Consider the following 72,089-nt stretch of genomic DNA (forward strand, 5'->3'; position numbering starts at 1 on the left):
GAGTCAAGTCTGGGTCAACCATGTGCCCAATTATGGGATGTCCCACAATCGGCCCCAACACTGGTCTGCAGGAGCCTGATAAAACCTTGGGCGGGGAGCGGATCACTGAGAGCCCAGAGGCATAGCAACTTCGTATCTGTTAGCTATCGAAGAGGGCCCCCCCCCATTTCTAAAGAACTCATAAATTGGTCCTCCTATCTCTGAGGAACTCAGAGACCAGGCCACAGGTTTAACAAGCCCAGTGGGGTGGGGAAGGTGAGGGGGCGGAGACATTCATTCATTTGTTCATTCATTTAATCATATTTATTGAGTGATTACTGTGTGCAGAGCACTGTACTAAGCACTTGGGAAGTACAAATCGGCAACATATAGAGACGGTCCCTACCCTCCAATGGGCTCAGACATGCTTACGTATTCCTTATGGAGTCCTGAAATGGCAGCCTCGCTCTTAAAATGGAGTCAATCTTGTCAGACTAACACTACCTCATCCTTGTTCATCATTTTTCACAGCCACACCAAACCCATCTGCATCAGCATTTTAGGAGAAGCAGCATGAAGTTAGTGGAATGAACATGGGCCTGGGAATCGGAGGATATGGATTCTAGTCCCAGATTTGCTTTTTTCCTGCTGTGTAACCTTGGGAAAGTCACTTAACTTCTCTGTTCCTCAGTTTCCTCATCTGTAACATGGGAATTCAATACCTGTTCTCCCTTCCCCTAAGACTGTGAACCTCATTGTCTCACTCCTTTGCTAGACTGTAAGCTCCTTGGGGACTCTTTTCCAAGGGCTTAGCATAATTTTGGCAAACAATAGGTGCTCAATAAATATTCTTGATTGATTGATAAATCATATGTATCTTCCACCTTCAGTGTAAAGAAATATTGCTTTGTTTTCTCTGAAGCTTTGACCCTCATGTTTTTGTGCTACAATATTGTTGGCAGACAAGATCCTGGCCTTCTAGGTTGTTACAATCAAGAGGAGGATCTTACACCTTAACAAGTCTACACTGAGAGATATATGTAAGGAGAACGAGTGACAGCAGACTACCCCAATGGCTATATGGAGAGCTGAAATTGGAAAACATAAAGGAAGGAGGGCAGAGGGAGCATTTTAAGAATAAGATAAAACAAAGTCTCAGAAAATGCTGCATCCTAGGTGAAAACTGGGAGTTGATTCCTTGAGGATAGATCTGGCTGGCTCACTGTCATCAAAAAGGGAGTGACCCTGTTTGAACAAAAACTTTGCATGGAAACGGAGACAAGGAAGCCAAAGAGAAAGCAATGCCAAATGCTATAAACGTTAAATGCATCAACATAACCATTTTGTGTGCCCAGTGTGACTAGGACTGTGGATCTCATCCTCCCCATTCCCCCGGCCCTACCTCCTTCCCCTCCCCACAGTACCTGTACATATGTTTGTACAGATTTATTACTCTATTTTACTTGTACATATTTACTATTCTATTTATTTTGTTAATGATGTGCATTTGCATTTGCATTTGCTCATTCAAGCTCTCATCCTATCCCGTCTGGACTACTCTATCAGCCTCCTCTCCCATCTCCCATCCTCCTGTCTCTCCCCACTTCAATCCATACTTCATGCTGCTGCCTGGATTGTCTTTGTCCAGAAATGCTCTGGGCATGTTACTCCCCGCACCCTCCGCTCCTCTGCTGCTAATCTCCTCACCGTAGCTCGTTCTCGCCTGTCCCGCCATCGACCCCAGGCCCACATCATCCCCCGGGCCTGGAATGCCCTCCCTCTGCCCATCCGCCAAACTAGCTCTCTTCCTCCCTTCAAGGCCCTACTGAGAGCTCACCTCTTTCAGGAGGCCTTCCCAGACTGAGCCCCTTCCTTCCTCTCCCCCTCGTCCCCCTCTCCATCCCCCCATCTTACCTCCTTCCCTTCCCCACAGCACCGGTATATACGTATATATGTTTGTACATATTTATTACTCTATTCATTTATTTATTTATTTTACTTGTACATATCTATTCTATTTATTTTATTTTGTTAGTATGTTTGGTTTTGTCTCCCCTTTTTAGACTGTGAGCCCACTGTTGGGTAGGGACTATCTCTATATGTTGCCAATTTGTACTTCCCAAGCGCTTAGTATAGTGCTCTGCACACAGTAATCGCTCAATAAATATGATTGATGATGATGAAAAGTCTCCAGTGGCTATCAATCAATCTGTGCATCAGGCAGAAACTCCTCACCCTCGGCGTCAAGGCTGTCCATCACCTCGCCCCCTCCTACCTCACCTCCCTTCTCTCCTTCTACAGCCCAGCCCGCACCCTCCGCTCCTCTGCCGCTAATCTCCTCACCATGCCTCGTTCTCGCCTGTCCCGCCATCGACCCCCGGCCCACGTCATCCCCCAGGCCTGGAATGCCCTCCCTCTGCCCAGCCGCCAAGCTAGCTCTCTTCCTCCCTTCAAGGCCCTACTGAGAGCTCACCTCCTCCAGGAGGCCTTCCCAGACTGAGCCCCCTCCTTCCTCTCCCTCTCTTCCCCCTCCCTATCCCCCCGCCTTACCTCCTTCCCTTCCCCACAGCACCTGTATATATGTATATATGTTTGTACGTATTCATTACTCTATTTATTTTACTTGTACATATTCTATTTATTTTATTTTGTTAATATGTTTTATTTTGTTCTCTGTCTCCCCCTTCTAGACTGTGAGCCCACTGTTGGGTAGGGACCGTCTCTATATGTTGCCAACTTGTACTTTCCAAGCGCTTAGTACAGTGCTCTGCACACAGTAAGCGCTCAGTGCGATTGAATGAATGAATGAATGATTATCTTGTATCTACCTCAGCATTTATTACAATCCTTGGCACTTAATAAGAGCATAAGAAATATTATTATCATTATTATTGTTATTGTTATTATCATTTTCTAGTATTTTTAAGTGCATACTGTGTGCCAGGCATTCATTCAATCATTCAATATTATTTATTGAGCACGTACTGTGTGCAAAGCAATGGACTATGTGCTTGGGATTGTACAATATAACAATAAACAGACACATTCCTTGACCTCAATGGGCTTACAGTCAAGAGGCACTGTACTAAGTGCTGGGGAAGATATAAGCTTATCAGGTTGGACATAGCCCATGTGCCACATGAGATTCAGAGTCTTAATCCCCGTTTTACAGATTAGGTAACTGAGGCACAGAGAAGTTAAGTGCCTTGCCCAAGGTCTCAAAACAGACATGCGGTGGAGCCGGGATTAGAATCCAGGTCCCTATGTCTCCCGGGCCTGTTTCTGTTATTATTAAGAGCACAAACAGTGAAATTCTGGAACATAGTCAGTCCCTTAGAAGCAGCGTGGCTCAGTGGAAAGAGCACGGGCTTTGGAGTCAGAGATCATGGGTTCAAATCCTGCCTCCAGCAATTGCCAGCTGTGTGACTTTGGGCAAGTCACTTAACTTCTCTGTGCCTCAGTTGCCTCATCTGTAAAATTAAGAATGTGAGCCCCCCATGGGACAACCTGATCACCTTGTAACCTTCCCAGCACTTAGAACAGTGCTTTGCACATAGTAAGTGCTTAATAAATTCCATTATTATTAGTACCAAAGCTACATGGGTGGAACAAGTGAAGAGAAGTGAAGACAGCAGGATACTCAAATAACTATTTCATGAAGAGCTGAAATTGGAAAACCAAAAGCAAGGAAGTTAAAGGTAATGTTTCAGTGACACAGTAAAACAGTAAAACAAAGCTTCAGACAATACGATATCAGGTAAAAGCTCGAAGTCAATTGCTGAGGTTGGGCCAGCACGGCCTACTGCCCTCAATAAGGAGAAGCTCTTTCCAAATAAAACTTTGAAGGAACAAGAGATAGGTAGGCAAAAGAAAAGGAGCACCAGGAGCTGCAAACATTAATCATGACAACACAACAATATGGTTGTGAGGGGCTCCTGGTTCTGCATTGGTCTTTTCAGCCACACACGCGCTCAAAGGGGAATTTCACCCTGAAAGGGCTCTGTTTCATGTACAAAGGACAGCTCTCCTCCCATACCATTCCTCAAGTCACATGCTTCATTCCCCTCAAACTAATCCACTCACCACACAGTGCCTGGAACATGATAATAATAATAATAATAATAATAATAATAATAATAGCATTTATTAAGTGCTTACTCTGTGGAAAGCACTGTTCTAAGCACTGGGGAGGTTACAAGGTGATCAGGTTGTCCCACGGGGAGCTCACGGTCTTCATCCCCATTTTCCAGATGAGGTAACTGAGGCCCAGATAAGTTAAGTGACTTGCCCAAAGTCACACAGCTGACAATTGGCGGAGCCAGGACTTGAACCCATGACCTCTGACTCCAAAGTCTGTGCTCTTTCCACTGAGCCACGCTGCTTCTCAAACGCAGTGCTTAATAAATAGCCCAATTATTACTAAGTCCATTCTTGTTCAGTTTATTCTTTCCCAGTGCTCAGTACAGTGCCTGGCACATAGTAAGCACTTAACAAATACCATCATTATTATTATTACCTTGCTCTCACTTCTTACCCCTTGCTCATGTCCTTCATCTCGACTGGAACTCCCTCCCACCATGATCTGGAAGATTACTGTTCTCCCCATCTTCAGAGCCTTTTGGAATTACATTTTCATAAGGTCCTCCGCAATTAATTTCTCATCTCCCCACTTTTTATACCTCAATATTCACATCAACACTCTCATACCAATCAGTACATAAGTATTCACACACACCCAATAGCACTCATTTTATGATCCCTTTTACTTGCTCCTATCTATAATTTACATTCTTGTCCGTCTCCCCCTCTAGACTGTGAACATTTGAGAGCAGTCAATTGATTGATTGACTAATTGACTTACAAAGTCTATTTAAGCACTTATTATTATCAAGTGCCATCGAGTCGTTTCCGATTCATAGTGACTTTGTGGATATATTTTCCCCAGAACGTCCTGTCTTCTGCCATAATCCATAACCTTTCTAATGGTTCTTCCATTATCATTGCTGTGGTCTCTATCCACCTAGCTGCTGGTCTGCTTCTTCCATGTTTTCCCTGGACTTTTCCTAGCTCAGTGTCTTCTTCAGAGAATTAGTCCTCCTGATAATGTGTCCAAAATATGTTAATTTAAGTCAAGTTATTTAGCCTTCCAAAGACCACTTTGGCTTAATTTGCTCCAAAATCCATTTGTTTGTTTTTCAGGCACTCCATGGTATTTGCAAAAGTCTTCTCCACCACCACATTTCAAAAGTATTGATGCTTTTTCTATCCTGTTTTTTCACTTTCCAGCTTTCAGATTTATACATTGTCACTGGAAACACCATGGAATTGACTATTTCTATTTTTTGGCAATTGTTACATCAGCACATTTCTGCCTTTTTACAGGCTTTCCATAGCAAGTCTTCCTAACATTAATCTTGGGCATATTTCTTGACTACTAGTTCCTTTATTATTCATTATCGATCCCAGGAGAGAAAAAATTAAGCACTTATCCATATCTGGACTTTCCTAGTATCTTTTTTCTTGGTTGTGACCGGACTGGGCACCAAATGAACAGGGAGCTCCCAGCCAAACCCCTTTGGCTTCTGGACTCCTAAGGCCCACAACCTAGGAGAGAAGCTGTCCTGTTGCCAGTCCTATCTGTAATTTATTTTAATGTCTCTCTCCCCCCTGTAGACTGTAAACTTCTTTTGGGCAGGGATCACATCTACCCACTCTATCATATTGTATTTTCCAAGTGCTTAGTACAGTGCTCTGCACATAGCAAGTGCTCAATAAATGCCTTTGATGGATTCATTAACTGATTGATTGATTTGCGACCATGGGACTGCTTCTTCAGGCCAGTCACTGGTGCAGGATTGGTGCAGGATTCAGATCGACTATAGCTTCATATGAAATTTAATTTATTTATATTAATGTCTGTCTCCTCCTCTAGACAGCAAACTCATTGTGAGCAGAGAATGTGTCTGTTATATTGTTATTTTGTACACCCCTACATGAAATATTGATGACTGAACAGCTCTTCTCATCCTACAGTTCTGTGGGCTATGGGGACAACCAGCAGTGGCAGTGAGAGAAAAGACAGAATTCCCCAGCCCCCATCCTCTGGGTCAATGAGACAGATGGCCAACTTCATTTCTTCCTCTCCATGTGGTGTTTGCTCCAATCAGAAGTGGCCACAGTGTAATCAACATGAAAGCTCCACCCAAGCTAAGCGGGCCCAAGTCGAATCAGCGTGTTCTTAATTGTCTACCTGGCATAGCCAAAGTCCAAGTAAGAGGAAGTCTACATACAAAACTCCACATTTTGCACTTTTTTCATTTATTTTAATTACTATTTTAATTCATGAAAGGCTTTGTATCGTGATGAAGTTTTTAAACTCCAAAATGTACATTCTCAGTCAAGAACTTATCCTCATACATGAAAATCTTAACTCTCCCCTGCCCTAAATCTGATCCTTGTACTCTTCCTCAACAACCTTTCCTTTGGAAGGTTTGTCCCAGTGGCATTCTTCATTTAATTTCAAGCTCATCATATCGCTGTGGGAGCTGACCTCTGAACAGTCTGCATTCAGATGTCGATATTTTCCCATCTGCTTGAATACACCTTTATTCCATCACAGTTTCAACATGAGAATTTCTGAATGTTTCAGGGATCTGGGAATAAGGTGTCTGAGGTGAGATAAGGGTAATGATTGTACTGTTTATTGAAGGGACTACTGAGACAACAGCTTTAGCGTATGTGAGATCTACATCAAATCCAATAAATTCTGATTCTTTTAAAAGACAAGAGACAGTCAAGGTAGTCTAGAGGGACATTTAAATAGCATTACCATTAATTTTTCTTCCATACATACGCTTCCTCTCCTTGAAGGTACAGGATTTAGGTTGAGGGTTGTGAAGTAAGCATTTCTAAATTATATTATATTGTTTGACCTCAAATGTTTCCCATGATTTACCCTTCATCTACATGGGGGTAGAAAGGATGTTTATATTAAAAGAAGGTGAAAGACTTGTATTTATCTTGCACCTACCCCAGTGCTTAGTACAGTGCCTAGCACATAGTAAGTGTTAAACAAATATTATTCAAAAAAATAATAATAATAATCCTGACCATCTCCATTGTAGTCAATAAGGAAGGGCCTTTTCCATAAAATAAGTCAATTGAGTTCATTAAGTCTTCAGTGACTGCAGAAAACTGTAGTCAACCCTAAAAAGAATTGCAAAGGGAGCAGAAAACACATTACTTCAGTGTCATCCATTAAGCCACTTGCCCCTAACCCAGTAGGCATCATTTAATTCTTTGCCAAAACTGCTAGTTTGGTGCTAGTAGTAATAGTATTTATTAAGCTCCTATTTTGAGCAAAGCACTATACTATGTGAAAGAAATGAACTAAAATGTCCTAAATGAAAGAAATAACCAGGTAAAGATATAGACATGGTCCCTGCCCCACTCCAAGTCCCCACTCACAATCTAAGACTACAGAGAAAAGAGGGTAGGCAAGAGACATACCAGGAAAGATGAAAGACCTTAAAAGGCAAGGATGACAACAGATATGAAAAGAACAGCAGCATTTCAGTAACCTCCCAGCTCAGACCAACAGTAACGTTAAATCACAGTCGCACCATGGAGAAAACACTGGTCCTGACCCCTTCCTTCCCGTTCATTATCATGTACCACCCTCCCCCCCTCCATGCTTGCCACAACTGTGGCTTACCCACTGTTGGGTAGGGACTGTCTCTATATGTTGCCAACTTGTACTTCCCAAGCGCTTAGTACAGTGCTCTGCACACAGTAAGCGCTCAATAAATACGATTGATGATTGATGAATGCTGCACATTGAGCATCTACTGCTGCAGGACATTCCTGGGCTGCCTTGGTGGTTTTCCTTGACCCCTCTCTTCTCCCCATCTCCAAACCATGGTCTGAGTTGAGCTCTGAGCTACTTCATCAAATGCACTGGATTGAGAGGGAAATCCAAGCCACTGTGTCATCCTCGTGGGCTGGGGTGAGCCCTGCAGCATGCAGAGGGGCTCAAAACTGCTTCCACCATTGAGCCAACACCCCCCCAACACACTCTCCGCTATCCCTTCTAACATGTGGCTCACCCCAAGGGCCTGAACCAGTGCTATTATGGAGCAACTCTGTGGGGCACCAGTGCCTCTGTGCCCACACACTGCATCCCCAGTAGTCCTGGGGCCTGGTACTAATAATAATAATAATAATAATAATAAACAAATAATAATAATAATAATAATAATGGCATTTGTTAAGTGCTTACTATGTGCAAAGCACTGTTCTAAGTGCTGAAACACTGTTCTAAGCGCTGGAGCACTGTTCTAAGCACTGGACCACTGTCAGATCAGCTCCAGCAGCCCACTTCTCTTCTACATGGATTTCTGGCTATCCATTTTACCCCAAACTGCCTCATAACACCAAGCCTACTTTTCCCCTCTCTGTTCATTACCTGCTTAATGACTTCCCCTAACCAGGAAATCAACAAGATTTCTCCTGGAGGCACTAAGATGAAATGGTAAGGGAGGCAGTCATTAATAAAAATAATAATAATAATGATGGCATCTATTAAGTGCTTACTATGTGCAAAGCACTGTTCTAAGCACTGGGGAGGTTACAAGGTGATCAAGTTGTCCCATTGGGGGCTCACAGTCTTAATCACCATTTTACAGATGAGGGAACTGAGGCCCAGAGAAGTTAAGTGACTTGCCCAAAGTCACACAGCTGACAAGTGGTGGAACCGAGATTTGAACCCATGACCTCTGACTCCAGAGCTTTTTCCACCGAGACACACTGCTTCTCTTTGTGTTAATTATTATTATGGATGTTATTATTATTAATAATAATGAGAAAAATCATCAACATCATTGGTTAATTAAGTTAATTCCACCCTCTGATGGCTGGGTTAAGTGGGCCCCCGTTTCCCCTTCCCCTTCTCCCCCCCTTTCCGTGAGGCGGAGTGAGGGGCGGGGAAGCTCCTCTTCAAATCTGCCAAACAACCACACTTCCCCCGCTTCAAAGCCCTACTGAAAGCTCACCTCCTCCAGGAGGCCTTCCCAGATTAAGCCCCCCTTTTCCTCTGCTCCCCCTCCCCTCCCCATCTCCCTGACTTACTCACTTTGCTCTACCCCCTCTCCCCACCCCACAGCACTTGTGTATATATGTACATATTTATAATTCTATTTATATTAATGATGTGCACATATCTATAATTCTATTTATTTATATTGGTGCTGTTGATGCCTGTTTACTTGTTTTGATGTCTCTCTCTCTCTTTCTAGACTTTGAGCCCATTATGGGCAGGGATTGTCTCTGTTCCTGAATTGTACTTTCCAAGCGCTTAGTACAGTGCTCTGCACACAGTAAGTGCTCAATAAATACGATTGAATGAGTGAATGAAGTGAGAAGAGGGTGAGGGAAGTGGTAGATATTTAAAAGAATAACCTACAGCTTGCAATGCCAGGAATTTGGGGCATGCAGTCTCTGCTCTGGTGATGCCTATTCCTTACGGTTTCCCTTTAAAAACCACGCATGGGCTGACTTGTGGAAGCCATTTTTAACAAGTCTGTTTAGGGCACTATCTCAATAATGCCCCAAACAGCAACTATGTTGGTCAGGACTTAATAATAATAATAATAATGATAATGGCATTTATTAAGAGCTTACTATGAGCAAAGTACTGTTCTAATCGCTGGGAAGGTTACAAGGTGATCAGGTTGTCCCATGGGGGGCACACAGTCTTAACCCCCATTTTACAGATGAGGGAACTGAAGCACAGAGAAGTTAAGTGACTTGCCCAAAGTCACACAGCTGACAATTGGCAGAGTTGGGATTTGAACCCGGGACCTCTGACTCCAGAGCCCGTGCTCTTTCCACTGAGCCACGCTGCTTCTCTCTGCTTCTGCTGTTTTGTTTTGTTGTCTCCCTTCTAGACTGTGAGCCTGTTGTTGGGTAGGGATTGCCTCTATCTGTTGCCAAATTGTACTTTCCAAGTGCTCTGCAAACAGAAAGCACTCAATAAACACGATTGAATGAATGAATGAATAAGGACTAGAGGGGGCCCACCTAAGCCAGAAACTTAGAAGCCAGGATGAGAATCTGGCCCTGAGGAAGGTTTTGGGTTTTTTGTTTTTTTGTTTTTTTACTAAGAGGTTTTACACAGTGATTTTTGAGGCTAACTCCTTTGAATATGAGAAGATCTTTACTAATTTTTATCTCCTGCCTACTGTGTTCAGAGTGCTGTACAGGACTCTCAGCAGAGTGCCCAGAATTGCTCAGTATATCTCTGCCCTCTCCAACTTGGGCTTTCATGCCCACCCAGGCAGTTCCTCCCAGAGAGTTCTTTGTGGATTTTCCCATATGGGTGCCTCTCTTCCACATCCTCACCTGAGAGGAGAGAGGAAAGGTCTCAGTTGGGCTGGGGAAGGGTCTGAGGGGGCTTGGTGAGTGGAGAAAAGGGAGGAAATAAGGGGTCTCAAGCCCCCTGGTTGGAAGAGGGGAAAGGCAGGGTCTGTGTCTGCAAGTGGTGATGGGACAGCTACACTACCAAGCTCAATATGTTGCTGACTTGTACTTCCCAAGTGCTTAGTGCAGTGCTCTGCACACAGTAAACGCTCAATAAATATGACTGAATGAATGAAACAAAAAGCCTGAGGCCCAGGGAAATATTATGACCCTGGCATCGTGCCCACTGCCTTCCTAACCTTTCACTACACAGCTCCATCAGGGTGAGCTCCTCTCCCTTGCCCTTTGCTCGAGAGTCTTTTGTTACTGAACCACTGACATTCATTAACCCCTCTGGAATACTGGGAACATTAATGTCACTTCCTCAGTTCCTCCAGTGAAATCTGTTCCCAAAAAGGCCATGTGGGGTAGGGCAGGTTCATTTATGTCACTTCGCATTACATTCAAAAAACACCACTCTCCCTACCTTGAAAACTCTACTAAAATCACACGTCTTCCAAGAGGCCTTCCCTGACTAAATTCACATTTCCCCTAACACTCTATGCTCTGTTTGTCTGTGAACTTAAGTACTTTTAGATTGGCCCCACCCTTAGCTCCACAAAATATCCTTACACTCTGTCATTTCCCCTATCTATAATTTGTCTGTAGTCTGTAAGCTCCTTGTGGGCAGGAATTGTGCTTCCTTACATTCTCGTACTATACTGTCCTAAGCCCTTAGCACAGTGTAAGAACTCAATAAATACCATTGATTGATTGACTGGTTTACAGGGAGCCAGGAGGAGCAGGAAATTTGACACACACACACCCCCCTTCATTCCCCTTGCCCCAAGTTGCCCCCGGGGCTCTGATTGGTGCAGAGAGGGGAGGGATGGAGAAAATGAGGGGAAGAGTTCTCTGCCATGGTAAGATTTCTCTGTCCATCAGGACCAAGTTCAACCTCAAAGCTCAGCCCCAGCCCCAACTCAACCCCAGGCCAAGGTCCAGCCCCAAACCCAGCCCCAGTCCTCATCAAGGAGAGAGAAAGTTAGATTCAGATCCAGATGGGAACTTGGAAGAACCATGGCTGGTAGTAAGGGAAGGCAGGGGTGAGTCTGGGACCCAATCATCAGGCTGGGGAGGTCTCTTGGGAAAGCTGATAATGAGATGAGCAGAGAGGGCAGCTTCTCCCTCTTCAGGAGAAGCAGCTTGGCCTAGGTACAAGCCTAAGAGTCAGCGGACCTGAGTTCTAATCCCAGCTCCACTACATGTCTGCTGTGTCACCTTGGCAAGTCACTGAACTTCTTTGTGCCTCAGTTCCCTCATCTGCAAAATGGGGATTAAGAGTGTGAGCCCTGTATGGGACAGGGACTATGTCCAACCCCAGCACTTAGTAAAGTGCCTAACACATAGTAAGTGTTAGGCAAATATCATGAAAAAAGGGAGAAAATTAATCCAACCCAGGAAGGAGAGAGGGTATGGCCCTGGGGCCAGACTGGGCCATCTGTCTCCTCCCCTACTCCAGCAACCATTCCCTAGGAGAGTCAAAATTGATCTGACGTAGCATTGGAAAAGAGACTAGTCTCTGTAGGTCATTTCACAACTGAAAACGAGCCCAACAAGATGGTTGCTTTCAAGAAAGTCAGCTCTATTGTGGCGATAGTATCTCGCATCATAGGAGAACTGGGTTTACTTCAAAATGCTGGAGGGTTCGGAAGAAGTCTGATAAAAGAGGAAAATGGGGTGAAACTAAGTCCTGCTGACCATTTCAATAGCCCTGCTGACCATTAAACAGAGGTGGAAGTCTCCAAGGAATGTTATTTTTAAGGCAGAAGCTTAAGAAAAGTCCGAGGGGCTATGTTTCAGAAAAAAAAAGATCCAGACCATTTACTGTTGTTTGCACCAACACTGGGAGTATTTTCAGCTGTGCCTCTTCGGTTCTTCCTTGGATAAATACAGAGAGAGTAAAGACTTACTGGTGAAACACTTCTCCATAACAATTCAATAAGGAAAGGCAGAAAGAAGGATATTGCCTCTTTTCATTTCTAATCTTGCTTTATTTTCTGAACCATTAACAAATATCATCTCATGAATTCTAAATATTATTTTTTCTTTCTCCATCTCTTTTGTAAATGAAGAACAATGTTCCATTTTTTAATCTCTTTAATTACACTTATGGATGTCTGGATAGATAATACCATGGAAAAGTGCATGGTGAACTCTATCGAGTGGCAAAGAATAATATCCCCTTACAAATGATGATGAATAAAGAAGATGAATGTGTACAGATAGTGCATCAAAATAATGGACTGCTTTCTAACATCCATTTTTTGCTGGAGTGTGATGCATGCAAAATTAAATATCTACTTTCATGTACTGACTCTTCGGCATTAAAGAAATGACATAATGGTCATGGCAATTTCTTATGAGTGGGTCTCTGATAGGGTTCATGATATATCTATGCCTGGAAAATGAATGTTTTGCAACATCACAATCCCGGAATCCTGGAAGGGGAGGCATTTTCAACAGACCACCTCCCTATCTATGTTTCTGAGCCATGGCTAAGAGGTTGGATAGAAATATAATCTATTCATAAGGTTGCCAGACTCCTTGGGTGAACCATTCCAGGATCTCACAGGCCCTAGACAGAAGCTGTACTTAAAATGATCTAGCTACAGCAGGCTCCCTACATTCACATTGTCTTTAACTGTCCAGTTATTTGAAAAGGGCTTAAAGATCGAATAAACATCGTCACTCAAAAAATGGATGATTAAAGCAGAAGTAGCATTTTCCAGAGCAGTCCTAGCCTTAGTCAGGAAGTTTTTTCCTCTCCCACCATGTTGTCAGTCCATTTATTTTCATTCAATTTTTTAAATGGTATTTGTTCAGTGCTTACTATGTGCTAGGCACTGTACTAAGCAACGGGGTACATACAGATTAATCAGGTTGGGTTCATTCCGTGTCCCAAATGGGGATCACAGTCAATCTCTATTTTACAGATGAGGCAACTGAGGCACAGAGGAGTGAAGTGACTGACCCATATTCACACAACAGACAAGTGTCAGATCTGGGATTAGAACCCAGGTCCTGTGATTCCCAGGCCCGGGATCCTTCCATTAGACCACACTGCTTCTATAATTTTGCAATAGCTAATCACTTCTGTACCTTACCTAGGGTAAAATCTATTCATTGATACGTCTCAAGATGTCTTCCCCATTTGATTTAGACAGTGAATAAGGCTATTAGTGGACAGAATTAGAGAGAAAGCAAAGGTCAAGTTTACTTCCATGGCTGGAAAAAAATGAAAAGAATCTGAGTGAGTCTAGCCTGCTGTTGCAGGAGCACTACAATAGCACCTTTGTTTCAATCTGATGGAAGAGGGATTGAGAACCAAAATTTTCTGAGACTTTTGAGGCTTGAGAAAGACAATTCTGGAGGCAAGGCCAGGGGGTACAAGGCAGGACAACAAGGTAACTCTTCCTTGGTTGGTCCTTCTGAGTTGCTTGGTGGGACACATGATTGACAGTTGCTGACCAGAGATGGTCTCCCTTTCCTCAGCTCCCATCCTTAATGTTGGCCAGCCTTCAATATGGACACTTCTCTGAGGACTCAGCATGAGAAGCAGCATGGCCTAGTGTAAAGAAGCTAGGTTTGGGAGCCAGAGGTCATGGGTTCTAATCCTGCTCCGCCACTTAATAATAATAATAATGATGGCATTTATTAAGTACTTACTATGTGCAAAGCACTGTTCTAAGCACTGGGGAGTTTGCAAGGTGATCAGGTTGTCCCGGGGGGGCTCACAGTCTTCATCCCCATTTTACAGATGAGGTCACTGAGGCCCAGAGAAGTGAAGTGACTTGCCCAAAGTCACACAGCTGACAAGTGGCAGAGCCAGGATTCGAACCCACGACCTCTGACTCCAAAGCCCGGGCTCTTTCCCACTGAGTCACGCTGCTTCTCGCTTGTCAGATGTGTGACTCTGGGCAAGTCACTTAACTTCTCTGGGACTCAGTTACCTCTTCTGTAAAATGGGGATTAAGACTGTGAGCCCTATGAGGGACAACCTGATCACCTTGTATCCCCCCAGTGCTTAGAACAGTGCTTGGCACATAGTAAGCACTTAACAAATGCCATTATTATTATTATTATTATTATTATTATTATTATTACTATTATTATTATTATTATTACCTGGGTTCTAATCCTGGCTCTGCCACTAGCTTGCTGTGTGGCCTTAAGAAAGTAACAACTTCTCTGTGTCTATTTTATCAAATTCAAAATGGGGACTGAATATCTGTTCTTCATCCTACTTAGATTGTGAGCACAATGAGGGACAGTGAGTCTGTCCAACCTTAGCAATTTGTATCCACCCCAATGCTTAACAAATAGCATTAAAAAAAAAGATTCCATAGTCGACAGTAAGGGTTGGGACAGGAATGAGTAGGGGAAAAGGGCAATTCTTGATTCCCATTTTTCAGTCAGGGTGACACTGCAGTCCCTGAGAGGAGCTTTGGATATGGTGCTATGTCTTTGTGTCTCCAGCAATATTCATCTGTAAGTGAGAATGTAGGGGGAGAAGAGAATAGACGAGTAGGAGAATGAGGGATGATAGAGTGTCTTAAAGCCAGAGGTCAGGAGTTTCTGGTCGATTTGGAAAGGAGTTTGGAGATGTATGCAGAATGACATTTTAGAAAAATTATTCCTCTAGACTGTAAGCTCATTGTTGGCAGGAAACATGCCTGCCAATTCAGTTGTATTGTACTCTCACAAGTGCTTAGTTCAGTGCTTTGCATATGGCAATTGCTATACAATTGATTGATAGGATTTCCTCATTAGTAGTATGTTTCAAAAATAAAGTACTAGTTAAATCCCAGAAAGAATGCAATCCCTGTAATTTCCCATTGGAAACATGAGAGAAATTGGAAGATCCAGTTCCTCTACCAGGTTGCAAAACTAATTGGGTTTTCTTTAAGAAGTTAGTGAATTGCCCAAGGTCACACAGTGGGCGAGTGGCAGAGCTGGGATTAGAACCCAGATCCTCTCACTCTAAGGCCTATGCTCCTTTCACTAGGCCATGCTGCTTCCCCATTTCAATTGTAATGAAAGAACTGTCCTAACTGTTTTAGGATTTATTAGCCCTGGTATGACACTCTTCCTCATCTTCCTTGAACTCTCTTACCATCAGTCCCAAAGTATCACAGCTCTTCTGTTGATTTCCCTTTCCATGATGCTTCAGAATTAAGGTCACCTCTTGTAGGGAACCGAATTCCCTCTCTTGAGGAGCTGAATTGCCAAACATGTAGTCTCAAGGACATTTTGAAGATATAGTCTATAGTAATTAGTTTTCTCAGAGGAAAAATGAATAATCTCACTCAGTATTAGAGCTCAGCAGCTTCTCCAAGTGATTGAACTTTCACTGTTCATTTTGTGTTTCTTGATAGTGATTGGAAACATCTTCAAAAATCACCTCTTTATCTTTTGTATCCAATCGAACAGGTTGAATAAAAAGAGTATAGGGGTAAATAGGACACCAACTATTAAAAGTACTTTTTCACTTCTCACGTTGATCAGAAACCAATTCATCTTCTTGACCCTGTGATTCAAATTAAGTGGATTTACATCCTCTGAATGGGCACTTTTATTACACTATGATGAGAGATGAAATTGATGACCTGACAAGTCTTCTTTCAAGTATAGTCACAAATATAGAAGTAAGGACTAATCTCACGTTTGTTGCAGTTGAGGAGAGTAAAATATCCAACGCTGATAAAAAAGCTACATCCTCCGTGAAGCTTTTCCAAATTAAACCCACTAGCACTTTAACAGCTCTTTACATTTTGAAAATGTTTCTACTCTTAGTATTTTTCCTTTATGTTCTATGTCCCTGTCACTTGAATTTTCTGGCTGTTCCCTTGTAGTGCTTGCCTATCTCTGTCACTGGATTGTAAGCAGCCCACATGTCTCCTAGAAAAGTGCATTTCCTAAAATAAGTTCTCAGTGAGCATTAGCTTTTGTTATAGGGAAACCAAACCCAAAACAATCCCCTCTGTAGAAAAAATACCTGATCCTGATGGATGGTACAAGAAAAACCTTTACTACTAAAATCCCCTCCATACTTTGTATGCAGGCCAAAGGGAGCTGTTCCACCTGTTATAATAATAATAATAATAATGATAGCATTTGTTAAGCGCTTACTATGTGACGAGCACTGTTCATCCCACTAGTGAGTTACATTCCCCTGTCACTTTATTTCCGGTACACTCCAAAGAGGCCTTTCAACCTGATTCATTCATTCATTCATTCAATCGTATTTATTGAGCATTTACTGTGTGCAGAGCACTGTACTAAGCGCTTGGGAAGTACAAGTTGGCAACATATAGAGATGGTCCCTACCCAACAGTGGGCTCAAAGTCTAGAAGACCTGATCACCTGATCACCAACAGGCTTGATACAGGTTGAATGATTTTGGTATTTCTACATTCCTAACCCTAAATCCATCCCTTCCATGAGAGAGTGGCATGTTTTGTTTTGTTTACAGAGAAGTTGCCTATTCTTCCAAACAAACCAGGAAGTGGAGAGGTGAGCAGCTTCAAGGGGAGTTGGGAGGCCCCTCTTCATTGATCCTTGTTTCCTGGTGGTCTGAATCCTTTCTCAGCAGTTGATTTTCACTTGTATTGCAAACCTGGCCTTTCACCTTACACTCAGCTTTATCTGTATTCCTGGCTTTTCATCTGAGCCCTTTTTACAACCTGGCCTTCTCCCTTACATTCTATAGGCTGCTACGGTCACAGAAGCCTCAGAGCCTACGGTCCCCACTATTAATGGCTGAAGTCATGTTTCCACCAGTAACAATTTTAATTATATGTCTTAGGTGCCATGTTATGTGCAGAACAATTCAGTATGTACCTGGGAAACATGCCAAAAAGTAAATGATCTGGTCTTTGTCTGCAAGGAGTTACCATTCCAATGGAGATTACAGTAGACAAGAATTGAAGAATATACCAAAGTCAAGAGTGAAAAAATGGATATATGAAAGGCACAAATGAATAAATCCAGAAGAGAAACATATTAGGAATGCAGACTGGTGAGGGAAGAACCTACCAGAGAAAAGTCTTTTGAGGAAGACTTTAAGTTCATTCATTCATTCATTCATTCATTCAATCGTATTTATTGAGTGCTTACTGTGTGCAGAACACTGTACTAAGTGCTTGGGAAGTACAAGTTGGCAACATATTGAGACGGTCCCTATGCAACAACAGGCTCACAGTCTAGAAGGGGGAGACAAACAACAAAACAAAACAAATTGTCACCATGGATGCTTTGGCCCTAAATGCATCTATCAATTAATATCCATCTCAAGGCTCTGTGACTAAGCTACAGGATGGGTGACTGAGAAACATGGGAGGATGACAGATTGGCCAAAGGAAGTCAGCACACAAACATCAAACAAGGCTACTGCCCAGCAGTTGGTTCTTTCTCCCTCCCAGCCCCACAGCACTTATGTACATCTCTACAACTTATTAATTTTTACTGATGTATGTTTCCCCCCCTAAACTGTAAACTCAGTGTGGCTAAGGAATGTGTCTGTTTATTGTTATGCTCTCCCAAGCACTCAGTATGGTGCTCTGAACACAGTAAGTGCTCAATAAATACAATTGAATGAATGAATGAGAGAAGCATGGGTCACTCCAGTTGGGAGACTTGTGGATTTACCCCCAGTTTGCCTCCACAGAGCATACGACAAGAGAAGCAGTGTGGCACAGTGGAAAGAGCACGGGCTTTGAAGTCAGAGGTCATGGGTTCAAATCCCAGCTCTGCCAATTGTCAGCTGTGTGATTTTGGGCAAGTCACTTAACTTCTCTGGGCCTCAGTTACCTCATCTGTAAAATGGGGATTAAGACTGTGAGCCCCCCGTGGGACAGCCTGATCACCTTGTAACCTCCCCAGCGCTTAGAACAGTGCTTTGCACATAGTAAGTGCTTAATAAATGCCATTATTATTATTATTATTATTATTATTATTATATGACATGCCCAACTTCACCCATAATACAACTATTAAGATGTGCAATACCTAAGTCTGGTGCAATGCCCAACCTCACCACAGCAACAGGATCCATAATTCTACCTCTTTCAGTGCTTTTTTATGATAAAGGGAGAGGTCTGGTCCCACACCTTCATAATGCTCAGTGGCTTTATGGTATCCAAGACCAGAAGAAGAAGAGCAGCAAGTTGGAGGGTACTGCTAGGGAAGAATGGGAAATGCTACATGCTTCCAGAAGCGAAGAAAGTCACTGGTTACATTTAAAAAGACAAGAGGAAAGATCAGAAAGGGAGTAGGGGAAAGTCAATCGGTTGTTATTTGGGGAAGCAGCTGCATCAGGCCCCAGTAAATAAGGGATAGAAGCCAAATTGTACTTCCCAAGCACATAGTGCAGTGCTCTGCACACAGTAAGTGCTCAATAAATATGATTGAATGAATGAATGAAATGGCATTTGTGAAACAAAGGCTCCTCTTCTGTTTTGTCAGTCAATCAACGGTATTTATTGGGCACTTACTGTGTGCAGAGCACTTTACTAAATGCTTGGGAGAGTACAACAATAAACAGACACATTCCCTGCCCACAATGGGCTTATATACTTGGGTGGGTATATGGAAGGCTCTCCATAGTTGGAGTTTTTCTTATGCTACACCTCAATGGGAATGATAGCATTAAAGAATGGAGAAACGTGCATTAACAAAGCTGGAGATTTGAGAGGCTTAGTACAAACTGTTGAATGAGTACTGACTAGGATATGTTCAAAGCTATTTACCTTGATTCTGGAATGAGTATATAGGATATAGGGGATAGAAAAGTGAATGGCTTCATTCTGAATAAGCACTAAGCCTATGCCGCCATGATTCCTACATTAACCTCCTTGCTGACCTCTCTGGCTCCTGTCTCTCCCCACTTCAGAACATACTTCACTCGGCTTCCCAGGTCACTTTTTACAAAATCATCCAGCCCACGTTTCCCTATTTTTCAAGAACCTCCTATGCTACCTCATCCACATCCACATCAAATAGAAACTCCTTACCATTGACTTTAAAACACTCAATCACCTTGTCCCCTTCAACCTCACCCCCCTGATCCCCTACTACAACTCAGACCATAAGATTCATTCCTCTAATGCCAATCTACTCACTGTACCTCGATCATCATCATCATCAATCATATTTATTGAGCGCTTACTATGTGCAGAGCACTGTACTAAGCGCTTGGGAAGTACAAATTGGCAACATACAGAGACAGTCCCTACCTCGATCTCATCTGTCTCACTGCCAATCGCTCTCCTTCATCTTGCCTCTGGCCTGGAGCTCCCTCCCATTTCATATCCAACAGAAGATCACTTTCTAGGGAAGCAGCGTGGCTCAGTGGAAAGAGCCCGGGCTTGGGAGTCAGAAGCCGTGGCTTCGAATCCCGGCTCTGCCAATTGTCAGCTGTGTGACTTTGGGCAAGTCACTTAACTTCTCTGTGCCTCAGTTATCTCCTCTGTAAAATGGGGATCAAGACTGTGAGGCCCCCATGATGATGACAGCATTTATTAAGCGCTTACTATGTGCAAAGCACTGTTTTAAGCACTGGGGAGGTTACAAGGTGATCAGGTTGTCCCACGGGGGGCTCACCGTCTTAATCCCCATTTTACAGATGAGGAACTGAGGCCCAGAGAAGTTAAGTAACTTGCCCAAAGTCACACAGCTGGCAACTGGCGGAGTCAGAATTTGAACCCATGACCTCTGACTCCAAAGCCCGTGCTCTTTCCATTGAGCCACGCTGCTTCTCTAGCCATGCTGCTTCTCTTGACCCATGTCTCTTGTCTGCTTGTCCCGTGGGACAACCTGATCACCTTTTATCTACTCCAGTGCTTAGAACAGTGCTTGGCACATAGTGAGCGCTTAACAAATACCATCACTATTATTATTATTACCTTCCAAACCTTCTTTAAAGCACATTTCCTCCAAAAGGGCTTCCCCAACTAGACCTTCATTTCCTCTTCTCCCCCTCCCTTCTGTGTTGCCCTGCACTTGGATTTGTACCCTTCATTCAGCCCCTCCTTAGCTCCATAGCATTTGCGTGCTTAACCATTATTTATTTATTTATTCATTTATTTATTTATATTAATGTCTGTCTCCCCCTCTAGATCGTAAGCTTTTTGTGGGCAAGGAATGTGTCTACCAAGTGTGTTATACTGTACTCTCCCAACAGGGCTCTACTCACAGTAAGCACTCAATAAATATGATTGATCGACTGAAGTTGAAGGTAGGCTGAAACGAGCTAGAAATTATACTCAAGTTTCAATATGCATTTTCTTCCCAGATTGATTTTTTGGCTTCTAAAAATGCCCCTCTCACTCAAACCATCCTACAGATGCAGAAACAATGCATTCATTCATTTATTCAATCGTACTTATTGAGCATTTACTGTGTGAAAAGCACTGTACTAAGCACTTAGGAGAGTACAATAAAACAATAAAGACACATTCTCTGTCCACAATGAGCTCACAGTTACAACCAAATGATAACAGCCACTTAGAATACTTTAATTATTTGTGGCAAATTCATTCAGAATATCCTAAAATTCCCTTAGAAATATCTTAATGGAGCTTTCAAGTTTCCTACACTCCTGGGAAAATGAATTTGGGTAAGATTGAAGAGTGTTAGAAGAAACTGTGACAAGTCAAATTTTAAAGAGTGGTCTATTCCTGGTATCTTTTTCCCTGGAGATTTTTTTCTCTTTTTATTACTGGAGATCGTTTGGCAGTCCTCAGCGGTTTGTGAACAATGAGAAATTTCATTTTGGAAATATCATAAACCTTTTAGATCACGTCCTTTCTTTTCCAGAGACATGTAAAATCCATTTGATTCAGAAGGGACTTGCTTAGAAAATCCTTTTTTTCTTTCGAACAGTTGCAGTCCCTGGATAAAAAGTGCTCACACATGATGTCTGCACAGGTACCAAATGTTTGTTAATTCAAAAACCCTTCTTCAGACCATAGTCTCGTCATTCCTCCAGAAAGGCAGATGTCACATTTTCAACTCTAGATAGTCAGGGTTTGATCAGGAGCTGTAGGACTGTTTTCTGCTTCTTTGTAGCCTGCCCAGAGGGATTAGACTCACATTTTCAACTCTATCTAGATAGTCAGGGTTTGATCAGGAGCTATAGGACTGTTTTCTGCTTCTTGGTAGCCTGCCCGGAGGAATTAGACTAGCATGAGGATGCAAGTCTTGCTCTAGAATACATCAAAAATCCCAGATCTCCTTATTTGTTCTAGATGCAGATGGGGGCCTGAGTTTGGAGGATTGGAAACTTTTATTCCTGGTTTGTTTGGAGCACCTTCTCCCAGTATTCCCTTATCTGTTATTCCATGAAGGACCTGGTGGATATTGGTTATGCTGGTCTTCATCTCAAACATAACTCAACCCAACAGGCCTGGAAAACTACGGTTAGAGAAAAAGAGACTCGCAGGACAAAAGTTATGTAGCTCGGTTTTCCTTAACTTTAAATCTCTCCATCTTGCTGCCAGGGTAATTGAAAGGGATCCAACACCCATCCTTCTGGGATTTTAAAAATGTAAGCTTCGTTTCTTCAAAAATTTCATCTAGGGAGCTTTCTAAAATGTGCAATTTTATGAACCCTTATTCATTACAATAAATTGATATTGGTTGTGATACATCAAAAGTCATTAGAATGTTAATTCCAATCTGTTTATTAAAATGAGTTATGAAAAACTCACTCTGACAAAGATAATTTTTCAGTGCTTTCAATAGGGATATTTGACTTTATTTCAAAATATCCAAATAGTCTGCTCCGTGATGAAGACCTAATTTTCTATAAAATTTAATTAAGAAAATAAGGCCAATTTTTCAGAGATGGAACACAAAGAAGGTTTTGAAAGTTTTGAAAGTTTTGTGTCAAACAATGGAATAGAATTCAAAGTAAAATGAAAAAGTACTTTAAGGCCGAACAATAGATAGTGCCTCCAGATAAAATTTTAGGATTGTAAAGTCAAGCTGTAACCCAGCCTTTCAAATAGTTTGCATTCATTCATTCCTTCATTCTTTCAATCATATTTATTGAGCACTTACTGTGCATAGAGTGCTGTACTAAGCACTTGGGAAAGTGTAAGACAACAATAAACAGACACTTTCCTGCCCACAGTGAGCTTACAGACTAGAGGGGGAGACAGACATAATATAAATAAATTATAGATATGTACATAAGCGTTATGGGGCTGAGGATAGGGTGAATAAAGGGTATAAAGTCAAGTGCAAGGACTACTACAATATACTTACATATATACATAGATACACATATATTTCATGTAAATATATATATTATTTATTTATTTACATATTTATTTATATTAACGTCTGTCTCTTCCTCTAGACTGTTGTAGGCAGGGAATGTGTCGGTTTGTTGCTGTATTATACTCTCCCAAGCACTTAGTACAGTGCTCTGTAAACAGTAGGCATTCAGTAACTACAATACAGCCCAGCCCGGCACCCCCTGCTCCTCTACGGCTAACCTCCTAACTGTACCTCGTTCTCGCCTGTCCTGCCGTCGACCCCCGGCCCACGTCATCCCCCTGGCCTGGAATGTCCTCCCTCCGCACATCCGCAAAGCTAGCTCTCTTCCTCCCTTCAAAGCCCTACTGAGAGCTCACCTCCTCCAGGAGGCCTTCCCAGACTGAGCCCCCTTTTTCCTCTCCTCCTCCCCATCCCCCCGTCCTACCTCCTTCCTCTCCCCACAGCACCTGTATATATGTTTGTACAGATTTATTACTCTATTTTACTTGTACATATTTACTATTATATTTATTTGGTTAATGATGTGCATCTAGCTTTACTTCTATTTATTCTGATGACTTGACACCTGTTCACACAACAATAATAATAATAATGATAGCATTTATTAAGCACTTACTATGTGCAAAGCACTGTTCTAAGAGCTGGGGAGGTTACAAGGTGATCAGGTTGTCCCACGGGGGGCTCACAGTCTTCATCCCCATTTTCCAGATGAGGGAACTGAGGCCCAGAGAAGTGAAGTGACTTGCCCAAAGTCACACAGCTGACAGTTGGCAGAGCCGGGATTTGAACCCATGACCTCTGACTCCAAAGCCCGGGCTCTTTCCACTAAGCCACGCTGCTTCTCTATGTTTTGTTTTGTTGTCTGTCTCCCCCCTCTAGACTGTGAGCCCCTTGTTGGGTAGGGACCGTCTCTATATGTTGCCAATTTGTACTTCCCAAGTACTTAGTACAGTACTCTGCACACAGTAAGTGCTCCATAAATACGATTGAACGAATGAATGAATACAATAGAATGAAACAATGAATATATGAATAACAATTTACATTACAGGCATTATTCATTCATTTCAGTCAATCATATTTATTGAGCGCTTACTATGTGCAGGGCACTGTACTAAGCACTTGGGAAGTACAAGTTGGCAACATATTATGCAACAGATAATTCCGTAATAAAAAGCTCCAGGACATAAAATTCTTCCGTGCATTTTGTGAAGTCTTGCCCCCTCCACACCTACTCAATCATTGCTTCCACTGTCCCTGAGGTAACAATACTTGCAGAGTGAGAGAATACGGATGATGCTGGGCAAACCGCTAGCATTTTAATCAATTCCATCACATAGGTTTTGGGTGCAGAAATCTTCCTGCCTTGATGGAATCTAAGGTGGCCACTAATGACACTCATGAATATCAGACACTGAGGTGCCCAATTTACACACATTGCGTTGGGCACTGCTTATAATGTATTGATGTCATAGAAGTCACTTTACATCATTCATTCTTTCAACTCATTGCTATATTTATTGAGTACTTACTGTGTGCAAAGCACTGTTCTAACCTCTTGGGAGAGTACAATACAACAACTAACAGACACACTCCCTGCCCACAACGAGCTCACAGTCTAGAGGTGGTGAAAGACATTGATATAAATAAATAAATACATAAACAAATAAATAAATAAATTGTTATTATGGTATTTGTTAAGCTTACTATGTGCCAAGCATTCTAAGAGCTGGGATAGATACAAAGTAATTAGGTGTCCCACATGGGGCTCAGTCTTAATCCCCATTTTACAGATGAGATAAGTGAAGCACAGAGAGGTTAAGTGGTTTGCCCAAAGTCACATGGCAGACTAGTGGTAGAGCCAGGATTAGAATCCACATCTTCTGACTCCCAAGCCTGTGCTCTTTCCATTAAGCCAAGCTGCTTCTCAGATATGCATTTACAGATATATACATATGTGTTGTGGGGATGGGAGGGAGGATGAAAGAAAGGAGTAAGTCGGGGTGACACAGAATGGAGTGGGAGAAGAGGAGGGAAGGGTTTAGGGGAAGGCTTCTTGGAGGAGATGTGCCTTCAGTAAGACTTTGAAGTGGGGGAGAGCAATTATCTGTCTGATGTGAGGAGGGAGAGCATTCCAGGCCAGAGGTAAGATATTGGTGAAAGGTCAGTGCAAGATAGAAGAGATGGAGGTACAGTGAGAAGGCTGGAATTAGAGGAACGAAGTGGGCGGGCTGGGTTGTAGTAGGAGAGTAGCGAGCTCAGGTAGGAGGGGGCAGAGCGACTGAGTGCTTTAAAGAATACAGAGTTCATCCAAACCTTGAGTATTTCTCTACAGGGAATCCTGTCCCCGTCAACAACCAAACCATTTGGTCCAGTGCCTTTGCATTCTCCTCCCAGATACATATAAGCTTCTTGTTAAGAGGGATTGTGTCAACCTAATTTGCTGTATTGTACTTCCCCAAACACTTAGTACAGCACTCCACTTAATAAATATCATTGATTGGCTGGCTGATTCAAGCCACAAGACTCAGTAATAGGTCATGCAGTGGAGGGAGTAGGAGAATAATAATAATATTTGTGGTATTTATTAAGCACTTACTATGTCCCGGGGACTGTAGTAAGCACTGGGATAGACACAAGATAATCCAGTCCCGGCAGCGTGGGACTGGAAGCAGCGTGGCTCAGTGGAAAGAGCACAGGCTTTGGAGTCACAGGCCATGGGTTCAAATCCCGGCTCCGCCAATTGTCAGCTGTGTGACTTTGGGCAAGTCACTTAATTTCTCTGGGCCTCAGTTACCTCATCTGTCAAATGGGGATGAAGACTGTGAGCCCCCCCCATGGGACAACCTGATTACCTTGTAACCTCCCCAGTGCTTAGAACAGTGCTTTGCACATAGTAAGTGCTTAATAAATGCCATTATTATTATTATTATTATTATTATTACATGGGATTCACAGTCTAAGTAGGAGGGAAAATAGAATTGAATCCCAATTTTAAATCCCCATTTTCCAGGTGAGGAAACTGAGGCTTAGAGAAGTTAAGTGACTTTCCTAAGGATACAGCAGCAGACAAGTGGCAGAGCCAGGATTAGAACCCAAGTCTTAGAAGTCCTAGTCATAGAAGCAGCACGTCATAGTGGATGGCATACGCCTGAGAGTCTGAATTTTGTGGCTTCTAATCCCTGCTCTGCCACTTGTCTGTTGTGTGACCTTGGGCAAGTCATTTCACTTCTCTGAGCCTCAGTTACCTCATCTGGAAAATGAGACTGTGAGCCCCACATGGGAAAGGAACTATGTCCAACTCAATTTGCTTATATCCACCCCAGCACTTAGTACTGTGCCTGGCACATAGTAATAATAACAATAATAATAATAATAATAATAATGGTATCTGTTAAGCACTTACTATTATAATAACAATAATAATAATAATAATAATGGTATCTGTTAAGCACTTACTATGTGCAAAGCACTGTTCTAAGCACTGGGGGAATACAAGGTCATCAGTTTGTCCCACAGGGGGCTCACAGTCTTAATCCCCATTTTACAGATGAGGTAACTGAGGCACAGAGAAGTTAAGTGACTTGCCCAAAGTCACACAGCTGACAAGTGGCGGAGCTGGGATTAGAACCCATGACCTCTGACTCCCAAGCCTGTGCTCTTTCCACTGAGCTACGCTGCTTCTCTAAGTAAGTAAGCGCTTAAAAAATACCATCATTATTATTAAGTCTTCTGACTTCCAGTCCTGGGCTCTTTCCATTAGGCCACGCTTTTTCCTTAGAAATGGAAACAGTATTGAGTACTTATTGTATGCAGAGCCCAAGACTAAGCTCTGGGAAGGAATAAATAGGTGGGAAATAGACACAATCCATGGCTGTCAAGGGATTCACAATCTAAAAAAACGTTTATGGGGGAGAAGTACTGAAGGCAGACACATCAGGAGTAATAATAATAGTAATAATGATAGCATTTATTAAGCGCTTACTATGTGCAAATCACTGTTCTAAGCACTGGGGAAGTTACAAGGTGATCAGGTTGTCCCACGGGGGACTCACAGTCTTAATCCCCATTTTACAGATGAGGTAACTGAGGCACAGAGAAGTTAAGTGACTTGCCTAAAGTCACACAGCTGACAATTAGCAAAGCCAGGATTTGAACCCATGACCTCTGACTCCAAAGCCCGTGCTCTTTCCACTGAGCCACGCTGCTTCTCTAATATTTGTACCCCTGTCTTAAAGACATAAACCCATAACTAGTGTTATTATTCCCGTTCCAAATGTCAACAGCTGGTTCAGCCCAAGCCTCTCCCATCTTTTTTTTTTAAACGGTATTCATTAAACCATTACAATGTGCCAGGCACTGCCCTAAGCACTGGGGTAAATACAGGGTTGTCAGGTTGGACACAGCCCCTTTCCCCCACTGGGTTCGCAGTCTTAATCCCTGTTTTACAAATGAGATAACTAAGGCACAGAGAAGTGAAGTGACTCATCCAACGTAATACAGCAAAGAAGTGGTAAAGCCTGGATTGGGTAGGGACCGTCTCCATATGTTGCCAACTTGTACTTCCCAAGCACTTAGTACAGTGCTCTGCACACAGTAAGCGCTCAATAAATACGATTGATTGATTGATTGATTAGAATCCAGTTTCTTCTGACTCCCAGATTAATGCTCTATCCACTAGGCTATGCTGCTCCAGTGGCATGAGGATTCCCGGAATAACCTTTTTATTGTAACACTCCACCCTCTCAACGTCGGACCTGGAGAGTTTCCAGTACTCTTCCAGTCTCAGCTATGGGAGGCAGAGTCAAGCCGAGGCATACCCGGCTTGGGAAGCAGCGTGGGTCAGTGGAAAGAGCCCGGGCTTTGGAGTCAGAGGTCATGGGTTCAAATCCCGGCTCCGCCAATTGTCAACTGTGTGACTTTGGGCGAGTCACTTCACTTCTCTGGGCCTCAGTTCCTCATCTGTAAAATGGGGATTAAGCCTGTGAGCCCCACGTGGGACAACCTGATCACCTTGTATTCCCCAGCGCTTAGTGCTTTGCCCATTGTAAGCACTTAACAAATACCATCATTGTTATTATTATTATACCCATTCCATTCCTAGCCTGGGCGGTGGCTAGCAAGTGGAAAGCAATCTGCTACAAGTTAAAACTCAACGATGCTGGGCAGCAGCAGCATGGGAGAGAGTCGAAGATGGAGACTCAAGTCTACTGCGTGGAAGGAAGCAATGGTAAACCAATTCTGTATTTTTACCAAGAAAACTCTGTGGATGCACTACCAGAACTATCGCAGAAGGAGATGGGGCGTTCTGGGAGAGATGTGTTCATGGAGTCGGTATGGGTCGGAAACGACTCGACAGCATAAGATAGGACAAGTTACCCTCTTGGACATACATCCTCATTAGAGTGGGACAATCTAAAAATTAAATTTTTCCTGGGTGGATGACAGTTGTAATGTGGCAGTGATAAACTATGACTCTCCGGGGGTATCCCCAGCCTGAGCCCCCTCCTTCCTCTCCCCCTTCTCCCCATCCCTGTCCCCCCGCCTTACCTTCTTCCCCTCCCCACAGCACCTATATATATGTATATATGTTTGTATATATTTATTACTCTATTTATTTTACTTATATATATTTACTATTCTATTTATTTTATTTTGTTAATATGTTTTGTTTTGTTGTCTGTCTCCCCCTTCTAGACTGTGAACCCGCTGTTGGGTAGGGACCGTCTCTATATGTTGCCAACTTGTACTTCCCGAGTGCTTAGTACAGTGCTCTGCACACAGTAAGCGCTCAATAAATACCACTGAATGAATGAATGAATGAAATCCTAAGCCTCAAATCAGACCCACGGGGTAAAGGAAGCCCAATTAATTCCAAAAAGGGGAAGTTCTATGCAGCAACTTACAACTCCTTCCCAACCAAAAGAGGTTTGCAAGAGGAAGGTGCCAAATCAAAATATGGTGTCTCACTCTGGGGGTGCCACTTCAGTTAGCCCACACTCAGTTAGTCCTGGAGAGCAAAGACCTTTTTGGAGAGCTTGAGAGATGAAAAGTGCCCACCAGCTAGTAAGTGGCTATTTCCCAGGTCTTTATCCTCTCTCACATTTCCTGTTTGATTGGGTATGAAGGTGTTGAAAGGTTCAGTGTTCCTCCCACAGGGCATCAGGAGTCAGGTCTGTAGGAGAATCTCTGCTCTCTAATTCCCAGCCATAATTCTACCCATTCAAAATGACATGCATATTTTCAGGCAAAGTCCTTATGGTCCTTAACACTCCTCCATTTGAGTATGTACTTTCTGAGATGAGACATTTGGGAGCTTTAGTTAGTGGTTTTAGATAATTGAGAGAAGTGGCCGGTCACAGGGCTGCGTTTTATCCGGTTTTTGGAACGCAGAGCATTAGTCTTGGTTTTTCAGTCCAAATCTCCAGTGCATTTATAAATTACTCAACAATACCACTTTTCTCTAGATATTTCTGAGAGAATGACTATCTGATTGGGCTGCCTATTGACATACAAGACAAGAACATTTGTTTGTCTGACAAGGTGTTTGATAAGCATTAGTCTGTCAATCAAGTATCAGAAAGGGTCACGTACCAGCAGTGATGCTCAGATATGAAGGAATTTTAGGGACTGGGTATATTATAGAGACTTGTGACTAACTTCGCCAAAGAAAGCTCCATTAACCTTATAAGAAGTAGCAGACTCTCAGCAATAAAATCAGTCTTCAAGGTTAGGAAGGGATATTGAGTGGTTGATGAGAGACTGAAAAAATGAAAATGGGAGCTGGAGAGATTTGATAGAATATTAGGGAGTCACACTGACTTGAAGAGTTGACACACCCCAAGATCCATTAACAAAGGAAGGGGTGGCCTTTCTTTTTCTGGAAATTGATCAAGAAAATGGCAAATAGCTATCTGATAGGAGGCTGGGAATAGAATAGGTGATCTCACGCTATTCCATACACTGGAATTTTTTGAAATCTCTAGGAATTGGAATCCATCCATGGCCTGGTCCTAACTGCAGATGTTTTCAGATAGATGAACAATTTTCAAGCCTGTTTTCCTTTGTAGCTCAACTCCTAAATCCAAATTTCAAACAAATGACCCAGTCCTAGGTTCCGAAAGTAAGGAATCATGTGGCAGGCCCAGGAGGTCACTTGCTGTAAGTCTGTCTTCCATTGCTGGGAGAAAACACCCAACATATATATTCCTAAAGCCCCCAGTTGGGGGTGATTGTGGTGCAGGGGTTGGGGGGGTTGGGGGTCTTGGGGTCTGAGAGATTAATAGATTGTGAGACAAAAGGACAGAATGGAAGAAGATTAGGGAAAATCAGCTAGAGATTGTCTTCAAGAACACCAAAGACAGGATGAAGGAGTAAGAATACCTGGAGATTTTTCTCAAGGACAGTGAACATAGTGAAGAAAGAAACAGTGGGCGATTATCTTCAAAGAACGCTATATACAGAGAGAGGAAAGCATAACACCCGGGGGACTTCTGCAGATAAAGAGAACCAAGTACTTGGTTCAGTGCTCTGCACACAAGTAAGCACTCAATCAATACCACTGAATGACTGACTGATTGACTCTTGGCCAGAAAAATAGCCACGGAGGTAATGTTTGAGATGACTGCGCAGAATCCAAGAGGAGGGGGTTGGTGGAAAATCAAATCCTACCTGCTTACTCTGCCTTTAACTCATAACCCGGAGCAACTCGAATCACCCAAGAAACACATCAGAGGCACAGACCTGTGCTTGACTGGAATAAGGGAGAACTGTGGGATGTGGCAGGGGTTCAAAGGGCTTGTTGCACGGTCTGCTTCGCTGGACAGAGACCACTAATTGGCATGTTGTACCAAGTAGCCAGTATACAGTAAACCATGTTGATTTGGAATTCCTTCCTCATGTTCATTCTGGTTCATTCTTCAAGTGGTAACTATAATGGGGAAGGGACACTGGCTTTAGTTGGTTTCCTTTAAAGGGTCCCTCATAGGGGTACATTGTCAATAGGAAGTAGTTATCTGCAACAACCCATTCTGTTTCCAGGTTTCTCTGTACCTATAATAAGAATAATAATAATGGCATTTATTAAGCATTATGTTCAAAGCACTGTTCTAAGCGCTGGGGAGGTTACAAGGTGATCAGGTTGTCCCACGTGGGGCTCACAGTCTTAATTCCCATTTTACAGATGAGGTCACTGAGACACAGAGAAGTCAAGTGAGGTGCCCAAAGTCACACAGCTGACAAGTGGTGGAGTCAGGATTTGAACCCATGACTTCTGACTCCAATGCCCGTGCTCTTTCCACTGAGCCACGCTGCTTCCCCATAATATCTTACTGCAAAATCAATTAGAATGTTTCCCATAATGAGCAGATATTAAATGCTAGAATGTGCACTTAATAGCGTCATGATTCTGCCCGAAGTCTAAAAGGTCCAGGGGGATTTAATTCTCAAATTTACAGTAGTAAATTTGTGCTGCTCCGGAAAACTGATAGTTCTATCTTCCCTTGAGGGTGGCACTCTTATGACTGTTCCCTGAGGGTTTACTGTCAGGAGATATTTTCTTCCTTAAGTGATCTCCTCTGTGATTTAGAGCTACAGAGAGAGATGGAGAGAAGAAAAGCCTTTCTACTGAGGGGAGAACCCTGTCCAGAAAATAGCTTTCTGCCTATCATCTACCTATCTGGGACCTAAATTCTCCCTTGATAGTGTATTCCCACAATTAGCTAATGATTATCAGGGAAGTCTATAACAGCAGAACAGTTAGAGGAAAAGGAAGACGCTACTAGTTCAAACCTGGAAAGTAAGTAATGCGAAGAGGAGCTAGTGCAGAGAAGCTGCTGTTTGTCATGAACAGGGACCAAGGTCAGATCCCCTCTAGACTGTAAGCTTCCTGTAGGCAGGCAACGTGTCTGTTTATTATTATTTTGTAATTTTCCAGGTGCTTAGTATAGTACTCTGCACACGGTAAGCACTCAATAAATATGATTGATTGATAGGTCTTTTTCTATACATCCCCTCCAAATTGCTTTTGTTTCCAGGTGTTTGGCTGCACAACTCATTTTTGTCTCCTCAGCTGCTTCCACTCACCTCTCATTGTGATAGCCAGACATCATCATAATTGTGGGGTTTGTTAGGTGCTTACTATGTGCCAAACACTGTTCTAGGAGTCGGGGTAGATACGTGATCACCAGGTGGCATATACAAACATCTACATTAGTGAGGCATGACGTCTAACGCTAATGTCCTGGGAAGCCAGTAGCAGCAGTTGGGTAAGGAAGAGCTGGGGGCTGGAAGGCAGGATTCATTGGCCAAGGAAAGGGACAGAGCCCTGGAGTGGAAAACCTGAGCCTTTCAGATTCAGCAGAGAAGCTTAAGACTCAATTTTTTTCTGCCTAGCCTTAGAACAAATGAAGTCCAAATAGACAAGAACTCTATAACCCTTATTAAGCCACTCCAGGTATTATGCTCAATGATGGATTTCCAAATGGAAACACATGTCTAGAAGTCCCCTTCTAGACTGTGAGCCCACTGTTGGGGAAGGACTGTCTCTATATGTTGCCAGCTTGTACTTCCCAAGCGCTTAGTACAGTGCTCTGCACACAGTAAGCGCTCAATTAATACAATTGATTGATTGATTGATTGATAGATGTTGGGGTTTCAGAGATAGTCTGCTCTGTGACCTCAGATTGCACCTATTCTTCCTACCAGACAATCGTATTTATTCATTCATTGAGCGCTTACTGTGTGCAGAGCAGCGTGGCTCAGTGGAAAAGAGCACGGGCTCTGGAGTCAGAGGCCATGGGTTCAAATTCCGCCTCTGCCAATTGTCAGCTGTGTGACTTTGGGCAAGCCACTTAACCTCTCTGTGCCTCAGTTACCTCATCTGTAAAATTAGGATGAAGAGTGGGTGCCCCCCGTGGGACAACCTGATCACCTTGTAACCTCCCCAGTGCTTAGAACAGTGCTTTGCACATAGTAAGCACTTAATAAATGCCATCATTATAAGTTGGCAACATATAGTGTGCAGACCACTGTTCTAAGTGTTTGGGAGAATATAATGCAACAGTAAACATTCCCTGCCCACAGTGAGCTAACACTCCAGTGTCTATAGTTTACCAGCCATCTCATTATGTATATTACTGAGCACAGTGGCACCAGGCAAGAGAGTGAGGATGGCTCGATACAAACCTTCACTAATACTGCAAAAAGAACTCCAGTGCCTGGCATACCTTGTATATACTTATAACTTATACTTATAAGGTATACTTATACCTTATACATATACTTATACTTATAATACTTATACCTTATACTCCTGGCATACCTTATACTTAACCCTCTTAACCTAATCTCTTCAAACCACTGGTGTTTGAACACTGCTGATCCCAAATTGCAAGGGGCAGAAATGGTGTATTTTCATGGACAAATTGTGGAAGGATGCAAGAGAATCTGTCTTAGACACCCACACTCACAGATCTACCGCTACAATATTATTGAAAATTCACTCTGAAAACTTGTACTGGAGTGCCAGCTGAATCGAATGCAATCAAACAAATGACCGCTCCCTGGTTTCTAAAAGTGGGAGCACAAGAATACATATTCATGAATATAGTCAATTTCAGATACTTGACTACTTAAATTTACACCACTGCTGCTAGTAAATCTTTCATTTCTACCTGTCTCCACTGAAAAATCCACACATACTCAAGTAAATGATGGAGTGAGAACCATCCCCACTATCTTAGAAGCAGCGTGGATCAGTGGAAAGAACACGGGCTTTGGAGTCAGAGATCATGGGTTCGGATCCCGGCTCTGCCAATTTTCAGCTGTCTGACTTTGGGCAAGTAACTTAACTTTTCTGTGCCTCAATTACTTCATCTGTAAAATGGGGATTAAGACTGTGAGCCCCACGTGGGACAACCTGATCACCTTACAACCTCCCCAGCACTTAGAACAGTGCTTTGCACATAGTAAGCGCTTAATAAATGCCATCATTATTATTATTCACTTAATTACTGCCTTTGTAATTTTCCCAAAATACCTGTCATAAAACCTGAGCATTGGCTAGGGTTGGGTTGGATTGGAATGGGCCAGCAAAAGAAATAGATGAGGGGAAGAGTGATTGGGATGACCCACTTCCCAAGAATTAAAATGTTCCTAGATTTAAAAGGTGATATCTAATCAAATCACTCACACCCTCCCCTCTGGATGGGAGTGTCTTTCACTTCTTAATGGCACATGCTAGATCTGAATTGTTGCCGTGAAGTCCATTTTACCATTCCTAGTAAGCTCCTTATGGACAGGGAACATGTCTACCTACTCTGTTGCACTGTACTCTCCCAAGTGTTTAGTACAGTGCTCGGCACATAGTAAGCTCCCAATAATACCAGTGATTGATGGATTGATTGACTGTTTTTGGAGAAATAGCAGGGAGACAGATGAACTGGATAGGTGAGAGAACTATAGAGAGAAGAGAGAGAACATAAATAAAAGTCACAGAAAACCCAAAGACTTTGTGACGGTCAATAGCTTCCTCACTCTGTGCCATTTTTTTCCCAGAGCTTCTAGGAATACCCAAATTGATTTGATATTTAACCCTTGGTCTTTCTCCTTATCTGCTTCAATCAATCAATCAATCGTATTTATTGAGCGCTTACTGTGTGCAGAGCACTGTACTAAGCGCTTGGGAAGTACAAGTTGGCAACATATAGAGACAGTCCCTACCCAATGAAATAGTAGTGAAGGCAGTTATAGATCTCCATTGTGAACAATGCACTGAGCTAGACAGTTGGGTCCTCGCTGACCATTATGCTCTCCAGCCTTTTCCCTCTCCAGTCCATCTTTCACTCTGATGTCCAGATCATTTTTCTAAAAAAAACCCAACTGTTCTTTGCACATCTGCCCACTCCTCAACACCTCCAATTGTTGCCCATCCATTTCCACATGAAGAAGTAGCTCCTCACCATCAAATTCAGGGTACTCAATCAACTCTTTACCTCCTACACCTACCCTTGCTCCTCTCCCTCTACAACCCAGCCCACATACTTCGCTCCTCAGGAACAGCCTACTTACAATGCCTCAATCTTATCTCCTTTGCCACTGACCCATTTTTCACTCCCTGTCTCCTGCTTGGAATTCCCTTCCCCTTCATATCCAAAAGACCATCACTCCCCCCATCACTCTCCCCATCTTCAAAGCCGTACTAAAATCATATCTCTTCCAGGAAGCTTTCTCTCACTAATCTATCATCTCCCCTCTGTAATCTCCTTCTGTGTCAAATGCAGTTGCAACCAAACCCCTTAAGCACTTCAATATTCACCTTACCCCTAACCCAGATAATTTATGCTTATACTCTGATGCTTCGACTATCTATAATTTATTTTTATCATAGTCTCTCCCGCTAAATCATAAACTTCTTGTGAGTAGTGGTCATGTTTACCAACTCCACTGTACTCTTGCAAGTGCTTGTTACAGTGCTCTGCGCATAGGAAAAATACGACTGATTGATTATTGATGCAACAGTAGCAAGAGACACATTCCCCAACTACACTCTAATATGTTGTTAATCTTTAACTAAACAAAAGGCCTTGTATAAAGCAAAAGAGTGGTTTGAAAGTGATATGAAAGACCTGATGCAAGTTCCTTCTGCCAGCTAATTTGCTGGGAGAGTTTGTTTTTCTGCTCTCCCACTAACTGGATGCATAGTTCTGTCCTGGATACTTCCATTATACTTCTAGATTTTGGCGGAGTGTTAGACACAACAAAAGTCTCCAGTAGTATTTTCAGTGACAGAGACTCTCTATCACTCAGAGAAGAAGCGTGGCTCAGTGGAAAGAGCATGGGGTTTGGAGTCAGAGGTCATGGGTTCAAATCCCGGCCCCTCCAGTTGTCAGCTGTTTGACTTTGGGCAAGTCACTTAACTTCTCTGTGCCTCAGTTACTTCATCTGTAAAATGGGGATTAAGACTGTGAGCCCCCCATGGGACAACCTGATCACCTTGTACCTCCCCAGTGCTTAGAACAGTGCTTTGCACATAGTAAGTGCTTAATTAATGCCATCATTATTATTATTATTGTCGAGACATCACAGGAGGAGGATTTTTACGTTACTGTCAATACACTACAGTGAAAAGCATCATAAAACTTTCTGCATAAACTTGAAAAATAAATGTTGCTTATGTCTGCTGTCTCTGCTCTCCTGTGTCCACTCCTCTGCCATCTCTTGCCCCTAATGACCTGGCCATGTACTTTACTAAGAAAATTGGAACCTTCAGGCATGAACTTCCTAAAATCTCCCCAGCCTTTCTCTAGTCCCTCCTTCCTCCTATCCCCTCTTCAACTCTCCCATCTTTCCCAGGAGTATCTCAAGAGGGGATCTCCTGCCTCCACTCAAAATCTACCCCCTCCACCTGAGCCTCCAACCCCATATCTTTTCACCTTATCAAAACATTTGCCTCATCATTTCTTCCCTTCCTGGCCGCCATCTTCAACTGTTCACTCTCCAGTGACTTCGCCCTCTCTTCCTTTAATGCTCATGTCTCCCTTAGCTTAAAAACCTCCCTTGACCCCACGGCTCCTTCCAGCTGTCGCTCTGCCTCCTTCCTAACCTTCCTCTCCAACTCCTGGAGTGAATCGTCTACACCAACTGCCTCCACTTCCTTTCCCCTAACTCACTCCTTGATCCCCTCCAATCTGACTTCTTCCCCCTTCACTCCACTGAAACTGCCCTCTCAAAAGTCACCAATGATTTTCTCCTTGACAAATCCAATTGCCTCTACTCCATCCTAATCCTCCTTGACCTCTCAGCTGCATTTGACACTGTCAGCCATCCCCTTCTCCTGGAAACATTATCCAATCTTGACTCCACTGGCACTGTTCTCTCCTGGTTCTTCTCCTATCTCTCTGGCTGCTCATTTTCAGACTCTTTTTTGGGGGCTCTTCCTCTGCCTCACACTTTGTAACTGTGGGAGTCCCTCAAGGCTCAGTTCTGAGCCTCCATTTATTCTCCATCTACACCCACTCCCTTGGAGAACTCATTCACTCCCATGGCTTCAACTACCATCTCTATGAAGATGATTCCAAATCCACCTCTCCAGCCTAATCTCTCTCTTTCTTTGCTGACTCGTATTTCATTCATTTCATTCATTCAATCGTATTTATTGAGCGCTTACTGTGTGCAGAGCACTGTACTAAGCACTTGGGAAGTACAAACTGGCAACATATAGAGATGGTCCCTACCCAACAACGGGCTCACAGTCTAGAAGGGGGAGACAGACAACAAAACAAAAAATACTAACAAAATAAAATAAATAGAATAGTAAATAAGTACAAGTAAAATAAATAGAGTAATAAATCTGTACAAACATATATACAGGTGTTGTGGGGAGGGGAGGGAGATAGGGCGGGGGGACGGGGAAGGGGAGAGGAAGGAGGGGGCTCAGTCTGGGAAGGCCTCCTGGAAGAGGTGAGTTCTCAGTAGGGCTTTGAATGGAGGAAGAGAGCTAACTTGGCGGATGTGCAGAGGGAGGGCATTCCAGGCCAGGAGGAGGACGCGGGCCGGGTTCGATGGCGGGACAGGTGAGAACGAGGCACAGTGAGGAGGTTAGCAGCAGAGAAGTGGAGGGTGCAGACTGGGCTGTAGAAGGAAAGAAGGGAGGTGAGGTAGGAGGGGGTGAGGTGATGGACAGCCTTGAAGCTGAGAGTGAGGAGTTTTTGCCTGATGCATAGGTTGACTGGTAGCCACTGGAGATTTTTTAGGAGGGGAGTAACATGCCCAGAGTGTTTCTGCATGAAGATGATCCGGGCAGTGGCGTGAAGTATAGACAGAAGTGAAGAGAGACAGGAGGATGGGAGATCAGAGAGGAGGCTGATGCAGTAATCCAGTCGGGATAGGATGAGAGATTGAACCAGCAAGGTAGGGCTTTGGATGGAGAGGAAAGGGAGGATGTTGGTGATGTTGCGGAGAAGAGACTGGCAGGTTTTGGTGATGGATTGGATATGAGGGGGAACGAGAGAGCAGAGTCGAGGATGACACCAAGGGTATGGGCTTGTGAGACGGGAAGGATGGTAGTGCTGTCTACAGTGATGGGAAAGTCAGGAAGAGGGCAGGGTTTGGGAGGGAAGGTGAGGAGTATTTCCTTCTACTGTCAGGACATGTCTATTTGGATGTCCTGCTTATACCTCCAACTTCACCTGTCCAAAACAGTATTCCTCAACTTCCCACCCAAACTTTGCCCCTGCTCTGATTTCCCACCATCCTCCTTGTCTCAAAAACCCATAACCTTGGCGTTATCCTCAGCTCATCCCTCATTCAACACACATTTAGTTCCCTAAATGGCAGAGATTTTTCCTAACAAGACTAAAATGGAAGCAAACATCAGTGAGTCTCCAAACTCCTTACTATACCCCTGAAAGAGCAGAACTAAAACATGTTTATCCTGAAAAATTGAGTTTGTATTATTGATTTCTTTTAATTAACTTCTTTCTTGATATTCAGATACATCCAGGAATGCTTCTCACATTGTTTGGTGATTGTGACTTAAGATTTAGTTAATGGAAAAAGATTGAACTCTTGATATTTGGAAAAGCCTCAAGGAGGAGCTGTCTTTTTAAAAGGGCTTCAAGGGGAAGACATAAATAGAATAAATCTAGTTGGAGGAACTGAAGATTTGTGTAGGAAATGAAACTGAATTTTATTTATCTTCTGTTCATGTCATTTAGAAAAATATTTCTGCTCAGGGGTCAGTTTCATTGCAGAATCTTTAGAATGATTTCGCCCTTAACTTCTCTTTGGCCTACTTTAATTCATTCAATTGTATTTATTGAGCGCTTACTGCATACAGACCACTGTACTAAGCGCTCGGGAAGTACAAATCGACAACTTATAGAGGTGGTCCCTACCTAACAACGGGCTCACAGTCTAGAAGGGGAGGCAGACAAGTAGACAGGTGTCAATACCATCAGAATAAATATAATTATAGCTATATAAACATCATTAATAAAATAAATATAGTAAATATGTACAAATAAAATAGTGTAATAAATATGTACAAATATATACAAGTGCTCTGGGGAGGGGAAGGAGGTAGGGCGAGGGGCGATGGGGAGGGGAAGAGGAGAGGAGAAAGGGGTGACTCGGTCTGGGAAGGCCTCCTGGAGGAAGTGAGCTCTCAGTAGGGCTTTGAAGGGAGGAAGAGAGCTAGATTGGTGGATGAATGGAAGGAGGGCATTCCAGGCTAGAGGAAGGGCGTGGGCCAGGGGTCAATGGCAGGACAGGTGAGAACGAGGTACAGTGAGGAGGTTAGCGGCAGAGGAGCGGAGGTGCGGGCTGGGCTGGAGAAGGAGAGAAGGGAGGTGAGGTAGGAGGGGGTGAGGTGATGGAACGCCTTGAAGCCGAGAGCGAGGAGTGTTTGCTTGATTCTAAGGTTGACAGGCAGCCACTGGAGATTTTTGAGGAGGGGAGTGGCATGCCCAGAGCATTTCTGTACAGAGATAATCTGGGCAGCAGAGTGAAGTATAGACTGAAGTGGGGAGAGACAGGAAGATGGGAGATCAGAGGCTGATGCAGTAATCCAGTCTTGATAGGATGAGAGATTGAGCCAGCAAGATAGTGGTTTGGATGGAGAGTAAAGGGCGGATCTTGGCAATGTTGTGGAGGTGAAACCGGCAGGTTTTGGTGACAGATTGGATGTATGGGGTGAAAGAGAGAGCGGACTTCTGGGCTTGTGAGATGGGAAGGATGGTAGTGCCATCTACAGTGATGGGAAAGTCAGGGAGAGGACACTGACTTTGGGAGGGAAGATAAGGAGCTCAGTCTTGGACATATTGAGTTTTAGAAGGTGGGCAGCCATCCAGATGGAGATGTCCTGAAGGAAGGAGGAGATACTAGCCTGGAAGGAGGAAGAGAGAAGATGGGAGGAGATGTAGATTTGGGTGTCATCAGCATAGAGATGATAGTTGAAGCCATGGGAGTGAATGAGTTCACCAAGGGAGTGAGTATAGATAGAGAACAGAAGAGGACCAAGAACTGACCCTTGAGGAAACCCTACAGGAGATGGGAGGGGGAGGAGGAGCTCACGAAGGAGACTGAGAATGAACGGCTGGTGAGATAAGATGAGAACCAGGAGAGGACGAAGTCTTTGAAGCCAAGGATGCACAGTGTGTTGAGGAGAAGGGGGTGGTCCACAGTGTCAAAAGCAGCTGAGAGATCGAGGAGGATTAGGATAGAGTAGGAGCCATTGGATTTGGCAAGAAGGAGGTTATTGGTGACCTTTGAGAGGGCAGTTTCGGTGGAGTGTAGGGGACGGAAGCCAGATTGGAGGGGATCTAGGAGAGAGTTGGAGTTGCAGAATTCAAGGCTGCAAGTGTAGATGACGTGTTCTAGGAGTCTGAAAAGGAAGGAGAAGCAGCATGGCTTTGGAGTCAGAGGTCATGGGTTCTAGTCTTGACTCTGCTAATTGTCAGCTGTGTGACTTTGGGCAAGTCACTTACCTTCACTTTGCCTCAGTTACCTCATCACAAAATGAGGATTAAGACTGTGTGCCCCGCATGGGACAACCTGACCACCTTGTAACCTCCCCAGCGCATAGAATGGTGCTTTGCACATAGTAAGCGCTTAATAAATGCCATCGTTATTTTATTAAGAGTAGGAGGGAGATAGGGCGATAACTAGAAGGAGCAGTGGGGTCAAGAGAGAGGGTTTTTTAGGATGGGAGAGATGTGGGCTATGTTTGAAGGCAGAGGGGAAAGAACCAGTGGAGAGTGAACGGTTGAAGATGCAAGTTAAAGAGGGGAGGATGGAAGTGGCAAGAGTTTTCATAAGATGAGAGGGAATGGGGTCCGAAGCACAGGAAAAAAATGAAATGCTTCACCTGCTTGACTCTCCCTCCGGTAATCAAGACTGGTAGAGTACTGGAAACTTTCTAGGCGTGACCCTGAGAGGGGCCTTAGTACAGTGGTCTCCACATAATAAGCGCTCAATGATCGGCTGATAAGGGGAAATGGAAATTACTCTTTAAGCCAAGCCGCACTCAGCCGGTTGGCTCAACCGTGGGCTTAGAGCCCACGGGCTTCCCACAGACCACAGGGAACTTGCCACCTCTGGGTCCTGGGTTGGGTTTTGGGGGCAAGGGGAGCACTGGTTCCCCTAGAGCTGTTTGGGCTGGACATCTAGAGCGTGGCCTAGTGGATAGAAGCCAGGCCTGGGAGTCAGAAGGTCATGGGTTCTAATCCACCACATGTCTACTGTGGGACCTTGAACAAGTCACTTAACTTCTCTGTGACTCAGTTCCCTCATCTGTAAAATGGGCATTAGGGCTGCGAGCCCCATGTGGGATGTGGACTGTGTCCAACCCGATTAGCTTATATCTACCCCAGCGCTTAGAACAGTACTTGGCACATAGTAAGCACTTAACAAATGCTACGGTTATTATTATTATTACTAGCATCACCATCCATCATCTTCATGGTTACCTTGGAAGAAAATATGGCAAGAATAAATCTATAGGTTTGAAACTCTGGCTACACTTAACTTTGAAATGGACAACTGGAAGGTTTCAAAGACCTACCAAATGTGGAAGGGATAGTAGAAAATTTCAATCTCCCACTGAAGAATCTATTTGGACTCAGATAGGAGCTCATATAGTAGACCGAGGGTAGAATTGCAGATCAAAGACAGTTTTAACAAATAATAATGGCATTTATTAAGCACTTACTATGTGCAAAGCAGTGTTCCAAGCACTGGGGAGGCTACAAAGTGATCAGGTTGTCCCAAGGGGGGCTCACAGACTTAATCCCCATTTTAAAGATGAGCTAACTGAGGCACAGAGAAGTTAAGTGACCTGCCCAAAATCACACAGCTGACAAGTGGCGGAGATGGGAATTGAACCCATGACCTCTGACTCCAAAGCCGGAGCTCTTTCCGCTGAGCCACGCTGCTTCTCTATGAGCTGCTCAACAAACGAGTGTTGAGACCACACATATTGATAACCCAGGAAACCTTTGGGAAAAGGAATGATTGAATCAAACACCGTAGGAAAGATGGAATCAAACGTCATAGAGGTCAAGTCACGGCATTCTATAATATATGGAAAATGCCAGTGTAATACAGAAGCAGCATGGCCTAATAGGTAGAGCCAGGGCCTCGGAGTCAGAAGGACCTGGGTTCCAATCCCAGCTCTGCCTCTTGCCCACCACGTGACCCTAGGCAAGTCACTTCACCTTTCTGTGCCTTAGTTCCCTCATCTGAAAAACGGGGGTTAAGACTGTGCGCCCCATATTTTTCAAAGTGAAGGGTTCTTTGTAGAGACATTCACAAATACAAGCATTCACTGTATGAAAGTCCTTCTAGTGAAGACAGATATGGTCTTTTTTGAGAAGACATCAAGAGTGGTCATAGCAGGAATAAGCACTTCCGATATGCCAAGCACTTTTCCGAGTGCTGGGAAGGACTACACAGGTGGACATGACCTCATTCCCACTGAAACACTGGTTTGTAATTGCCAAGTCCACCAATGATGTGATTTTGGTGAACTTGCTAGCTGGGAACCAGAGTTTCAATGAGAAATAAGAGAATGAGGTCTAACCCTCCTCTGTAACATGAGGGTTAAGACTGGGAGCACTGCTATGGACGGGGACTGTGTCCGACCCGAATACCTTATGACTACCGCATCTGTTAGTACAGTGCTGGGCATGCACCGGTCTGCCGTGTTACCTTGGGCAAGTCACCTCACTTCTCTGTGCCCCAATCCCCTCATCTGTAAAATCGGGATTAAGACCGTGAGCCCCATGTGGGACAGGGACCGTGTCCAACCTGATCAGCTGTCTTCAGAAGGACAAACCCTGGTGAGCTGATGTTGGCAGCAACAGAGAGTTCCTGTCACCTGCTCTTAGAGTTAGTGAGCCAGGGAGTGTCTGCAGGAGAAATCCATCATTGTTTCTATTGAGTACTTCAGAAGCGTACTGTGCAAAGAACCGGAGAGAGGTCAATATAAACAGAGTTGGTAGACCTGCCTATAATGACCTTACAGTCTCTAGGTGGGTAGATATTGATATAGCTAAATTGCAGATATGGACATAAGTGCTGTGGGGCTGAGGGGGTCAATAAAGGGAGGGCAAAGGTGACACAGAAGGGAGTGGGAGAAGAGGAAATGAGATGAGGAGTAGAGGAGTTTCAGGATGGAGGCTGGGGGAATTGGGGTCTAGGGTTGAATCTTTGGTCCAGGCCTTATTGCCAAGGAATCCATCTATGTGGCAAACAGGAGGGTGGAAATGAATCCATCAGTAACACTTGTAGACATATGCTTGCGGGTCGCTGCTCGGAGCACATGCGAGCTCCTGCCCTCAAGATTTCGATCCAGCAGGAGAGGCAAACTCTCGAGGAATGTACAACTGGGAGCAGGAGAGCCAGGAGGCCAGGAGCAGCTGTCTGGATCAGATCTGTCCACCAGATCTCCTGGGAATAGGCAGGGAAGAAGTAGTAGCCACGGAGGAAGTTGTGGCTGTCAGAAGCCAGAGAATACATTTTGGATTTTACTTCATCAGAGGTTTGGGCCCCGTACCATATAGACAAGGTCTGCCTGACCTCTCCAAAGTTCTGGGGGTAAGACTTGGTTGGTTTTTTGGTTTTTTTTAATGGTAGTTGTAAAACATGTACTATGTGCTAGGCACTATCCTGGGCCCTGGGCTAGATACAAGTACATCAGACTGTACACACTCCATGTCCCACATGAGGCTCACAGGCCTAATCCCCAATTCACAGATGAGGCAAGTGAGGTACAGAGAAGTGACTTGCCCAAGGTCACTCAGCAGACAAGTGACATGCCAGGGTTAGAACCCAGATCATCTGACTCTCAAACCCACGCTCGATCCATGAAGTTAGAGCTTCAGGCCAGCCAGCTCTGTTCTGAAAGCCCCTACTCCCCTCTCCTCTCTGATGACTTGATCTCAGCTAGGAATCCACACAACTCTGTCATGAGCCCATCACGGAGGGATTGTCTCCCCCTTTAGTTTCAGGCCCTTAATGTATGAGCCCTTCCCTGGAAATCGTGTCCTCTTTCAATTCAGGTGTTCAAGGTACAACCCTGTCAAAGGGGAATTCATTCATTCATTCAATAGTATTTATTGAGCACTTACTGTGTGCAGAGCACTGTACTAAGCACTTGGGAAGTACAAGCAGGCAACATATGGAGACGGTCCCTACCCAACAGCAGGCTCACAGTCTAGAAGGGGGAGACAGACAACAAAACAGAACATATTAACAAAATAAAATAAATAGAATAGTAAATATGTACAAGTAAAATAGAGTAATAAATATGTACAAACATCTATACAGGTGCTGTGGGGAGGGGAAGGAGGTAAGGCGGGGGGATAGGGAGGGGGAGGAGGGGGAGAGGAAGGAGGGGGCTCATGGACTGGGTTATAGTAGGAGAGCAGTGAAGTGAGGTAGGAGGGGGCAAGGTAGTTAAGTGGTTTAATTCATTCATTCAGTCGTATTTATTGAGCACTTACTGTGTGCAGAGCACTGTACTAAGCGCTTGGGAAGTACAAGTTGACAACATATAGAGACGGTCCCTACCCAACAGCGGGCTCACAGTCTAGAAGTTTGAAGCAAATGGTGAGGAGTTTTTGCTATAGTCACAGGGATGCTTGACCTGTCTATAGAATTAAGGGCCCCGGGTCTTCTCAGTCCCAATCAAGTCAAACAGAATTAGCTTCCTGCACAGAGCCCCAGCCCCTGTTCTGCTATGAGTGGCAGCCACCTCAACACTCTCCTTCCCCACTATTATTCCTACCGGGGGAGCAATACAGCCCACTCAGTAATAATAATAATAATAGTGGCATTTGTTAAGCCACTACTTACTACGTGAAAAGCACTGTTCTAAGAGCTGGGGTGGATACAAGGTGATCAGGTTGTCCCACATGGGGCTGTCAGCCTTCATCCCCATCTTCCAGATGAGGTAACTGAGGCCCAGAGAAGTGACTTGCCCGAAGTCACACAGCTGACAAGCGGCGGAGCGGGGATTAGAACCCATGACCTCTGACTCCCAAGCCCAGGCTCTTTCCACTGAGCCACGCTGCTGGGAGTTGGTTGAATGTGCCCACAGTGAGGCCGAGGGGAAGCGATGAGCAGCAGCTTTGGAGAGATTCCCCCGGCCCCCCACTGTTGGGTAGGGACTGTCTCTATATGTTACCAACTTGTACTGCCCAAGCGCTTAGTACAGTGCTCTGCACACAGTAAGCGCTCAATAAATACGATTGATTGATTGATTGGTACCAGACCATCCTCTGTTCTGAGAGCGGCAGCCTGCCCCCTGGTGGCGCTAATCGTTATTCCGGGCGGCCGTGCCTCTCTATTGCCCCCTGGTGGCCGCTGGCTTGTTCAGGGAGGCTGCTCCTGGTGGCAGTGTGGTATAGAATAGTAATAATAATAATAATAATAATAATAATAATAATAATAATAATAATGGCATTTGTTAAGCGCTTACTATGTGCAAAGCACTGTTCTAAGCGCTGGGGGGATACAAGGTGATCAGGCCGTGCCAGGTGGGGCTCACAGTCTTCATCCCCATTTTACAGATGAGGTAACGGAGGCCCAGAGAAGTTAAGTGACATGCCCATAGTCACACAGCAGAGAAAGGGCGGAGACTGGATTTGAACCCATGACCTCTGACCCCCAAGTCCGGGCTCTTTCCACTGAGCCACGCTGCTTCTCTAATAATTATGGTAATAATAATAATAATGGCATTTGTTAAGCACTTACTATGTGCAAAGCACTGTTCTAAGCGCTGGGGGGGATACAAGGTGATCAGGCTGTCCCACGTGGGGCTCACAGTCTTCATCCCCATTTTACAGATGAGGTAACGGAGGCCCAGAGAAGTTAAGTGACTTGCCCAAGGTCACACAGCAGACAGGTGGTGGAGCTGGATTAGAACCCATGACCTCTGACTCCCAAGTCCGGGCTCTTTCCACTGAGCCACGCTGCTTCTCTAATAATTATGGTAATAATAATAATGGCATTTGTTAAGCGCTTACTATGTGCAAAGCACTGTTCTAAGCACTGGGGGGATAAAAGGTGATCAGGTTGCCCCACGTGGGGCTCACAGTCTTCATCCCCATTTTACAGATGAGGTAATTGAGGCTCAGAGAAGTTAAAGTGACTTGCCCAAGGTCACACAGCAGACAAGTGGCAGAGCTGGATTAGAACCCATGATCTCTGACTCCCAAGTCCGGGCTCTTTCCACTGAGCCACGCTGCTTCTCTAATAATTATAGTAATAATAATAATAATAATAATAATAATGGCATCTGTTAAGCACCTATTATGTGCAAAGCACTGTTCTAAGCGCTAGGGGGGATAAAAGGTGATCAGGTTGTCCCACGTGGGGCTCACAGTCTTCATCCCCATTTTACAGATGAGGTAATTGAGGCTCAGAGAAGTTAAAGTGACTTGCCCAAGGTCACACAGCAGACAATTGGTGGAGCTGGATTAGAACCCATGACCTCTGACTCCCAAGTCCGGGCTCTTTCCACTGAGCCACGCTGCTTCTCTAATAATTATAGTAATAATAATAATAATAATGGCATTTGTTAAGCACCTATTATGTGCAAAGCACTGTTCTAAGCGCTAGGGGGGATAAAAGGTGATCAGGTTGTCCCATGTGGGGCTCACAGTCTTCATCCCCATTTTACAGATGAGGTCATTGAGGCTCAGAGAAGTTAAAGTGACTTGCCCAAGGTCACACAGCAGACAAATGGTGGAGCTGGATTAGAACCCATGACCTCTGACTCCCAAGTCCGGGCTCTTTCCACTGAGCCACACTGCTTCTCTAATAATTATAGTAATAATAATAATAATAATAATAATGGCATTTGTTAAGCGCTTACTATGTGCAAAGCACTGTTCTAAGCGCTGGGGGGGATAAAAGGTGATCAGGTTGCCCCACGTGGGGCTCACAGTCTTCATCCCCATTTTACAGATGAGGTAATTGAGGCTCAGAGAAGTTAAAGTGACTTGCCCAAGGTCACACAGTAGACAAGTGGCGGAGCTGGATTAGAACCCATGACCTCTGACTCCCAAGTCCGGACTCTTTCCACTGAGCCACGCTGCTTCTCTAATAATTATAGTAATAATAATAATAATAATAATGGCATTTGTTAAGCACCTATTATGTGCAAAGCACTGTTCTAAGCGCTAGGGGGGATAAAAGGTGATCAGGTTGTCCCACGTGGGGCTCACAGTCTTCATCCCCATTTTACAGATGAAGTAATTGAGGCTCAGAGAAGTTAAAGTGACTTGCCCAAGGTCACACAGCAGACAAATGGCAGAGCCTGGATTAGAACCCATGACTTCTGACTCCCAAGCCCGGGCTCTTTCCACTGAGCCATGCTGATTCTCTTATTATTATTCTATTATTACTATAGAATAGTAATAATAATAATAATATTTGGCAAAGCACTGTTCTAAGCGCTTGGGGACGGGGTGATCAGGTTGTCACCTGATCAGCAAGGTGATCAGGTTGTTCCACATGGGGCTCACAGTCTTCATCCCCATTTTACAGATGAGGCAACTGAGGCTCAGAGAAGTTAAGTGACTTGCCCAAGGTCACACAGCAGACATGTGGTGGAGCCGGGATTAGAACCCATGACCCCTGATTCCCAATCCTGGGTTCTTCCCACTGAGCCACGCTGCTTCTCTGAGGCTTGGTTTTGGAGGCTGCATCTCTGCACCCCCAAGGTGGTACCAGGGCATGATTCATTCACTCATTCATTCATTCAGTCAATCATATTTATTGAGCGCTTACTGTGTGCAGAGCACTGTACTAAGTGCTTGGGAAGTACAAGTCGGTAACATATAAAGACGGTCCCTACCCAACAATGGGCTCACAGTCTAGAAGGGGGACACCCTCCAGTGGCATAATCATTTTTTTTTCTCCTCTGTATTTTTGAAGCACTTACTATGTGCCAGGCACTGAACTAAGCGCTGGGATAGAGATAAAATCATCAGGTTGGACACAGTCCAGGGCCCACATGGGGCTCACAATCCTAATCCCCATTTTAAGATTAAAGGGGAGTTGCAGCATGGCCTAGTGGAAAGAGCACGGGCGTGGAAATCAGAGGACATGGGTTTTAATTCCGGCTCCGCCACACGTCTGCTCGGTGACCTTGGTCACGTCCCTTCACTTCCCTGCGTCTCAGTTCCCTCATCTGTAAAATGGGGATTAAGACCCTGAGCCCCAGATGGGGTGGGGACTGTGTCTGACCTGATCACCTGGTTGAATAATAATGATAATAATAATAATAATGGCATTTATTAAGCACTTACTATGTGCCAAGCACTGTTCTAAGGGCTGGGGAGGTTACAAGGTGAGCAGGTTGTCCCACGGGGGGCTCACAGTTTTAATCCCCATTTTACAGGTGAGATAACAGGCCCAGAGAAGTTAAGTGACTTGCCCAAAGTCACACAGCTGACAATTGTATTGTTATGTTTTGTTTTGTTGTCTGTCTCCCCCTTCTAGACTGTGCACCCACTGTTGGGTAGGGACTGTCTCTATATGCTGCCATCTTGTAGTTTCCAAGCGTTTAGTACAGTGCTCTGCGCACAGTAAGTGCTCAATAAATACGATTGAATGAATGAATGAACAGTAAGTGCTCAATAAATACGATTGAATGAATGAATTGGCGGAATCGGAATTTGAACCCACGACCTCTGACTCCAAAGCCTGTGCTCTTTCCACGGAGCCACGCTGCTTCTCTGGTATCTACCCCGGGTTTATAACAGTGACTGGCACATAGTAAGCGCTTAACAAATACCACAATTATCATCATCGTCATCATCATCATTATTATTATTCTGAGTTTAAAGAGCAGCCCCGAGCTGGGCCCACGGGCCCCCGTGGCAGAGGGAGGCCCTGCTCACCGGAGCGGCCGGGCTCGGTGGAAAAAACCCCGGCCTGGGAGTCCCAGGTTGTGGGTTCCAATCCTGACTCCACCCCTGGTCCACTGCGTGACCTTGGGCAAGTCACTCCCCTTCTCTGGGCCTCAGTTCCCTCCTCTGCAAAATGGGGATTGAGACTGGGAGCCCCACGGGGGGCAGGGACTGGGCCCAATCCTGTCTACTTGGGGTTTTGGGTTGTCTGTCTCCCCATTGTTGGGTAGGGACTGTCTCTATCAGTTGCCAAAATATACTTTCCAAGCGCTTAGTACAGTGCTCTGCACACAGTAAGTGCTCAAAAAATACGGTTTAATGAATGAATGAACCCAATTTGCTCGTAATAATAATAATAATAATGATGATGGCACTTATTAAGCGCTTACTATGTGCAAAGCACTGTTCTAAGCGCTGGGGAGGTTACAAGGTGATCAAGTTGTCCCATGTGGGGCTCACAATCTTAATCCCCATTTTACAGATGAGGTAACAGGCCCAGAGAAGTTAAGAGAAGACTTGCCCAAAGTCACACAGCTGACAAGCGGCAGAACCGGGATTTGAACCTCTGACTCCAAAGCCCGTGCTCTTTCCACTGAGCCACGCTGCTTCAAACCCAGCACTCAATACAGCACCTGGCACATAGTAAGCACTTAATAAATGCCGTCGTTATTATTATTACCACCACTGTCTACAGCGGAACACTTTATCCCATGCTTAGTCTAATTAAAAGGGAGGTGGACTCCCGGATCATACCACCATCAACTGAGAGGGGCCAGTGGCATTAGGAAACTAATTTTTCTGAAGGTATGTATATCATTAAATAAGTCAGCACATTTGGAGAAACTGTCCGTACTTCTCCATTCATCCTTCCTCACCCGCCCCCAAACCGGTCATTTTCACATTTTACATCTTTCAAGGACTTGATGAAGCTGGTGCAATTGACAGCCTAATTAGGAATCATAGAATGGTATATGTGATATTTGTAATCTATTTGCATTTATTGTAAATTTCCTGTACAACTCTTTTATAAAACAGTAAAATGTCTTGCTTTAATAATAATGATGCTATTTGTTAAGCATTTACTATGTGCCAAGCACTGTACTAAGCGCTGAATTGATTAAATCCAAAATGACAGCGCATGGCGTCAAATAGGATGTGATGTTTTCCTTTCATCTTCAGCTCTGTATGGGCAGCAGGACAGTCGTAATGTGCTGGCAGTTGAGAAGCGAGTATATTCTTTTAATAGAAAGGGTTGGAGTAACCTTTTGTCTCAGAGGTTAATATTTCTGTCTGTAACCAGGACTCGCTGCGGACAAACGAAGGCTTTCATCTGCAATACGGAACTGAGGGTCATCGCCATCAATCAATCGACGAATGATATTTACTGAGAGCATACTGTGTGCAGAGCACTGTTCTAAGCTCTCGAGAGAGTACAATATAGCAGAATTGGTAGAAATGATCCCGGCCTACAACGAGCTTACAATTTTGAGGGGGAGACACTTTACTTGAGTGGAAACATATTACATTTATTCATCTTAAGTTTAATTGCATCCTATAGCTTAATTCAGTTCTAGGCTGCCTCTGAAAAAGTGTTTGGAAAGGCCAAAATAATCTTAAAATAATTCAATACCTTGTTTAAATTCTAGATTTTGTCAGAAATATCCCTGCTAATTTTTTGTTAGTATTGAATACAGGGAAAGCCTGTTTCCAGTGAAAATCCAACTATGAGAGTGTGTGTTTGTTCAATTTGGGGGTTCGGTCATTCAATCATATTTACTGAGTGCATACTGTGTGCAGAGCACGGTACTAAGTGCTTGGAAAGTACAATTCAGCAACCAAGACAGACAATCCCTGCCCACAACGGACTCACGGTCTAGAAGGGGGGAAATAATAATGATGGTATTTGTTAAGAGCTTACTATCTGCCAAACACTGTTCTAAGCACTGGGGTAGTTACAAGGTAATCAGGTTGTCCCACGTGGGGCTCACAGCCTTAATCCCCATTTTCCAGATGAGGTAACTGAGGCATAGCAGAAACTCAGATCTAATCATTTATCCTTCAGCCCGTATCACACAAACCCATCAGCAGAAATCAAAGGGCACAGTTTGATACAGATAGTAACCCATGCATACTTATCTGGGGATATTTTCCAAGTACTTTAATAATTATTATTATTATGGTAATTGCTGAGGGCTAACTATGTGCCAAGTACTGTTCTAAATGCTGGAGTTGAGGCAAATCAGGTTGGACAGAGTCCCTGTCCCAACATTCTTATTCCCATTTTGCAGATGAGGTGACTGAGGTACAGAGAAGTTGAGTGACTTGCCCAAGGTCACACACCAGACGTATAACGGAGCGGGGATTAGAACTGACATCCTTCTGACTCAGGCCCGTGCTCTAACCGCTGCCACAGTGCATACTGTTAGCACAGCTCTACATGATTTATAAAATCTTAAATATTTTTGGCATCTAATTTAAACAATATTAAAATGATCTCTTTTGAAAAAGAGTTCTCACAGTTCTGGAGTATAAATACCCAGTATCATTATTGCAAGTGAAAATTGATTTCAAACACATTGATATTAATGTTGGCCACTAGAGAAGTGACAGAAATAAGTAGGAGAATCTGACCTTTGTTGTTATTTTCCTCTTGGCACTACCCATATTGAACTATAAAGAAGCAGCGTGGCCTAGGGGAAAGAGCTCTGGCCTGGGAATCGGAGGACTTGGGTTCGGATCCCGGCTCTGCCACGTGTCCGCTGTGTGACCTTTGGCAGGTCACTTGGCTTCTCTATGCCTCGGTGGCCCCATTTGTAAAATGGGGATTCAATCCTACTCCCTCCTACTTAGACTGTGAGCCCCATGTGGGACAGGGACTCCGTCCAACCTGATTGTCTTGTGTCTACCCCAGCACTTGGGACGGTGTTTGGCACATAATAGGTGCTTGGCAAGTATTGTTATTATTATTTTTGAGGATTTGAAGTTTGTCTAAAGCTACATCTACTTTTTCCCCATAGATCAATGCAACTGCAAATAATTTTCTCCAAAGATTCCTTAGTTATGCCTCATCATAGACAAGAATGACAGTTGCATTGTTTTTAGATCTCAATATGATAATTGATTTCTGTGTTACAGTTTACCCCAAATATACTAAAGATACAGTCATGACCCCTAGGAGCATTCATTTCAAAGCAAGAATTTAAATTTGAAAAAGCAATTCTCACAGGGCTTTGGAATGAATTTAACTGATTGCAAATTTAGTGACATTATTTGCACAAAAAAAATTAGCCAAAACTGAATGAGGCAAGAGAGTTTTTTAAAAGGAATTTTCCAGTGGAAAAAAGATTTTTTTAATTTTATTCTTCATGGTGCAAAATCTAATTTTCAACAAAACCTTAATATTAATAGGGGTCACACAACCCTAGTGTTCCCCCTTAGAACCTGTTCCAGGAAACGTAATGTCAGCATTTCAACCTAATTATCAGAGAACCTCATAGATGGACACTGCCCCAACCCCTCGTTTCCTGCTGGGGCTACCAGAGTGAAGGTCCACGGCATCTGAGAACCTTGGAGGGCTGGCTGCCTGGTGACTGCCAGAGGACAGGCAATAATGTCACTCTGCATACCCTCCCTACAGACTTGATTAGCTAAATGTCTCCCAAAGTTGGCCTTCCCTTCCTAGACACAATTCAGTCTTCTATAATGGGCAGAGTCAGTATGCTGATATGATGGGGGACTGAGATTACCTCTGTGGCAGGTTCACTTTCTGTAGGGTCAGGCGTGGGAAGGAGGATTTGGAACACAGAGTTGTCATTGACAGTCACCTATGTGAGCCCGCTGTTGGGTAGGGACTGTCTCTATATGTTGCCAACTTGTATTTCCCAAGCACTTAGTACAGTGCTCTGCACACAGTAAGGGCTCAATAAATATGATTGAATGAGTGAATGAAGTGGCTTCTAGCCCCAGGCCATTTGATCTGCAGGCACGGACTTATACAACACTGAATACAGCCCAGTACTATGGTGGCAAAACTCAGTAGAATAGAGCAAGTGTCCAGGAAGTTCATGGGAGGTGGCACAGCATCCAGTACATTCTCCTTATGAGAAGCAGTATTGCCAAGTGGATAGAGCACAAGCTTGGGAGTCCGAAGGATCTGGGTTCTAGTCCCGGCTCCACCACATGTCTACTGTGTGACCTTGGACAAGTAACTTGACTTCTTTGTCTCTCAGTGGGCTCCTCTGTAACATGGGGATTGGGACTGTGATCCCAGATGGGATGGGGGCTGTGTCCAATCCTGTTTGCTGGTAATCACCCCAGTGCTTAGAACAGTGTCTGGGATATAGTAGGTGCTTATGAAATACCACAATTATTATTATCATTACTTGCTAGACAGTCTGGGCAATGACAAAGGGGAGTGGATCTTTCTGCTTATCATACTCTTGCAGTGGGGGGAATGAGTCTACAAATTCTGTTGTATTGTGCTCTCCCAGGTGCTTAGTACAGTGCTCTGCATGTATTGAGCACTCAGTAAATACCACTGATTGATTGATGGATATTCTCAGTGCACACATAAATGTGCCTTCTTTTGATTCAAACACAGATGAATTTCAAAAGTATTTACTGTGTTTGTGTGTAAAGCATTGTATTAGAATTTAAGGAGAGTAGAGCTAAAGTAAAAGAAACAGCCCCTTTCCGTAAGAATCTTACAGTCTATTGGATTTGGTATAATAAAACTGGAAGGAATGCAAGATAATATCTTATCCTTCTCTCTGTCTCCATGGTTAAATTCATGTAGACAGTTTGCAGTCTATTCTTTTTAAGAAAAATAAAGGTATCCAGGATTGAAGACTTCACATCGCTCCTCAGTGACCTACTTAGAATCCGATCATCATCATCAATCGTATTTATTGAGCACTTACTATGTGCAGAGCACTGTACTAAGCGCTTGGGAAGTACAAATTGGCAACATATAGAGACAGTCCCTACCCAACAGTGGGCTCACAGTCTAAAAGGGGGAGACAGAGAACAAAACCAAACATACTAACAAAATAAAATAAATAGAATAGATATGTACAAGTAAAATAAATAAATAAATAAATATAGTAATAAATATGTACAAACATATATACATATATACATGTGCTGTGGGGAAGGGAAGGAGGTAAGAGGGGGGGGATGGAGAGGGGGACAAGGGGGAGAGGAAGGAAGGGGCTCAGTCTGGGAAGGCCTCCTGGAGGAGGTGAGCTCTCAGTAGGGCCTTGAAGGGAGGAAGAGAGCTAGCTTGGAGGATGGGCAGAGGGAGAGCATTCCAGGCCCGGGGGATGACGTGGGCCGGAGGTCGATGGTGGGACAGGTGAGAACGAGGTACGGTGAGGAGATTAGCGACGGAGGAGCGGAGGGTGCGGGCTGGGCAGTAGAAGGAGAGAAGGGAGGTGAGGTAGGAGGGGGCGAGGGGATGGAGAGACTTGAAGCCCAGGATGAGGTGTTTCTGCCTGATGCACAGATTGATTGGTAGCCACTGGAGATTTTTGAGGAGGGGAGTAATATGCCCAGAGCATTTCTGGACAAAGATAATCCGGGCAGCAGCATGAAATATGGATTGAAGTGGAGAGAGACACGAGGATGGGAGATCAGAGAGAAGGCTGATGCAGTAGTCCAGACGGGATAGGATGAGAGCTTGAATGAGCAGGGTAGCAGTATGGATAGAGAGGAAAGGGTGGATCTTGGCAATGTTGCGGAGCTGAGACCGGCAGGTTTTGGTGACAGCTTGGATGTGAGGGGTGAATGAGAGAGCAGAGTCGAGGATGACACCAAGGTTGCGGGCTTGTGAGACGGGAAGGATGGTAGTGCCGTCAATAGAGACGGGAAAGTAAGGGAGAGGGCAAGGTATTAAGAAGGTCCACTACATGTCTCTTTCACTCTCTTTCACTTACAATTCTAGCTTGTGAAAAATTAACTGCACCTGGGCCTCCTAATCTTATGATTATTAAAGAGAAGTGAAAGGTGGAAGGAATAGACTGTCCAGGTGTAATCACCTAGGCTGTTACAGCTTTTCCCATTTGCTAAACATTCAGCATTGCTAACTGTGGAGAAGTAGCAGCAGTAGTAGTGGAAGGGTACTAAGTGCTGTGAAGGAATACGTTGGTGGAAATTGGACATGGTCCCTGGCCCTCCATGGGTTTACAATCTAAGGATATAATGGGAGAGTGGGGACTCTAGAAAGACACATCAAGAGTGAGGAACCAATTGAACACTAAAACAACATGAAAGATGAGGACAAATACCCCCCTAAAAAAACCAAAAATCAGAATGATGCTATGGTTAGAGGAGCAGAAATTCAGGTTCCTCATGGCTTAGAGTCCAAAACACACCCAAAGTCATAGCAACTGCTAGAGCAGCCACCAGTCTTCCAAAGGTTTTGTGGAAGTCTCATGCTGTAGGTAGCATTCTTTTTCCTGCTGTGGGGGTGGAAGGATGGATGGGATGAAGTTTCATCGGTGGTTGGGAAGAGAGCCGGTGCCAATTCCCTGGAAGGCAGGGTGCTGGCTGGCCCTTGGTGGAGAATATGAAGGAGCATTACGTCTTTTTCTCTTTCCTATCTGAGTAGGGGAAAGCAGGATGGGTTTGGAGTCCTTTCAGCACACAGGAGAGCCACTGCAAGCGAACAATTCATTTATTTGATTCCAGCAAGTAATGAACTCCAATCAATCGTATTTATTGAGCGCTTACTGTGTGCAGAGCACTGTACTAAGAGCTTGGGAAGTACAAGTTGGCAACATATAGAGACAGTCCCTACCCAACAGTGGGCTCACAGTCTAAAAGGGGGAGGCAGAGAACAAAACCAAACATACTAACAAAATAAAATAAATAGAATAGATATGTACAAGTAAAATAAATAAATAAATACAGTAAATAAATATGTACAAACATATATACATATATACAGGTGCTGTGGGGTAGGGAAGGAGGTAAGGTCACGGAAGGGCAAGGAAGAACACCCCTGATCCTATTTCGACCCAGACTATATAATGAAATGCAACCCTCTCTCCCCCTTCAATCTAATCCTGTTTGAGATGGACATAAATGCTATTCCCCAGTAACAGACTTTTCCCACGGTTTCTTGAGACAGAAAAAGAAGGGGACAGAGTGTGGGGTGGAAGTCAGAAGATTCTGGCTCTGTTCGCCCCTGGGTTTCCAATAATCCTTCTTCAGAGAGGTGAAAGGAGGCGGTTTGAGCTAATGGTGTGTAAATGATCCCGGGAATAAATAGGGGCTCTTTTGAGAGCTGTGGTAGCTATGTCAAGCTGCTAGGAAACCACTTAATGAACTGAAACGAGAATTGGCTCGTGGCCTAGTGGCCAGACAGAGTTAATGTAGCTTCCCAAAATGCCTCACTTACCTCAACAAAAAATCTGGGTCACTTCATGAGAGTGAAGAACTTTTAGTACCTGCGAAGAAAGTTGATGTAAAAATCCAACCTGCCATACTTGCTGGCTGATTTGATTATTTTAGCTTCGCAGCTTTTAATTAAGAAGCCTTCTCTAAGCCCTCCTCCCCTCTTCTCCCAGTCCCTTCTGTGCTGCTCTTTACTTGTTCCTTCATTCATCCTCCAACACATGTGTATATCTGTATATGCTTGCTATTTATTTATTTATTTATTTATTTATTTATTTATTTATTTATTTATATCAGTGTCTGTCTCCCCCTCTAGGACTGTGAGCTCATTGTGAGGAGGAATGCACTGCACAAAGTGCTCAATAAATACGACTGACTGAATGAATGAATAATTTAGAGACGTCTTCTTTAGCAGATCTGTCCTTGTTCCCCCACAAAGATCTCCAAGTTCTTGACCCCCTTCAATCAACCCATCCATCGTACTTGCATTGCTGCGAGGTAGGAGGGAGCGAGGTGACTGCTTTAGAGCCAATGGTGAGTTTTTGTTTAATGCCGCGGTGGATGGGCAACCACTGGAGGTTTTTGAGGAGTGGGAAAACATGTCCTGAATGTTTTTGTAGAAAAATGATCCAGGTAGCAGAGTGATGAATGGACTAGAGAGGAGAGAGACAGGAGAATGGGAGATCACCAAGGAGGCTGACGCAGTAATCCGGAGGGGATAAGGTGAGTGACTGTATTAACATGGTAGCAGTTTGAATGGAGAGGAAAGGGCAGATTTTAGCTATGTTGTGAAGGTGGGACTAACAGGATTTAGTGATGGATTGAATATGTGGGTTGAATGAGAGAGAGAGAGAAGTCAAGGATATCACCAAGGTTATGAGCTTGGGAGACAGAAAGGATGGTGGTGCTGCCTACAGTGATGGGAAAGTCAGGGGAAGGACAGGGTTTAGGTGGGAAGATAAGGAGTTCAGTTTGGCACATGTTAAGCTTGAGGTGATGGGAGGAAATGATAATAGTAATAATAATGTTGGCATTTGTTAAGCGCTTACTATGCGCCAAGAACTGTTCTAAGCACTGGGGTAGATACAAGGCAATCAGGTTGTCCCACATGGGACTCACAGTCTTAATCCTCATTTTACAGAGGAGGTAACTGAGGCCCAGAGAAGTTAAGTGACTTGCCTCAAAGTCATACAGCTGACAAGTGGCGGAGTCGGGATTAAAACCCATGACCTCTGACTCCCAAGCCTGTGCTCTTCCCACTAAGCCACACTCTAGATAGTGATGTCTTGAAGGCAGGAGGAAAAGCAAGGCTGCAGAGAGGGAGAGAGATCATAACATGTCTACCAACTCTGTTGTATTGTATTCTCGCAAGCACTTTGGACTGTGTTTTATACACAGTAATCACTCAATAAATAGAACTGACTGATTGATTGTCTCCCACCATCTAACTGTGGGAGTCCTTCAAGGATAAGTTCTCAGTCCCCTTCTTTGCTCCATATTCACCCATCCCCTTGGAGAACTCATTCACTCTCTTTGCTTCAACTATCATCTCTATGCAAATGTAACCTCCCCAGTGCTTAGAACAGTGCTTTGAACATAGTAAGCGCTTAATAAATGCCATCGTCATCATTATTATTATTATTATTCCTAAATCTACATCTCCAGTCCTGACCTCTTTCCTTTTCTGTAGTAGCTCATTTCCTCCTGCCTTCAGGACATCTCTACTTTTATGTCCTGCCAACACCTCAAGCTTCACATGTCCAAAACAGAACTCTTTATCTTCCCACCCAAACTCTGTCCCCTCCCGTTTTTCCCATCATTGTAGACAACACCAATATTCTCCATGTCTCACAAGCACCTATCTTGGCATTATTTCTCACATAATCAATTTGTCACAAAATCCTGTGGCTTCTACCTTCACAACATCTCTAAAAATCTACCCTTTCCTCTGCATCCAATTTCTACTACACTGATCCAAACATTTCCCCTATTATTAAGAATAATAATAATATGTATTTGGTGCTTACTGTGTGCAAAGCACTGTACTAAGCTCTTGGGAGAGTACAATATAACAGCAAACACATTCCCAGCCCACAATGAGCTCACAGTCAAAAGGGGGAGACAGACATTAATATAAATACCCATATGCTGCCATGACTACTATATCAGCCTCCTAGCTGACCTCCCTGACTCCTGGCTCTCCCGACTCCAATCAATACTTCACTCTGCTCTCAGATAATTATCCAAAAAAAAAAATTCAGTCCATATCTTGGCACTCTTCAAGAACATCCAGAAATTGCCCATCCACCCCTACATCAAACAAAAACTTCTTACCATTGGCTTTAAGGCACTCAGTCTCCTTGCCCCCTCCTACCTTACCTCATCAATTTTCTACTACAACCCAGCCCACACACTTCCTTCCCCTATCACCAACCTACTTTCTGCACCTCAATCTCATCTTTCCTGCCATAAACCTTTTGCTCACATCCTCACTAGGGACTAGAGCTCCCTGTGCTTTCAGATCCTTCAGTATACCAACTCTCTCCATCTTTTAATCCTCCTAAAATCACAGCCCCCCGAGAAGCCTTCCCTAATAATCCTTCATTTCCACTACTCCCTCTCCCTTGTGTTTCACCTATGCACTTGTTACTATGCCCTACAAGAATTTGATATTCACCCAATCCACTGTCTCACAGCACTTATGCACAAATCCATAATTTATTTTACTGGCTGCTTCCCTCTCTAAGCTGTAAGTTCCTTAGAGGCGGGGAATGAGTTTACTGACTCTATTGTATTGAACTCTCCCTAGCACTTAGTACAGTGCTCTGCATGCAGTAAGCACTCAGTAAGTACCTTTGATTGATTAATTCTCAGATACTAGGATGACTAGAATTGTCCCAACTGGATCCTCTAAATATTATTCCTATTTAATTTTTTTCATCAATAGCAGCAATAGTATTTATTGAGGGCAGAACTGTATACAGAGCACTATTTCAGACACTTGTGAGCTAACAGTGAATGTAAAGCACACCCTTGAGGCACTTATAACCTACCCACTACCTCTTTTTTTCATTGTTTCTGAATCATCCACATTAATATGTTTCCAAACCCCCCCCAAAAAAAAATCCTAAAATCATATCCTTTAGGTTTCAGAGTAAGTTTCTTTGTTGCTTGAGAAGAAACAATTGGAAACCGTACCATGGAATAAACTCCATCTTAGCATTTGCAAAAATAACATGAATTGATTTTGGAGTTCTGTCAATACCATGCTTCGTTTTTGTTTTTTAATTAGGTTACAAAAGACCTAAAACCTAATTTCTTGAGGTATTGGTAGGCTATATGCCAACTTCAGCTTATAGTATTAAAAGAATTTAAGATAGTTGCATTCAATCTGGTTGATCTTTACCTCTTAAGCCTGGTGACCTACATATAGGAGGCCAGGAACATTCAATCCTCAATTTTGAGGTAAAACTAGAGCCATATGCTCTCCCTCTGGCCTGTAACTACCTCCCCTCCATATACACCAGACCGTCACTCTCCTCACTTCAAAGCCTTATTAAGGTCACATCTCCTCCCCAAATGCTTTGTACAATGCTCTGCATACATTAAGCACTCAATAAATATGATTGAATGAATAAATGAATTTCTTCCAAGAGGCCTTCCCCAATTAAGCCCCCTTTTCCCTGACTCCCTCTCTCCTGCATCATCTATGCACTTAGATCTGTGACCTTTAGGCATTTGATATTTGCCCCACCCAGAACCCCTCAGGGCTTATGAACATATTTATAAATTATATATTATAAATTATATAATGTCTATCTCCCCCTCTAGACTGCTTATTGTGGGCAGGGAAAATGTCTACCAAATCTGTTGTACTGTACTTTCCCAAGCACTTAGTTCTCTGCACACAGTAAGAGCTCAGTAAATACCATTAATAAAAAAGAGCAAACCGGGCATTTTGAAAGAGCCCAGCTAGAGAAGCAGCGTGGCTCAGTGGAAAGAGCATGGGCTTTGGAGCCTGAGGTCAGGGGTTCAAATCCCGGCTCTGCCAGTTGCCAGCTGTGTGACTTTGGGCAAGCCACTTCACTTCTCTGGGCCTCAGTTCCCTCATCTGTAAGCTGGGGATGAAGACTGTGAGCCCCCCGTGGGACAACCTGATCACCTTGTAACCTCCCCAGCGCTTAGAACGGTGCTTTGCACACAGTAAGTGCTTACTAAATGCTATCATTATTATTATTATTATTACAAGGGACCTCAATAAAGGTGTAGCACCTTCTGGAATTGTCTCCTGGATTTAGCCTGCTCCCTAACTGCCTTGACCTAAGTTGCCATTCCAAAGAGAAACCATCTCCTTTAAAATGGTAAAATTAATTTCTCCAGAGCTCCTTGCATCATTAACCATGTTTGATCCTCCCAGAATGCTGAGGAAGAGGAGTTATTATTGACTCCATCTTATAGATTCTCTAGACAGCAAGCTTATAGTAGGTAGGGAATGGGTCTTCTAACTCCGTTGAATGGTACTCTCCCAAATGCTTTGTTAATCTGCATTCAGTAAGCACTCAATGAATACTATTGATGATGATGATGATGATGATGATGATGATGATAAAATTAAGGCCAGAGATGAAAAGTGACTTGCCCAAGGTCGCCCAACAGGATGGCAACAAATATTTCAGAGGCATGTTGATTCCACTAGACCTCACAAACTCCAGCACTCCCAGCCTCAAGTTCCCAAAGAAATTCTATATACAAAGAGTCCAGTCCTTCTATGATGAATCTTCAAAATCCTTGTCTAAGGCTGAAGAGTGTTGACATAGGCCATGTGTGTGATGCCCAGTAGAATTACATGTCTGAGTCTGAGACTGATCATTTGGGCTGCGTCAAGATGGCAAATATGTCAGTGCTAGTAATAACTGCATTTATTAAGCATTTACTTTGTGTAGAGCCCTGTATTAAACGCTGGAAAAAATAGGCAGGTGAAATTTAGATGCAGTCCCTGGACGTCCCAGCCTCCTGGTCCCCACAACAAGGCTTGCAGGTTGTAGACTGTGGGTTGAGAAGGAGAGACTGAGGTTGAGTTTGAGAAGCAGCATGGCCCAATGGAAAGAGCATGGGCTTGCAAATTAGAGGACATGGGTCCTAATCCCGGATCCACCACACGTCTGCTGTGTGACCTTGGCCAAGTCACTTAATTTCTCTGTGCCTCAGTTAAGTCATCTGTAAAATGGGGATTAAGATGGTGAGCCCATGTCAGACAGGGTCTGTGTCCGCCCTGATTATCTTCCATCTACCCCAGAGCTTAGAACAATGCTTGGCACATAGTAAGCACTTAAATACCACAATCATTATTATTAGGTTGTAGACTTGGACTGAACACCATAAAACCATGGGTGTGACTGGACCCAGTAACCTTCTCAGAGCATAAACGTCAAGAAGTGAGATTTTTTAGCTCTTTTCAGTCTTTTTAGACCCATCAAATCACTGATTTGGGTCACAGTCAGCTTTCTCTTGTTTAACTCTGCCCATCTCCTGTTCCACATCACTCTACCCACTCATCTTCTGGAATAAAAACAGATGCCATCATCACTAATCATTACACCTCCTCTAACCTCGCCAAACCTGAACTACCCATGTCTGACCTCAACCTCTTAACCTCGCTTTGTCTCCTACATCTCACTTTTCTGCAAAACTGTTTTCTTGCCCACAGACACCTCTGACCTCTAGACTTTCTCCACTTATCCCTGGCCTACAGGCCCCATTTGAACTTCCTACTCTATCTCCCCAATTTTGATGCACAAATCCTCTGTACTCTTTGTCTTACTTGACTCCCTCATCCCCTGTCCCTAGATCAATTAGGTATCATCAACCTTCAGCCCTGGATCCTTTCCACAATACATTTCTTCCTCTTGTGCACTCTTGGAAATACAGGCACCAGACTGACTTTGGCCCCTTCAAATTCATCCAGCTTATTATAACTCTATCTCTCTTCCATTCAGCCGCATTACTTCTCACTAATTCCCATGACCACTGCCCTCACCGACCATTCCCAACACTTACCTTCCTCCTAAAAACCCCAGTGCTCCCATTTGCCATCTCTCAGCTCTGATGAACTTGCCGACTACTCTGTTAACAAAATCAAACCTCCAAACTTCATCTCAAGGAAATGTGGGTGTGAGGTGAGAGGTGTGAGAGCTCCAAACTCTCCATCTCCTCTCCAGCTCCCTCTCACCCCCCGTATTCACTCTCATCCCTTTCAAAACAGTGTGGCTAAGAGAAGCAGCATGGCTCAGTGGAAAGAGCATGGGTTTGGGGGTCAGAGATCATGGGTTCTAATCCCAGCTCCACCACTTATCGGCTGTGTGACTTTGGACAGGTCACTTAACTTCTCTGTGCCTCAGTTACCTCATCTGTAAAATGGGGGTTAAGATTATGACCCCCATGTGGGACAACTTGATCACCTTGTACTCCCCCAGTGCTTAGAACAGTGCTTTGCACACAGTAAGCACTTAACAAATACCATTATTATTATTATTATCTTCTGTCTAGAAAAGATTTCTTGCCTGCCTGCCTGATTTCAAAATCTACCTCCTTCACCTGTTTCCTTGACCCAATCCTTTCTCACCTTCTTAAACACCTGTGCCCATTCTTCTTCCATCACTGACCTCCACCTTAATCTTTTACTTTCTGATTTCTCCTTCCCCTCAAAAATATCTTTAAACTTGCCCATGTCTTCCCTATCCTAAAATAACCTTCGGTGGACTCCACTGTGCCATTCAGCTATTGCCCCACCTCTCTTCTCCCACTCTGATCCAAGCTCCTAGAACAGGTTTATACACCTGTGGCCTCCACTTCCTCTCTTCCAACTCCCTCTACTTAATCCTTTACCTTCTACAGTCTGGTTCCCACTCCCTCTACTGCATTGTCTCCAAAGCTATCAGTGACTTTCTTCTTACCAAATTTAATGGACTCCAACCTAATCTGCTGACCTCTCTGTTGCCTTTGAAACTATGGATGGTTCTTTTCTCCTGGAAACATTAACTGACCTTAATATTTCTGACAGCATTCTCTTCTGGTTTTCCTCTTAACCCTCTGGCTGACCCTTCTCAGTCACAGTTCTAGGTTTTTCCTCTGGTTCCCACCCCCTAATTATGGATTCCATGCAGGGCTTTGTTCTAGGTCCCCTTTTCATCTCAATTTTCACTCAGTCTCTTGGGAAGTTCATCTACTCCCAGGGTTTCAACTACCACCTCTGTGCAGCTGATTCCCAATCCACCTCACTACCCTGAACTTTATCCTTCTCTGAAGCCTCATATTTCCTCTTAGCTCCAGGACAATCTCCACATGGATGTTCGACCAGCTCCTCAAGTTCAATTTCTCCAAAACCAAACTTCTCATCTTCCCTCTCATCCCTGTCGGCAATGCCACCATCTTTCCACTCTCCCTTGACATTATCCTTGACTCCTACTTCTCTTTCAATTCCCATATTCAATCTGTCAAAAAATCTTCTTGATTATTCCTCCACAATATTTCCAGAATGGGTCCTTTACTCTCCAGCCAAACAGCCACGAAACCAGTCAAGGCAGATGTCATATTCCACCTGACTACTCCATCAGCCTCCTTGCTGATTCATTCAGTTGTCTTTATTGGGTGCTTACCGTGTGCAGAGCACTGTACTAAGCGCTAGGGAAGTACAAGTTGCCAACATATAGAGACGGTCCCTACCCAACAACGGGCTCACAGTCTAGAGGATAATTTTGGTATTTGTTAAGCACTTACTATGTGCAAAGCACTGTTCTAAGCGCTGAGGAGGATACAAGGTGATCAGGTTGTCTCATGTGGGGCTCACAATCTTAATCCCCATTTTACAGATAAGGTAACTGAGGCACAGAGAAGTTAAGTGACTTGCCCAAAGTCACACAGCAGACTAGAGGCAGAGCTGGGATTCAAACCCGTGACCTCTGACTCCCAAGCCTGTGCTCTTTCCACTGAGCCACACTGCTTCTCATCTCCCTATCTTCCCTCTCCAGTTGATATGTCACACTGTTACTTAGATCATTTTTTCTAAAATGATTTTCTGCACATTTCCCCAATCCTTTAAATCTTAGTCAAGAAATACACCAAAGATTAATGTTGGCAAGATTTGTTATGAAAAACCTGGGAAAAAAATCATGAAATCTGCTGATGTAACTATTACCACAAAAATACACATTGTCAATTCTGTGGTATTTCCATTGACACTGTATGGATCCAAAGGTGGACAGTGAAAAAACAGGATAAAAAGAGCATTGATTCTTTTGAAATGTGGTGTTGGAGAAGTCTTTTGTGAATACCATGGACTGTTAGAAAAACAAACAAATGGGTTCTGGAGCAAATTAAGCCAGTGTCTTTCAAAGGCCAAATGACTCCACTTAGATTAGCCTATTTTGAACATATTATCAGGAGGACCAGTTCTCTGGAGAAGACACTAGTGCTAGGAAAAGCCCAAGGAAAATGTGGAAGAGATTGACCAGCAGCTAAATGGATAGAAACCATAACAATGGTAACAGAATTCATTAGCAAGGTTACAGATTATGACAGAAGATAGGATATTCTGGAGAAAATATGTCCCTAAATGCGCTATGAACCTGAAACTACTCAAAAGCATCTGATACCTGATATTAAAAGAGAGTTTGTACATTCCTCTCTACATCAAGGAGAAACTTCTAGCAATTGATTTTATGCCACTCGATTAGCTCTCTCTCTCCTGTGTATCTACTCTCTTCTCTCATTATCCGTCCAAGCTCACACTCTTCATTCCTTTGAAGATATTCTACTCAATGTGCCTCTCTCTCTTCCCTTAAACTACTGACCTCTTGCTCACAACCTTCATTCATTCAATCATATTTATTGAGTGCTAACTGTGTGCAGAGCACTGTACTAAGCACTTAACCTTCCACTACCCAGAACTCCTTCTGCCTTCATATCTGACAGATCATAGTGCTCCTCATCTTCAAAGTCCCGAAATTACATCCCCATGAAGCCTTCCCCAATTCATTTCTAATTTCCACACCGTGTATCTCCCAAATCCCACTTTAGTGCCACCTAAGTCCCCATAGCATTTTATTCACATTTTTATTCTCTATTTTTTCCTCCTATTTGTAATTAATTTTAGTATCTGTCTGCCCCATTAGATTGTAAGCTCTTTAGGGGGAGGAATCATGTCTACCACTTTTATCGCATTCTCTCAAGTGTTCAGTTCAGTGCTCGGGACCCAGAAGGAGCTCAATAAACACAACTGATTGATTCATTGATTGAAAGAAACAGGCTGAAGTTTGCCCGTTGTTTTATCAGATACCAAGATAAATGCATTCCCACTCCCAGTATTACTATATATGGGGCTCAATTTTTCTTGAGTCCCACTCTTCTCTGGTAGCAAGATAGGCATGCAGGAAAACACATTAATAATAATAATAATAATAATGGTATTTGTTAAGCACTTAGTATGTGCCAAGCAATGTTGTGAGCATTGGGGTAGATACAAAGTTATCAGGTTGTCCCACGTGGGGCTCACAGTCTTAATTTTACAGGTGAGGTACCTGAGGCACAGAGAAGTTAAATGACTTGCCCAGGGTCACACAATAAACAAGTGGCAGAGTCGGGATTAGAACCCACAGCCTCTGACTCCCAAGTCCATTCTCTTACTCAAAGAGATTTTTCAGAGTGTCATTTCTGACCCTCCGATACTTGTCTGTTAGTATCAGTGTCATCCCAAGTGCTAGTACAGTGCTACAGTACAGTGCTAAGTGCTTAGTACAGTGCTCTGCACACAGTAAGCACTCAATATGATTGAATGAATGAATAATCCCAATGTTGCCAGTGTTGCCACTAGATCTCCGATTCACCAAATGTGTCTGTTACATTGTTATATTTTACTCTCCCAAGCACTTGGTACAGTGCTCTGCACACAGTAAGTGCTCAATAAATATGATTGATTGTTTGATTGAAAAATGATTCATTGCCCTGTTTCCTCCTGTCCCTGGATCTGGGTAGTTCCAATCAATTAGTCAATCAAAGGTATTTATTGAGTGCTTACTGTGTCCAGAGAACTAAGTGCAGAATACAACAGAATAGGTAGACAAAATCCTTGCCCACAAAGAATTTACAGACTACATTTATTTACAGTATTTATTAAGCTCCTGCTATTTTCAGTAATATGTAAGCACTTCTGTGGACAAACCGACACACTCAGGAGAGTACAATACACTTGGCAGAAATGATCCCTGCCATCTGAGAGCTTACATTTGTTTTAAAGAGGGGCAGTTACTGAGCATCTAGTCATCAGAGACTTGAACTACACCAGAGAGGAGAAACAAGAGATTATAGTACAGTAATGCAGCCAGAGCAAACACAGATAAGTGGAAATAAAGAAATAGACAACAGTGACTGATGAAAAAAATGATACAGGAAATGGAGCAACAGGACTAATTCAGAGATTGGTGCTAAATGATTGGACAGAGTGGACTCAGCTTGTGGTGGGGGGAAGCAGGAGATTATTTCATAAAAATTTCTCTTCCACCGAGCACAGACTCTATGTATGAAAAGGTGGTGGGCCCTAAACCACCCCCAGTATCCCACCCCACGTCATCACCCATCCCATACCTTCTCAGCCCAGATCTTGAAGTTACTTTTCCAGCAGCCGTGCCAGAATCGTGGGATCCACAACACCTGCATCAGGACATGCTCATGATACTGCAGTTCTACCTCCTGTTTCTGTGCCAACCACAGCTGCTAGAAGCTGGGTGCCTCCCATCAGCCATGGTCCCCAGTTCCTTCTGGGCATGGTGGGTACCAGAGACTCCAGCCTAGGAGTACGTGGCAGGGGTAGGGGAAGACAAATGGGTAGGTCGAGCTGCCTTGGGTGAACAGCTTCAAGAATCTGGGGGCAGGATCTCCCACCACAGTCCTGGGAAGGAACATAGGCTGGGGAATATTCACCTTCTCAGTGAACAAAACGAACGCCCAGAGCAGTTGAGAACTTTCCCCAGCAAGTCAGCATTGCAGTGAGAAAAACCTACATAACTGGATCCTCATTTCCTGTCCACCCGGCCTCAGTTTGAAATATTAAATATAAATATCTACCCCATGTGTTTTGGGGGGAGGAACTAAACAGAAAGGGGCTGGGAACACTAGTTGAGTCCCAGTGGCATTACTAGAGAAGCGGCATGGGACAGTGGAAAAAGCATGGGCTTTGGAGTCAGAGGTCATGGGTTCAAATCCCGCTGTGCCACTTGTCAGCTGTGTGACTTTGGGCAAGTCACTTAACTTCTCTGTGCCTCAGTTACCTCATCTGTAAAATGGGGATTAAGATTATGAGCCCCCCGTGGGACAACCTTATCACCTTGTAACCTCCCCAGTGCTTAGAACAGTGCCTTACACATAGTAAGCACTTAATAGATGTCATCATTATTATTACTGGGGGTTTTCAGCCCAAAATCTGGCTGAAAGAGCCCCCAGATTTACTTTAGGAGTATCCAGAGCTCAGTCAGCCTCTGCTGGATACTAAAGAACTCTAAGTTTCCCATTCTTCAACTGTGGGTTTGGGGGCACCCTACTCCCTCCCCCCAAGTCTCTACACCCCTATTGCTGAAGCCCAGGCTTGTCCCTCAAGGCAGAGAGAATGTCAGGGACTATACTATCCCCCACTCCCAGAGCTGGCTGCAGGAAGCCCACAGTCATAGTGCCTCTGCTCATGACTCCCCAGGTCACATGTCTCCCTGGCACCTGGAGTTTCTCCCCCAGCCCCTACAACAGGTGGGCACCAAGATCTGAGAGCTCAACAATCCCCACAGAGAAGCAGCATGGCCGGGTGGAAAGAGCGTGGGCTTGGGAGGTAAAGGACCTGGGTTGCAATCACTGCTCTGCCACTTGTCTGCAGTGTAACCTTGGGCAAGTCACTTAATGTATCTGTGCCTCAATTACCTCATCTGTAAAATGGGTATTGAAGCTGTGAGCCCTATGTGGGACATTTTCTTAAGCACTTACTGTGTGCCAGGCACTCTACTAAGCACTAGGGTAGATACAAGTTAATCAGGTTGGACACAGCCTTTGTCCCACATAGGGCTCAGTCTTAAGCCCCAGCCTGTGTCCAATTGTGTCCAATCTGATTATCTTGTATCTGCCCAGATGTTTAGTACAGTGCCTGGCAGATAGTAAGAGTTTAACAAATACCATTTAAAAAACAATATTAATATGTTCTTAACAAGGTAACAACCAAAACAAATTCAGTTCATCCCAACTTTCCCTAGACCTATTCCCCACCAGGACCTTCCTACTGCCCTTTAGGCATCCTGGGGCTCACATTCTTCTCTCCCTCAGGGATATGAGTATTGCTTCTTCAGAGTCCTATTCGCTGGACTCCAAACCTCCAGGGATTCTTTCCTAGCCCTTCCCGTGCCCTGTACCATCCAGAGTCCACAGCGCTAGCTCTTCCTCTGTCCTGCTTACCCAGGCCCTCAACTTGCTTTCCCTCTCAAGATAATAATAATAATAATAATAATAATAATAGTATTTGTTAAGTGCATACTATGTGCAAAGCACTGTTCTAAGTGCTGGGGAGGTTACAAGTTGATAAGGTTGTCCCATGGGGGGCTCACAATCTTAATCCCCATTTTACAGATGAGGTAACTGAGGCACAAAGAAGTTAAGTGACTTGCCCAAAGTCACACAGCTGACAGTTGGCAAAGTTGGGATGATCGAGGGTCTTCATTTACCCCAATCTGGTCCCTTCGCTTCTTCCCCAATCCCTCTCTCTGACTGGCTCAGCTCACTTCATGGAAGGGCACCACGGAGTGACTCTGTTAATTTCCTCCTCCCTCTCCTAAGTGTGATGGCCAGTATAAACTGGTTGTCACAGTCATTCATTCATTCATATTTATTAAGCAAGCAACGTGGCTTAGTGGAAAGAGCCCGGACTTGGGAGTCACACGTTGTGGGTTCAAATCCCGGCTCTGCCACTTGTCAGCTGTGTGACTTTGGGCAAGTCACTTATCTTCTCTGTGCCTCAGTTACCTCATCTGTATAATGGGGACTAAGACTGTGAGTCCCACGTGGGACAACCTGATAACCTTATATCTACCCCAGTGCTTAGAACAGTGTTTGGCACATAGTAAGCATTTAACAAATACCATCATTATTATTTATCACTGTATTAAGTGCTAGGTAGAGTACAATATAACAATAGACAAATTCCCTGAAACAATGAGCTTACAGTCTAGAGGAGGAGGCAGACACTAATATAAATAAATACATTTACAGATATGTACATAACCGCTGTGGGGTTGGGAAGGGGGTGGGGGAAATGAATGAAGGGAGAAAGTTAGGTTGATGAAGAAAGGAGAAGGAGAAGAGGAAAGGAGGGATTAGTCAGGGAAGGCCTCCTGGAGGAGATGTGTCTTCAATAAGGCTTTGAAAGGGGGCAAAGTAATATTCTGTTGGATTTGAGGAGGGAAGGTGTTACAGGCCAGAGTTAGCACATAGCAAGAGCTCAGAGGTGAAATAGATGAGATCGAGGTACAGTGAAAAAGTTATCATTAGAGGAGTGAGGTTTGAGGGCTGGGTTGTAGTAGAAGAGTATTGAGGTGAGATAGGAGGGGGCAAAGTGATTGAGTGCTTTAAAGTGCCAATGGTGAAGAGTTTTTGTTTGTTGAAGAGGTGTGTGGGCAACCATTGGAGTTTGTGGAGGAGTGGGGAACAAGTCTGACTGAAGCATGATGAAACATGTAGAAAAATGATCTGGGCAGCAGAATGTCATTTGGACTGGATTGGGGTGAGATAGGTGACAGGGAGGTCAGCAAGGAGGCTGATACAGTAATCAAGGCAAGGTAGGATGAGTGACTGGATTAATGTGGTAGCAGTTTGGATGGAGAGGAAAGGGCAGATTTTAGGGATGTTGTGAAGGTGGAGTCAACAGGAATTACTGATGGATTGATGATGTGGATTGAATCAGCGAGAGGAGTCGAGAATAACACCAAGGGTATGGGTTTGTGAGACAGGAAGGACGGTGGTGCCATTTACAGTGATAGGAAAGTTAGGGGAAGGCAAGGTTTGGGTGGGAAGAAAAGAAATTCAGTTTTACACATATTACGGGGAGACATGGGCATATGTGAAAGCAGTGGGGAAGAAGTCATTGGAGAACGAACAGTTGAAGATAGCTGTCAGGGAGGGAAGAAGGGAGGGACACGTGTTTTGATAAGGGGTGAAGGAATGGGGTTGGATGTACAGGTGTAGTGGGTGGATTTTAAGGGATTTTAAGGGAAGGCCAAAGGCCTTGTACCTTTGGCCCTATCATTCATTCATTCATTCATTCAGTTGTATTTATTGAGTACTTACTCTGTGCAGAGCACTGTACTAGGCACTTGGAAAGTACAATTTGGCAACAAATAGAGACAATCCCACCCAACAATGGGCTCACAGTCTAGAAGAGGGAGATAGACAACAAAACAATACAACTAGAAAGGCATCAATAGGTTCAAAATAGATAAATAGAATTATAGATATGTACACATCATTAATAAAATAGAATAATAAATATGTACAAATATACACAAATGCTGTGGGGCAGGGAAGCGGATAGAGCAGGGGGAGGGAGTAGGGGCTATGGGCAGGGGAGGAGGAGCAGAGGAAAAGGAGGGCTCAGTCTGGGAAGACCTCCTGGAGGAGGTGAGCTCTCAGTAGGGCTTTGAAGTGGGGAAATATGCTAGTTTGGCGGATGTGAGGAGAGAGGACACTTCAGGCCAGAGGTAGGACGTGAGCCAGGGCTCGACAGCGGGACAGGCGAGAACAAGACACAGTGAGGAGGTAAGTGGCAGAGGAGAGGAGTGTGCAGGCTGGGCTGTAGAAGGAGAGAAGGGAGGTGAGCTAAGATGGGGCAAGGTGATGGAGAGCTTTGAAGCCAATAGTGAGGAGTTTTTGCTTGATACGAAGGTTGATAGGCAACCACTGGAGATTATTGAGGAGGGGGGTGACATGCCCCAAGCATTTCTGTAGAAAGATAATCAGGGCAGCAGAATGAAGTATAGAGTGAAGTGGGGAGTCCATCTTACCAGCCCACCTTCCCCACACGGGGGCTTCCAGGGAGGAGAAGGTCCCCAAGAAGGAAACCAAAAACAATAAAAATTATTTTCTACTAACAGGTCCAATGAGCCAAGACCTGTTCGCAAGACTCCCTAGTGTGTCTGTGAAGTGATTCTGTGATGTCGGTTGGCCTCCAGAGCCTGCTGGGCTCAAATCAACCACAACTGGAAGCACAACGGCTGATGCCGCAGCTCAACCTCCATCCAGAATCCAGTACAAGGGTCTCCAGATGACCAGGCTCCCCAAGGGTCTGCAGTGGGCCGGACAAGATCATGGGTGGGTCATCCCGGCCTTTCTTCTCTCCCCAGTTGTTCTCCCTACCGGGTTTGGGATTGCCAGGGGCCAGCAGGAGAAGCAGTGAAGAAAGGAAAACCACTTTGCTCCACATGAGTCAGCAGCAGCAGCCTCAGGGTCAGAGACCCTAAATCTGGCCCAGTGTAATTCTTCCCAGCAGCTTCTAGGCCGTAGGAACCTTTTAGGGCCTACGATGGTTGCTTGCACAGTTTTCTTTGAGGAGCTGTTTTGTTATACCTGCATGACATTTTTAATCCATCCCAGGGAGGCAGAAGAGTTATAACTGCTTTTCTATGAGGAATCAGGGCTTGGTGTGGTTGTCTCCAAACTCAGCCCCAGTGACCTCCTCTACAGAGTCTATGCCTAAGAAGGGTGAGTCTGGATCAAAGAGACCTCCAGATGAGTTCCTCATTTGCTTTGGAATAATAATGATAATGATGGTATTTGTTAAGTGCTTACTATGTGCCAAGCACTGTACTAAGCCCTGGGGTAAGTACAAGATAATCTGGTTTTACACAGTCCTTGTTCCACATGGAGTTCACAGTCCTGGGAGCAAGAACAGGTATTGAATGCCCACGTTACAGGTGAGGA

Source organism: Tachyglossus aculeatus, chromosome 10 (genome assembly GCF_015852505.1).
Source record: "Tachyglossus aculeatus isolate mTacAcu1 chromosome 10, mTacAcu1.pri, whole genome shotgun sequence".
Classification (NCBI taxonomy): domain Eukaryota; kingdom Metazoa; phylum Chordata; class Mammalia; order Monotremata; family Tachyglossidae; genus Tachyglossus; species Tachyglossus aculeatus.